The sequence below is a fragment of the Canis lupus genome, chromosome 2 (genome assembly GCF_003254725.2).
Source record: "Canis lupus dingo isolate Sandy chromosome 2, ASM325472v2, whole genome shotgun sequence".
Taxonomy (NCBI): domain Eukaryota; kingdom Metazoa; phylum Chordata; class Mammalia; order Carnivora; family Canidae; genus Canis; species Canis lupus.
The window spans coordinates 12556903-12628991 of record NC_064244.1 but is presented as its reverse complement, the minus strand read 5'-3'; the positions used below and the strand labels follow the sequence as shown (position 1 = coordinate 12628991).

Here is a 72089-nt window from a genome sequence, read left to right as displayed (position 1 = left end):
ACTTAGGTGCTCTAATATTGTTTAGATATTTACAATAGCTGTTTACAATAGTTATATCTGCTTGTTTGATTGATTCCTTTATTTTATTACTATGTAACACCTTTATTTTTTGTTAGTCTTTGTTTAAAAGTATTATGTCTGATATGAGTATTGTTACCTGGCCTTTTTTTCCCCCTTCCATTTGTAGGATCAGTATTTTTCCATTCCTTCACTTTCAGTGTGTATGGGTCTTTGGGTCTGAAGTGAGTCTCTTATAGGGATTATGTAGATGATTCTTAATTTTTTTTAATCCACGATGTCACCCTATGTCTTTTGATTGAGGAATTTAGGCTTTTTATATATAAAGTAATTATTGTTAGTTATGTACTTATTGCCATTTTGTTAATTATTTTATGTTTTTTTGTAGTTCTCTGCTTCTCTTGCTCTCCTTTGTGATTGATAAATTTCTGTAGTGTTATATTTGGATTCTTTTCTTATTTTTTTGTATCTTTTATAGATTTTGGGTTTGTGGTTACCATGAAGTTCATATATAACATCTTAAGCATATAGCAGTCTCTATTAAGTTGCCAGTCATTTAAGTTCAAATACATTCTTAAAAAACTTTTTTGTTCCTTTTATTCCTTCCTTTACAGTTTATGTGTATGCTGTCATGTTTATATCTTTTTATTCATAATTTTCTTAAATTTAACAATGGCTTTTTTCTTAAGTTCTCTTTCATCTTTGAAGGATAATTTTTCCAGATATGTAATACTTGGCATATGGTATTTTTTCATTAATTGCCATCACACTACCTTCTGGTTCCATAGTCTCTGAAGAGAAATCAGCTGTTAATTTTATTGAAGATATCTTGTACATATTCTCTCTTGTTGCTGTCAAGATTTTATATTTGTGTTTAGTTTTCAACAGTTTTATTATAATATGTCTTCATATAGATCTTTTTCATTTATTCTTCTAGGATTTTGACATATAAATCCTTGTTTTTTCTCAAATTTGGGAAATATTCAGTCATTATTTCCTTATTCTTTTTACCCTCTTTTCTTTTTATTTTCCTGGGAGTCCTGTTATGTCTATGTTGATAATGTTGATGATGTCCCATAGTTCTGTTAGTCTCTGTCCCTTTTTTCATTCATTTTTCTTTTTTTCCTCTCAGAATGGATAATTTCAATTGACCTGTCTTTAAATTGACTGATTATTTTGCCTGTTCAAATCTGTTTTCAAAACCCTCTAGTAAAGTTTTCATTTCAGTTATAGTTCCTTTTGTTCACTTATTTAATTTTTAATTTCTAGAATTTGGCTTCTTTTTGTAATTTCTATATCTTTATTTATATTTGTTAGAATGCTGTTTTTTGTTTCCTTTAATTCTTTGTGCATGATTTCCTTTAGCTCTTTGGATGTATTTAAGACAGTTGATTTAAAGTTTTTGTCTACTAAGTTCAGTGTGTAAGCTTTCTTAGGGACAGTATCTGTTTATTTTTTTTCCTTCAAATAAGTCACAATTTACTGTTTCATTGAATGCTTGCTTCATAATTTTTTGTTAAAAACTAGATATTTTGAATATATGATAACTCTGGATATCAGATATTTCCCTCTCCTTAAATTTTGTGGTTACTTTTGTTTAGTGAGTTTTCCAAGCTATTATTTTTTAAATATTCATTTTAAAGCAATTTTATGTTCTAAGCAGAATTGCATATAGTACAGAGAGTTTCCATATTTCCCCTATTTCTATGCATACATGGCTTTCCCTATTAACACAACGCACCAGACTGTTATCTCCGTATGATCTATGAAACTATACTGACACATCATCACCACCCAAAGTCTATAGTTTACATATGGCTTTCTCTTGGTGTTGTCCATTCTATGGGATTTAGCGAATGTAAAATGATATGTATGTGCAATTATAGTATACAGAATAGTTTCCCTGCCCTAAAAATTCTATGTGCTCCACATATTCATCTTCCTTTCCCTATTTAACCCTTGATAGCCACTGATCTCTTTATGTGTTTATAGTTTTCCTTTTCCAAAATGTCATATAGTTGGAATCATACAATATGTATAGCCTCTTTTTGATTGGCTTCTTTCACTTAGCAATATGCAATTAAGATTTATACATGTCTTTTCATGGACTGATAGTTCTTTTTTGGATGTATGCAGAATAACAATTTATTGCGTAGTTGTACCACAGTCTGTTGATTCACTTACTGGATGACACCTTGTTTGCTTCCAAGTTTTGACAATTATGAATAAACCTGCTATAAACATCTATGTGCAGATGTTTTTGCATGGACATAGTTTTCAACTCATTTGGGTGAACACCAAGGAGAATGATTGCTAGATAATATAGTAAAAGTAGGCTTAGTTTTTAAAGAAACTCCTCAAAACTTATCACCATTGAATTTTTTAACTTGAACTTGTCCATGCTGAGCTTCCTGCAATTCATTTGTAGTTTGGGTTTTCTTATCCCACTGCTAGTTCCTGTGGAAGTTTGTTCTTATGGATTTCTGCTCTGATAATTTCTGATTCTTAGTATCAGCTGTTTATCTCTTCAATTTTTGGTGCTGTGATTTGCGCTGTGACCTTGATTCTTTGATAGATATAAGAAGAGTTGTTGATTTTCAGCTCATTCAGCTTTAATTGTTAGGTCAGAGTGACTAATCCAGGTTCCTCCCATGTCACATTGGAAATCAGAAGTCTAAATTTTATTTTGGAAGTCTGTATTCTTTGATGATGTATTTTTTCTCTTAGCTCTGTTCCTATTTGCTTGTGGTCAGCTGGTGGATTTGATAAAGATTTCCTTAAATGCCTTGAGCCACAAAAAAAAAAAAAAAAAAAAAAATTCCCCCTGTTCCTTTAAGATTGGCTCTGTGTTGGGAGACTCCTTCAAAGCTTAGCCAGACTATTTACAAATCTTGAGTTAGCCTTCCTTTTCTGCTTCCCCTTGAGCCAAAGATAAAAAAAGGTGGAAGTTTAATGTCCACTCAGAAATTTTCTGAGCGTGAGTCCTGGCATGGGCAAGTGTGTGGCTGACAAGATTCCTCCTTATATATGGGATCTTTTCAAAATCCTTATTTTCCAAAGTAACTCTCTCCCCAGCTTTTTCTTCCAAGCCATTGACATGCCTATTATTTGCCACAATTGCAATCTTTTTCTCCAGGGAGCTATGGCTTATTTATTTGCCTTTCAATGTTGAGGAATGCCCTCCACTTAGCTGGGGTTTTTTTGGTGTTTTTTGTTGTTGTTGTTTTGTTTTGTTTTTTGTTTTTTCGTTTTGTTTTGTTTTGCTTTGAGAGGGTTCTGAGGTAGACAAAAAAAAGGCAAAAGCTGCTTCAGGACTTCTCTTGGCTTCAGTGATATAATATGCCTATCTAGAATGTTAGTTGCAGATTATTTCACTTTAAAAAATATTATGCCATCTTCTTATTAGGAAGCTTTTTATGATAGCAGCATTGAGTGCCAGGCCCATTAACCACAATTTTTTAAGAGTAGGGTATTTACTCAGATGGCTAACAGACACATGAAAATATGCTCAATATTAATCATCATGGAAATACAAATAAAATTATAATGAGATATCACTTCACCCCTGATGAGTGGCTAAAATTAATAATACAGGAAGCAACAGATGTTGGTGAGGATGCAAAGAAAAGGGAATCCTTCTACACTGTTGGTGGGAATGCAAACTGGTGCAGCCACTCTGGAAAACAGTATTGAAGTTCCTCAAAAAATTAAAAATAGAACTACCCAAGGATCTAGCAATTGCACTACTAGGTACTTATTCAAAGAGTGCAAAAATACTAATTCAAAGGGATACATGTATCCTGATGTTTATATTATAGCAGCATTATCAACAATATCCAAATTATGGGAAGAGTCTAAATGTCCATTGACTCATGAATGAATTAAGACGTTATGGTATATATACAATGGAATATTACTCAGCCATAAACAAGAATGAGACTCTGCCATTTGCAATAACATAGATGGAACTATATTGTATTATGCTAAATGAAATAAGTCGGTCAGAGAAAGACAAATACCATATGATTTCACTCATATATGGAATTTAAGAAATGAAACAGATGAACTTGGGAAGGGGATAGAGAGGCAAGCCATATAACAGACTCTTAACTATAGAGAACAAAACTGAGGATTGCTGGAGGGGGAGAGGAGGCAGGCAGGAGGATGGGTTAAATGAGTGATGGGTATTAAGGAGGACACTTGTGATGAGCAGTGAGTTATACGTAAGTGATGAATCACTAAATTCTACTCCTGAGACTAATATTATATGTTAACTAACTGGCATTTGAATAAAAACTTGAAACAAACAAAAAGAGTAGGATATTTCCTGGTTACCTTGCTTGTAGTATTTTCTTGGGTTTACTTTTCTAGGAATTAATTTTGGTATTGTTTGCTAGGTTAGAATGTGTGGTGAAATTATTTCTGAGCCTTTAAATTTCTGAAAATAGTTTTGAAATAGAAATAGAAAACTATTTCTGAAAATAGTTTTATTTTGGCTTTACACTTAAATGATATTTTTAAAATTAGAATGGAAGTTTAATATTTTCCTGGGGAACTTTAGATATATTCTTCCACATCTTCACAGAATTTTCTCATTCCGTTTAGTGTTTGCCTGAAATTGATTTTCTCACATATGGTCAGTTTTCATTTTCCATGTTTATTAATAATGTTCTATATTCAGCATTACTAGAACTGATGTGATTTTTCTCAGTAGCTGAGAAAGCCTTTGTTCTCCAGGCTTTTAGTGGCTTAAATAGTTGTTGAACTCTGGCTCTCATGAATGGATGAATTGATATATGATGGTTTCCCATCATCTTCTAAGATAGGAAAGGAGGTTTTGAGAACCTTGGAATCTCTTTTTATGATGGAAAGAACAAGTTTATTCCAAGGTAGTATGCCTCAGGGAATATTACATTTTAAATCCTTATATAGCTGAAAATATTTTCCTTCAGACATGGATGTTTATTTAATTTTAGTATGTTTTCTTGAGGATGTCAGCCTTTTCCTCAGATTTCTGATTTCTTATTATTTAGCACAGTGATTCTCAAACTTTAGTATACAATGGGATCAATTGGATGGCTAGTTAAAACACACATTGCTGGTCCTACTCCCACAGTTTTTGATCCAGTTGACTGAGATGGGGCCTAAGAATTTATATTACCAATGAATATGTTTGTTTAGGTGATGCTGAGGCTTTTGACTATGGGTCCACACTTTTTGAACCATTGATTTAGGGTTAGTATGGAAGAAGGGAAATTTTAGACTACCCTGATTTTTAGTTAATTAACTTTTCTTTACTGCCTGAATGAATGTAGTAATATTTTTACTTAATAAAGTAATTAAAAACGTTTATCTGGATGTGATAGAATGGGCTTTTTGTGTGTGTGTGTGGCAAACAATCATTTTAACATTACATTTTTAAGTGTTAAATATTGGTATTTTGGATTGTATGATTCATTTTGGATATTCAATTTCTGTCACAATTTCCCAAACCAGTTATTTGCAATTTCCATTAAAAATATCAAGTAGGGGATCCCTGGGTGGCGCAGCGGTTTGGCGCCTGCCTTTGGCCCAGGGCGCGATCTTGGAGACCCGGGATCGAGTCCCACGTCGGGCTCCCTGCATGGAGCCTGCTTCTCCCTCTGCCTGTGTCTCTGCCTCTCTCTCTCTCTCTCTGTGACTATCATAAATAAATAAAATCTTTAAAAAAATATCAAGTAGTAGTATAATATTTTATATCTTGATTTTTAGGCCCTTTAACAGAGCAAAGTTATGTTGAAGAAATAATGTTCTTATGATAATGCTTTTTCATTATTGTACTCTCTGCTATATAAAAAAATCTCTTTCAAAAGGAATCTTAAGTTTATTCCTTACCTATATTAAGAAAATATATGAAATCATATATGTAAATTATTTTTGATATTCTAATATCGATCTATAATGACAGAAATTTTTCTAGAATTGAGTTGTCTATGTAACATATACTAAAACTACTATGTATTATAAAACTTATGATTTTTGGATTATAGATTTATAGTTTTAGTGATTTGTGCATTTTTCTGATTGAGAATTAGACTTAAATATTTTATCACATATATTATGACAAATTAAAAAAGTGTTTTAATTAAAACTTTATTTTCCAGATTTTGGAATCTGTTTTTAAGGTACGTTCAATATACTGCAGTTTAAGCCTATTTAAGCCTACTAACATTTAGTACAGAAATACATATTAATGAAGAAGAGGTTTCTAAGTTTTGAGGAGTAAAAAGAACTTCCAAACTTGCTACTATATATTGTTAAAAATGTTATGTTCCAGTTATGTTGCATTAGCCCTATTCTGAACCCTAAGATGAATGATCTTTGGCTCAGGGCTAATATGTGATAGATGAAGATACATGCACACAAATGCATGCATGTGTACCCATATGTTTAAATAACCTGTCAATAAGTATTTATTTTCTTTCTTTTTTTTTCTTTTCAAAGTGGTTTCAGTGACAGGTCAATCAGATAGAAGAGGTAAGTATAACATTTCTTAATTGTGAATTAAATTGATATTTTGTCTCACTTGGAAATCAATTTGAAGTGAAAAGTGTTTGAATAATCATTGTTTGCAATCTTTTAATTTAGTTAGAGAAGGAAAAAAAATGGGTAGGACAAAATGTTTCCCAGGGATTACACACTGCATTCATGCATGTGTCTGGAATGCTCTGAGTCTGACACATTCTTTCTCCTAAAATTAAATAATGGAAATTTTAATTATCCTTCTATCCTATCTGACATAAAAGTAAGTGACAAGAGAAAACTTATCAACTTAAACATTTCTCCTATATTTAAAAAAGCATATATAATATGATAATATATTTACTTATAAAATTATATATTGATTTTCTTTAAATTTAATGTTATTTTTTTTTAGATTTTATTTATTTATTCATAGACACACAGAGAGAGAGGCAGAGACAGGAAGAGGGAGAAGCAGGCTCCAGGCAGGGAGCCTGACATGGGACTCGATCCCGGGTCTCCAGGATCACACCCCAGGCTGCAGGCGGCGCCAAACTGCTGCGCCACCGGGGTTGCCCTAGTGTTATTTTAATAATATTTTTGTACTTTAGATTTTCAGAGGTCTTTTGGTCATTTTGAAAACTGGTGATCTCTAACGTTAAGGGTTTTTAATTCTATTTTGGGTAAGACTTTATGCTATTAACATAGCAGGATGATTTCTAGAGTAGCATCATTGATTTGTAAAATCATTGTGATTCTCCATTGGTTATGCTTATGGTTTAGTCCAATTAAACGCTCTTGAATCCCAGGCACTTTAAATTAAATAAGTTCATTTATTTGGGATATAAAATTAAAAAATAAAGATAGAAATTGTAACTGTCTGCTAACACCTTCTTATTATCATACCTTTGGCTCCAGAATAGACTTCTATGGTCCGTATACTCTTTGCTTTAGGATAGCTATGGCTAACATTGGAAGAGTGTTAGTAGCTTTTCTTTTACTATGGTAGATTGGTCATTATCTTTGCAGAGATATGGGATTGAGGTGAAGTCTACTGTTCTACCCTCTTGTAAAATGCATACTTTGCAATGTGAATCATCTAGCTGGCCTCTGCCTTCTTATTTTCGTCTACCAACTTCTTTTTATTCTATTTCATTCCTGAATTTGTCTCTTTTCTTTTTATACTTTGTCCTGTCAATGTGGAGACCTACCCTAAATCCTAGCCTCTCAGTTCCTTGACTCATCTCCCCAGTTCTAGTGTCTTTCTTTGCATTGGCCTTCATGTCCAGTTGTCCTCTAGACCTTATTGTTAACCAAATTGCTTTATTTTAAAAATCACTAATTCAGAGAACTAATTCTTGAACTAAAAATTTCCATCTTATCAATTATTACCTTAAATACTATTATAAATATATACTAATATACATAAATATTATTATATATATATAAATACTATGTGTCTACTTTTCTCTGTATCTATTATTTATACCTTAGTGCCAGTTACCATCATTTCTGGTAAAATCCTGAAATCCTGATTTATGCATTCATATTCACCAGGAGGAATCTTCAGCACACAACTAAATTTCTGATCTGGAATTCCCAATTTCTCAGTTTTTACATCCATAATTAATTCTTTTGAATAATTATTTAATTTGGTGTATCAGATACATTGCCAAAGTGTTTTTATTATCCTCTGCCTCTTTTTAAAAAGATTTTATTCATTTATTCATGAGAGACACACAGAAGCAGAGACACATGCAAAGGGAGAAGCAGGCTCTGATGCAGGGAGCCTGATGTGAGACTCAATAACAGGACCCCAAGATCACGACCTGAGCCAAAGGCAGACACTCAACCACTGAGCCACCTAGGTGCCCATATCTTCTGCCTTTTAATAAATGTTTCTTAAAATATATTTGACAGATCATGTTTAAATATTACCCAAGATACCTGTTAAAAATGCTCATTTCAGAACTGCATGTCAGACTTACTGATTTAAAGTTTTCTTTTATATGTATAGTAGGAATTTGCCTTTTAAATAGGATTTTTTAGAGGATTATTATGTATACTAACATTTGAGAATCATGGAATAATCTTGTTTTAATTGCTGACACATTTTATTGTTAGTACATGCTGGTGAGGCTTATGCCTGTCATGTTGCATTAACATAAATACATGGCGAAGCCTTCATAACATACGGTAAGCCACAGCTGAAAAATGTAGGATAAGTATGTAGGCTATGCCCTTCAGAATTGTTCTGCTGGAACCTCTGCCCATTATGTCCCTTTGATGAAATCTTATAGCCTATCTCATTGTCTAGTCCATATTCCTTTAGTTTTGCAACATCATGTCTTCTCCCAGAAAGGACTTATGTTTAAATTGAATTCCTAATGGGAAATACAGTAATCTGAATAGGGAAAGTTTAACATAAAGAATCATTATAACAGGAGAATACCTACTAAAGTGATAAAGACAACTCTAAAGAATACAAGGATAGAAGGTATAAGGAGCAGCCTCTACTGAGAGTATGAAAGCAAGGCACTTAAGGAAGGAACAAAGCTTAATATCCCTGTCCTTACCCTTTCCCTAACCTAGGGTTAAGGTCCACACCTTGTGAAGAAGGAGACGCTGCGATCACTGATTGACAGAGAAGTTTGCTTGGGTGCCATGCTGGTGGAACTGGGATTTACTGGAAAGCTGCCCATGATGGCAGTACATTGGGAAGCCATCCTCTGTAGTCCTTGGAAAAGCCATCTTCCAGGGATATGTTGTACCTCTTGCTGTCTATAAGGGTGGTATGTTGGAGAGGATGTGGAGAAAAGGGAACCCTCTTACACTGTTGGTGGAAATGTGAACTGGTGCAGCCACTCTGGAAAACTGTGTGGAGGTTCCTCAAAGAGTTAAAAATAGACCTGCCCTACGACCCAGCAATTGCACTGTTGGGGATTTACCCAAAAGATACAGATGCAATGAAACGCCGGGACACCTGCACCCCAATGTTTATGGCAGCAATGTCCACAATAGCCAAACTGTGGAAGGAGCCTCGGTGTCCATCGAAAGATGAATGGATAAAGAAGATGTGGTTTATGTATACAATGGAATATTCCTCAGCCATTAGAAACGACAAATACCCACCATTTGCTTCAACGTGGATGGAACTGGAGGGTATTATGCTGAGTGAAATAAGTCAATCAGAGAAGGACAAACATTATATGTTCTCATTCATTTGGGGAATATAAATAATAGTGAAAGGGAATATAAGGGAAGGGAGAAGAAATGTGTGGGAAATATCAGAAAGGGAGACAGAACATAAAGACTCCTAACTCTGGGAAACGAACTAGGGGTGGTGGAAGGGGAAGAGGGCGGGGGTGGGGATGGGGGTGAATGGGTGACGGGCACTGAGGGGGGCACTTGACAGGATGAGCACTGGGTGTTATTCTGTATGTTGGCAAATTGAACACCAATAAAAAATAAATTTATTATTAAAAAAAAAGGGTGGTATGCTGGAAAGCTTCCCAGAGGGAAGTTCTGCACTGATAGATTTTGCTAAAGTTCTGGGAGAAGCTGTCCAAGGGAATGAGTCATGCCAGGGATATTGTGAGGAAAACACCGATGGGGGTGGTGCTGTTGAAGCTTTTTGGAGATGATCTCTACTGGTATACTGTGCAGTCTTCTAGGATTAAGCAGAGAGAGACGACAGACTTAGGAAGAAAGCTGCTTCTTTCTCTCATGTCTAGGACCCTCTATTGATAAAGGTTAACATGATACCTGTCAAGAGAGAAAAGTTCTGCTATTATAACCAGGACAGTGGAAGAATGGATTTTTAGATGAGATGCAGTACATTGATCACTGTGGCTGATTGCTACATCACTTTTAGACTCCACTTATGATTTGGCAATGTCTCTGATATACCAAATGTGTCCTCTCTTGGGATCATGCCTTTATCCATAGAGTTTCTATGCATCTCCTCTATTTCCCTTCCCCCTGTTCTGCATCCCCCAATTTCAGATTTCCAGAACATTGCCCAGTGTATACTTCCTGCTATTATATCCTATTTCCATTTCAAGTAGCCATTACTAAAATGAAGTCTCTTTTAAATCCCATTGATAGAATTTCTCTTTGCTAGGTTTTATGTCTATGCCTTGACTATCACTACTTTTTAAACATTCATTCATTCATTCATTCATTCATTTGCTTTCCTTCCCATCAGGTTGGATCTCTGCTATTTTGTAAAAAAAAAATTTACATTCAATTGTTATGCTACTTATTTATGTTTCCACATATTGGCTGTTTCTGTGTTTCTTTCATTTTGTGTGTGTGTTTTGTGTTTTGTTTTTTTGTTCTTTAGGAGGGAGGCACTCATCTTGCTCAACTATCTTTTTTTTTTTTTTTACTTTTTTTTCTTTTTCTTTTTTTTAAAGATTTTATTTATTCATGACAGACACAGAGAGAGAAAGGCAGAGACATAGGCAGAGGAAGAAGCAGGCTTCATACAGGGAGCCTGATGTGGGACTCGATCCCGAGACCAAGGATCACACCCTGAGCCAGGGGCAGGTGCTCAACCGCTGAGCCATCCAGGTGTCCCACTCAACTATCTTTAAGTAGACTTAATGCCTAGAATATCAGTTATGGTCTATCACCTTATTCTGTGGATCTTACTGATTCTCTTTCTTGCTCATTATTCTGTAGCTTGATCTATTCTAAAAGTCTTGAGACACCCAAATGGGTCTCAGTCTTTCCTAGATAGACCAAGGAATGCCAGTTTCATAGACTTTTATATATTAACTTCTGGGAGTTAGTAGTAGAAAGTATTGCTTTTGAGAGAAAATTACTGTCTTTCCATATTTATCATAGATTAAGACTATTCTTAGAAAGGATTTTGGGGAAGCAATTACTTTAGAATGCTCTTGTAAATATTTTGAATTTCCCTTAACTGATCCTGTTTCAATTGTTATTGAACTTGCTTAAAATTATTATATATTGAGATAATAAAGGGAAGATTGGATTTGAGTTTGATGTGTGAAAGTCAGCACTTATCTATAATCCTGTTGCTAGGTAATTACTTGTAAAATCATATTTATAAAATATCAATATTTTATTATAGCTATAGATAAGGATATTATAAAAATTATTTAAATATGGTAAATAAAATGATGAAATTTCTTTGAGGTATAGGAGCAAAATGGGTATTTCCTAAGTAGCTGGCTAATTTTATTGTTTTAGATAAGTAAAGATCAAAGTTTTTCAGAAGCAAACTTCCCAGTATCTGACAAAACAGTCACTTTAAGCATTGCATAAATAGTAAAGCAGGTTCAAAAACCAGAAGAACTGAAAAATCGCCTTAAACAAGAGTCTAAATACTCCTTGAAAGCCGTGTTGGCTAAAGCCAAGTAAGTAAAATATAAGAGTTAATAGAATCCAAAACAATGAGTGGGTATATGATTACTAATCGATGTAAGACAATGGTTCAGATATTATACTGTGCCTAGAGTTTCTAAATCAAATCAAATAGTCTAGTCAGTTTGCTCCTACCTGAAATTTTTAATAGTTTGAGATGGCACTGTCCAACTAGTGGTCACTAGCCACACTTGGCTACCAAAATTAAAACTCAGTTCAATTTAATTTAAAAAAATCAATTCTGCTGTCACACTAGCTGCATTTCAAATGCCTAGTAGCCAATGTGGTCGTTTTTGGAAAGTTCTATTGGTATGGCTGGCTTTGAATATCTGGCTTTTAAAATCTTCTCTCAATTTGATTATGTATCTTCTATAATAAATAGGAAACTAAGATATAATTAAAGAATTAATTATTTATGAAAAAGCATTACTAAAAATTTCAAAGGGACAGGGATATGTTCCAGAGAATAATTTCCTACTTTTTAGTTGAGAAAGCCTTTTTTTGACAGATGAGAGGAAGATTCAAATAATGATTACAATGATACTCTTATTAACTTGTTGACACAAACTTTTGGTATTTGAGGTTTAGCTGTCTTAAAATTAAATAGATGAATAATAATCTCACAGGATACCTTCTATGACTTTTATTCCATTTTACATAGTTACTTTTTTGGGGGAGAGGGGTTGACCCTTTCATCTTTTAGCAGGATGGTCCTTAACCTCCACCTGTTTGAAATCATTCCAAACTTCTTGTGATTTCATTCTAATTTCAAAGCATTATGGCCTGAAAATATGCAGGGGACAATCCCAATCTTTTGGTATCGGTTAAGAGCTGATTTGTGACCCAGTATGTGGTCTATTCTGGAGAAAGTTCCATGTGCACTTGAGAAGAATGTGTATTCAGTTGCATTTGGATGTAAAGTTCTGTAAATATCTGTGAAATCCATCTGGTCGAGTGTATCATTTAAAGCTCTTGTTTCTTTGGAGATGTTGTTCTTAGAAGACCTGTCGATTGTAGAAAGTGCTACATCCAAGTCACCAAGTATAAGTGTATTATTATCTAAGTATGTCTTAACTTTGGTTATTAACTGATTGGTATACTTGGCAGCTCCCACATTTGGGGCATATATATTGATGATTGTTAGATCCTCTTGTTGGATAGATCCTTTAAGTATGAGATAGTGTCCCTCTTCATCTCTCATTACAGTCTTCAGGATAAACTTTAGTTTATCTGATATAAGGATGGCTACTCCTGCTTTCTTTTGAGGACCATTTTAATGGTAAGTGGTTCTCCAAACTTTTTCAGGCTGGAGGTGTCCTTAGGTCTAATATGCGTCTCTTGTAGACACCAAATAGATGGGTCTTGCTTTTTTATCCAGTCTGAAACCCTGCGCCTTTTGATTGGGTCATTAAGCCCATTCACATTCAGAGTTTACTATTGAAAGATATGAATTTAGTGTCATCATGATACCTATTCAGTCCCTGTTTTTGTGGATTGCTTCCCTTGGACTTCCTCTATTACAGAATCCCCTTTAGTATTTCTTGCAGAGCTGGTTTTGGTGGTCACATATCCTTTCAGTTTCAGCCTATCTTGGAAGCTCTTTGTCTCTCCTTCTATTCTGAATGAGAGTCTTGCTGGATAAAGTATTCTTGGCTTCAGGTTCTTCTCATTTAGGAACCTGAATATATCCTGCCAGCCCTTTCTGGCTTGCCAGATCTCTGCGGAGAGGTCTGCTGTTAATTTAATATTTCTTCCCATAAAAGTTAGAGATTTCTTGTCTCTTGCTGCTTTAAGGATCTTCTCTTTATCTTTGGAATTTGCAAGTTTCAGTTTTAAATGTCAAGGTGTTGAGCGGTTTTTATTGATTTAGGGGAGGAATCTATTTCCTGGATCTGAATGCCTGTTTCCCTTCCCAGATTAGGAAAGTTTTCAGCTATGATTTGTTCAAATACATATTCTGGACCTCTGTCCCTTTCGGTGCCCTCGGGAACCCCAATTATACATAGATTTTTCCTTCTGAGGCTGTCATTTATTTCCTTTAACCTTTCCTCATGATCTTTTGTTTTTTCCTTTTTCCCTCAGTTTTCCTCCTTGCCATCAACTTATCTTCTATGTCACTCACTCATTAACCCTCGTTGTTAGGAACTCTAGTTTGGATTGCATCTCATTTAATTGATTTTTAATTTCTGCCTGATTAGATCTAAAATCTGCGGTCTTGAAGTCTCTTGATTCCTTTATGCTTTATTCTAGAGCCACCAGTAGCTTTATAATCGTGCTTCTGAATTGGCTTTCTGACATTGAATTGTAATCTAAATTTTGTAACTCTGTGGGAGAGAGGACTGTTTCTGAATCTTTCTTTTGAGGTGAGTTTTCCTTCTAGTCATTTTGCTCAGTGCAGAGTGGCCAAAAACAAGTTGTACTGGGAAAAGGAGAAAAAGAGAGAAGAGAAAAAAGAAAAGAAAAAAAAGAGAAAAGAAAACAAAGGGTGGGGAAGCAAACAGCAAACAAAAAACAAGGGGAAAAAAAAAAAAAACAAGGGGGAGTTTCGTCTGATTCTATATACTGTAAATCCCTTGTCTTCCCCTGGAACTTTCCAGTGCTGCTTGGTCAATAAATTGCTTTTCTCCTTTCTAGTTGGTCTTCTGGGTGAGGGGCCTGCTGTGCTGATTCTCAGGTATGAGCACCTGGGGTTGCTGCTCAACCCCCTGCCTGGTTCAGGGCTCAGTGGGAGTTATTTATCCTGTTTATCCTGTGAGGTCCCAGGAGGAACAACAGTGTTGGCGGCCAGCTCTCCAGCTCTAGAGTCAGCTCCTGCAGTAACTACTGCAGCTCCCAGTCCGCAGGGGCCTGTATGCTCCGGGGACGTGGGGCACCAATCTGCACAGCTCGGGGCCACCCAGCGGCAGGAGCGTCCTCGCTGTCCTGTGTCTTCCCGTCCTCTGCCTGTCCCTGGGGGAGCACCGGATCCTGGGCTGTGTCCCCCGTGCCCTAGGCTCTGGGGCCTGCACTGCTGGAATCGCGCTCCCGGGGCGCACAGCCCCCTCGGAGCGGAGCTGCCTCCGAGCTGCTCCTGGGGCCCGCCGGGCACGCTGCAGCCCTTCAGGGAGCTTGCTGCGGTGTGTGGCATGCTCTCTCCTGGGCACACCTCCTCTGTTAGTGTCCCCTGGGAGCCTGAGGGCACCCCCGCCCTCCTGGGATCCTGCTCCAACTCGCTGCGAGAGCCTTTCCGCCCGGGAAGGTCGGTGCAGCTCCTGCCTCTCCGGGACGGGGCTTTCCTGTCCTGGGGACACTCGCCCCGGCCTCAGCCATGCTCCTCGCGGGGCCCCTCCCCCTTGGATGCTTTTTCTTTCTTTATTTTTTTTCCATCTTCCTACCTTGATAGAAGCGCGCAACTCTTCTCACTGTAGCATTCCAGCTGTTCTCTCTTAAATCTCAGGCCGAATTTGTAGGTTTTCAGGATGATTTGAAAGTTATCTAGGTAAGTTGGTGGGGACAGGTGACTTGGGGACCCCACTCTTCTGCCATCTTGCCCCGCCTCCCCAGGTGCACTCCCATCACTGATTTCACCATCCACTCATCCTCCTCAGCTCTGGTAACCATGTCTGTTCTCTATAATTAAGAATCTGTTTAATTTGTTTCTTTCTCTTTTTTCCTGTTTGTTTTGTTTCCTTTATCCACATATAAATGAAATCATATGGTGTTTGTCTTTCTACTGACTTATTTCACTTAGCATTATACTCTCTAGCTCCATCTATATAATTGCAAATGATAAGATCTCATTCTTTATGATGGCTGAATCATATTCCATTTTGTGTGTATAACTTTTTCTTTATCCATTCATCAGTAGATGAACACTTGAGCTGCTTCCATAATTTGGCTTTTGTAAATGCTCTATAAACATTGGTATGTATGTATCCCTTTGAAATTTTTTGGTTTTTTGGGTAGATATCCAGTAGTGGGATTACTGGATCACAGGGTAGCTCTATTTTTAACTTTTTGAGGAATCTCTATACTGTTTTCCATAGGGGCTATACCAGTTTGCATTCCCCCTACCAACACTGCACCAGGATTCCTTTTTGTTCACATCAACACAACACCTGTTGTTCCTTGTGTTGTTGAGTTTAGCCATCCTGACAGGTGTGAGGTGATATCTCATTGTAGTTTTGATTTGTATTTCCCTGATGCTGAGTGCTGTTGAGCATGTTTTTATGTGTCTGTTGGCCGTCTGGATGCCTTCTTTGGAAAAATGTCTGTTCGTGTCTTCTGCCGTTTTTTAAATTGGATTATTTGGGTTTTTTAAAAGTGTTTATTTGTATCAGTTCTTTATATACATTTTGGATGCTAACCCTTTATCAGATATGTCATTTGCAAATATCTTCTCCCATTCCGTCAGTTGCCTTTTAGTTTTGTTGATTGTTTCCTTCGCTGTGCAGAAGCTTTGTATTTTGATGTAGTCCCAATAGTTTATTTTTATTATATTTTAGAGATTTTATTTATTTATTTGAGAGAGAGATAGAGAGAGAGAGAGAGAGAGAGAGAGAGAGAGAAAGACAGTGCACAAGTTGGGGGAGGAGCAGAGGCAAAGGGAGAAGCAGGCCGGATCTCAGAACCCTGAGATCATGACCTGAGCTGAAGGTAGGTGCCTGATTGAGCCACCCAGGTGCCCCTAGTTTATTTATTTATTTTTTTGTTTCCCTTGCTTCAGGAGACATATCTAAGAAGTTCCTATGGCCAGTATCAGAGACATTATTACTGCTTATGCTCTCTTCTGGGATTTTTATGGTTTCAGGTCTCATAATAGTCTTTAATCCATTTTGAATTTATTTTATGTATGCTGCAAGAAAGTTGTCCAGTTTCTTTCTTTTTTTTTTTTGCTCATTACTCTCTAGTTTTCCCAGCACCATTTGTAGAAGAGACTTTTTCCCATTAGATATTCTTTCCTGCTTTGTTGAAGATTGTTTACCATGTAACTGTGGGCTCATTTCTGGGTTTTCTATTCTTTTCTATTGATCTACATGTCTAATTTTGTGCCAGCATCATATTTTGGTTACTTTAGCTTTGAGATATAACTTGATGTGTGAATTGTGGTACCTCCACCTTTGATTTTCTTTTTCAAAATTTCTTTGGAAATTCAGGATTATGTGGTTCCGTATAAATTTTAGGATTTTTTTGTTCTGGCTCTGTGAAAAATGCTATTAGTATTTTTAGCGATTGTATTAGATCGGTAGAATGCTTTGGATTGTATAACTATTTTAACAATATTTGTTGTTCTAATCTATGGGCATGAAATATCTTTCTATTTCTTTGTGTTGTTTTCAATTTCTTTTATTGGTGTTTCACAGTTTTCAGAGTATAGGTCTTTCACCTCTTTGGTTAGGTTTATTCCTAGGTATCATTACTTTTTGTGCAATTATGAATGGTATTGTTTTATTAATTTCCCTTTATGCTGTTTCATTATTAGGCTATAGAAGTGTAACAGATTTCTGCACAGTTATTTTGTTTCCTGTGAGTTTACTGAACTCATTTATCAGTTCTAGCAGTTTTTTTGGTGGAGTCTTTAGGGTTTTCTATTTAGAGTATCATGTCATCTGCAAATAGTGAAAGTTTTAGTTCTTCTTTAGCCCCAATCAGCATCCAACTTTGATGCTGTTTATTTCTTTTTGTTTCTTACTGCCATGGCAGCTAGGTGTTCTAGTAGTGTGTTGAATAAAATTGGATGCTGATTGGGGCTGGGACCAGATCCATGGTCAAGGCTAGCCACAGGCCGGGATTGGCCTTGTGACCAGGCTTACAGGTCAGAATATATGTCTGAATTAGGGGTGAGGGTAGATTCAGAGCCAGAGACAGCTTTGGGGCTGGGATTAGGGAGGGAGCCCTGCACAGAGCTAGGGTCAGGGCCGAGGCCAGAGTTAGGGTCAGAGTTGAGGCCAGAGCCAAGAACAGAGAGCATCAAGACCCAGGAGGGAGACCTGCTTTGGCCTCAACACTGAAGCAGGGTTGAGGTCGGGGCCTGGGGCAGCGCCCACTTGTGCTTGGTGAGGTTGGAGGCTTGTCAGAAAGCCTTGCCGCAGAGCTGACAGCGGTACAGGGCACACTCCGGAATGCACCTGCAGATGCTGCAGCATTGCAGAGGCCCCACCAAAGGTCTTGGAGACAGGACAGGCACAGGACCGTTTGCCATATGGATGCACAGGTTGTACAGCAAACTGGACTCTGGCTGAAGGCCTTGCGCCAATGGGGACCGTGGTACAGGCACTTTGCAGCAGCGCCGAGCTCTGGCCGATAGCCTTGTCACATTGCAGGCATGGGAATGGCTGCTAGCCAGCCAATGTGCACTCGCAGGTGCTTCAGTGGCTGAGTCCTGAAGCCCTTGGTGCACACCCCGCACTTGCGCAGGGGACATGCGCAGGTGCTGAGTTAGCAGCAAGCCACGCTGAAGGCCTTGCAGCACCCCCGCGGTGCTGCGGCTTCCTGTGCCTGCGGCGGCCGCAGTGCTTCTGAAGGCTGTCCCGCAGGAGGTGTTCGGGTAGGGCCACCAGCCGGTGTGGATGCCTGGATACTGCAGTGCTGGGCCAGTGTGCAGCGGTGGATGAACGACTTACCGCAAGTCAGCGCAGCGTGGCTGGCTTCTCGCTGCAGTCGGACAGGGGCTTCGCGCTGTGTGGGGCGGCAGGGCTGGGTTGTCCAGAGCTGCGGCAGAAGGCTTGACCCTAAGCCGGGCAGAAGTGCCGGAGAGGGCTGGCAGGTGCAGGAGGCACCGGGGGGTTGGTGGCCAGGACCCTGAATGTAGCAGTGAACCTGGATGAGAGGGGGTCCAGGTCTGGGGCTTCGGTGGGGCGGATGGTGTCATTTTTAGCGTTAAGATCTAGGGGGACAGGGACGTCTGGTTGGCTCAGTTGGTTAAGCATCTGACCTCTGCTCAGGTCATAATCTTAGGGCCCTGGGATCAGTCTTATCCGGGGCTCCACACTCAGCAGGGGACTCTGCTCCCTTCCCCGTTCTCCCTCAGGCCCCCACCCTTCCACCCCCTCCTCCTGCATTCTCTCTCTCTCTCTCTCTCAAATGAATAAAATCTTAAACAGACAAAGAGAACTAGAGAGACAGGGTTGATGTCTGGATCAAGGTGCAAACTTGAAGATATGGGTGGAAATCTTGGAGATGCCAGTCCCAGTACTGATATGAAGCAAGCTTCAGCATCAGGTCTCCATTCTCAGAGACAGACTGAAGTTTCATTATCATTTATTTCTGCTCTCTAATCTTTATTATTTCCTTCCTTCTGCTGGTTTTGGGTTTTGTTGTTCTTTTTCTAGCTCCTGTAGATGCAAGGTTAGGTTGTTTATTTGAGATTTTTTGGTTGTTGTTGAGGTAGGCTTTTGTTGCTATATACTTGCCCCTTATAACTGTTTTCACAGTATCCCAAAGGTCTTGGATGTTGTGCTAGAGAGTTTGTTCTGACAGTGTTCTGGTTGATTTCTGGGGTATTTAGGATGATTTGATTGTTATCTAGTTGTAGTCATGGGACCAAGTGAGCCTAGGGGTCCTCCTACTCTGCTGTCATTTTCCAACCTCTTCTAGCATAATTCTTAAGGGCCCCAGAATTTTCAGAATGGTAAATGAGCATTGGTTTAGCTTGAAAGTCACCATATGCATTAGCCCCCAACCAGAGAATCAGCCTGTTGTTTGAAGCTTTGAAGCCAGGCACTGACTTCTGTCCAGCTATGAAAGTCCTAGGTGGCATCTTCTTTGAATAAAAGACTGTTTTGTCTGCATTAAAAATCTATCATTTAGTGTAGCCACCTTCATTAATTCTCTTAGCTAGATCTGGATAAGTTGCCACAGCTTCTGCATTAGCACTGGCTGCTTCACCCTGTGCTTCTATTTATGGAGATGGCTTCTTTTCCTCAAACCTCATGAACCAACCTCTGCTAGCTTCAAACTTTTCTTCTTCAGCTTCCTTACCTCTCTCAGCACTCATAGAATTGAAGAATTAGGACTTTACTCTGAATTACGCTTTGGCTTAAGTGAATAACATGACTGGTTTGATCTATTCAGATCAGTAGAAGTTTCTCCATATCAGCAATAAGACTATTTTGCTTTCTTATCATTTGTGTATTCACTGGAGTAGTGCTTTTAATTTCCTTCAAGAACTTTTCCTTTGAATTCAGAACTTGGGTAACTGGTGCAAGAGGCCTGGCTTTCAGCCTATGTTGGTTTGTTTTTTTAAAAAGATTTCATTTATTCATGAGAGACAGAGAAAGAGAGAGAGAGAGGCAGAGACACAGGCAGAAGGAGAAGAAGGCTCCATGCAGGGAGCCCGACATGGGACTCGATCCCAGGTCTCCAGGATCATGCCCGGGGCTGAAGGCGATGCTAAATGGCTGAGCCACCTGGGCTGCCCACCTGTGTTGGTTTTTGACATGCCTTTCTCACTAAGCTTAAACATTTCTAGTTTCGATTTAAAGTGAGAGACGTGAGACTCCCTGTTTAGCTTGAACACTGAGAGGTCATTGTAAAGTTATTAACTGGCCTAATTTCAATATTGTTATGTTTCCAGGAACAGGAAGGCACAAGGAGAGGGAGAGAGATGGGAGGACAGGCTAGTTGGTGGAGCAGTTAGAGCACACACGACAGTTATTGTTAAGTTTTCTGCCATATATGGGCATGGTTTATGGTACCCCCGAACAATTTTAACCATAACATCAAAGATAGTGATTACAGCAGTAACAAATATAATAATAATAAGTTTTAAAATATTATGAGAAGTACCAAAATATGACGCAGAGACACAAAATGAACAGATGCTGTTGGAAAAATGACACCAATAGACTTTTTGTATCCTGGGTTGCCACAAACCAATCTTTAAAAAATATAACCTTTGAAGTGCAGTAAAGTAAAACAATAAAATAATGTACACTTGTACCTTGTAATTTTGTTTATGAATTAGTGATTTATGTGTAAGTCTTTCTGAAAAGACTATTTCCTTAAGATCAGAATAAGTCACACACATCTACATATTTCTTATCACATGTAAACAGTAAATAAATATGTGTAACTTTATGAATACCTGAATTAAGTTAACTCATTTGTTCCCCTATTATTCTACTATATTTGGTATAGTAACTTTTCAGAATAAAAGTTTATATTTATAGGCATTTTTTGCATTAAATATAAAACCCTTTTATAATGTTAAAATAGAAAGTAATTGGGAGGGACTACTATTTATTATGCACTTATGTCATATCTCCATCTGTCAATGACTAGACTGAAAGTAATGAAAGGAGTGGCACTTTAATTGGCTCCAATAGGTGCTGCATGACTAGATCCTTGGTTCAGAGGCTCAGATAGACTCACTTGAGCTATTGTGAGGCAAAAAATTAGTTTCAGACCATATATTAAATAGTAATATCTGAAATTTAAGTGTCTGATGTGTACAGATATTTTCCTAGTAACTTTACGTTTATTGGATCTTTACCACTATCTTACAAGATATGTGCTCTAGTACCCCAATTTTATTAAATGAAGTCAGATTAAATAACTTGCCCAAGGTCATATACTTAGTAAGTGGGTAAAACAAATTTTGAGCAGTTTGACTCTAGAACTTGAACTCTTAACAATTACATCATTAAAATGAATCACATGCTTCTACCCAACTTACTTCTGTTATTTTTTGTTATTAATATTGTTGTTATACCTAATTATATTCATGGGTTATATAGCAATTATAGAATTACATAGTGTGAATTTTATACTTATTTGCTTGCAATTATACTAATTAATTTACCTTAGTGTCTGAATAAAGGTTAAAGAATAGTTTAAATTTTATTTTACAAATTACGTATAACTAGAGCATATATTCTATTTCTTCAGTGTAATTTAAACTCTTATTTTTTGATAATAAATAAATGTTGTACTTATTAAAATTTTTAACAGGGGGATCCCTGGGTGGCTCAGCGGTTTAGCGCCTGCCTTTGGCCCAGGGCGTGATCCTGGGGTCCCGGGATTGAGTCCCATGTCGGGCTCCCGGCATGGAGACTGCTTCTCCCTCCTCCTGTGTCTCTGCCTCTCTCTCTCTCTCTCTCTCTCTCTGTCTCTATGTCTATCATAAATAAATAAATAAATAATAAATAAATAAATAAATCTTTAAAAAAAATAAAAAATAAAATTTTAACAGGGATAGTGAAAGTTCACCAGAGGCAGTACAGAGTTATGAAGCTGTACAGCAGTTAATTGAAGGTGATAATATCTTATACATGTTTAGCATTTATTGGGTTTCCTACAGTACGTTAACATTTTGAGACTTACGGTTTAAAAATTTATAGCCATAAAATTATACAGTAGCAAATTTAAAAAGATATTCAGTAGTGAGTTTGATATTTTCAATAAAAGTTCTTATGTTTCAGATTCTGGGAGTTGTACAAAACAAATAAACCTTGGTTGTTAGCCACCATTAAATACATAACTTAGTAAGGACAAAAGCACATTATGCATCGCTTTTTTAAAAGAGATTTTATTTATTCATTCATGAAGAGACACAGAGAGAAAGAGAGGCAGAGACACAGGCAGAGGGAGATGCAGGCTCCATGCAGGGAGCCCGACGCGGAACTTGATCCCAGGACTCCAGGATCATGCCCTGGGCCAAAGGCAGGAGCTAAACCGCTGAGCCACCCAGGGATCCCCTATGCATCACTTTAATATATAGCGAGACACATGATTAAAGTTATATATAATTTGCAGTGAGTCCACAGATAGCCAATTTGGTCAACCCAAGAAGTTGGGAAGATTTTATACAACCTTAGTGGATGAATAGGATTTAGTCAAGTGAAGAAGGAAGATATCTGGTATTTTACAAAGAAGATATAGCGTGAACAAACAGCATGAAGAGGGAATTACAAGTAGAATGGTATTAGAATGTGAAGCTAGTAAGTAGGGATGAGGTAAGAAGAGAGAGCCTCAGCAGAGGGATTAGATGGTGTGCGAAGGAACTTTTTTATATTTTCCCCCATATATAATAGAGAATCACTGAAGACTTTTTGTAGGGAAGGGGCATTGTTGGATTCAATTGTTGACAGATTATTCTGGCCATTTGTAGAAGCTGGTTTTGGGGACTAGAAATGGAAAGGGAAATTATTGCTCTGTTTTAGGTGTGTGATAAGTGCTTTTATTAGAGTGCAAATAAGAAGAAAAGGGGCAGAGTTGAGAAAATTTACTGGGCAAAACTTGGTGATTGGATATGAAAGGAAGGGAGAGTAAATCATAGTAACATTAAGGGGATAGGAGAGGAAAAACAAGTGTTGTTGAGAAAATGATGACTTCATGTCACTTAGTTGTTCTATACATTAATTCAGATGTTACCATTTGTTGTGTGATTGGGAGGATCTCCAGTGTTGGCAGCTCTATTATTTTTTTTTAGAATTTTCTTTCTCTTGAATGAGTTATTTAGAAAAAAAAAACTATGAAATTTAAGCTCAATACATATAATTGATTTTGAAATTTATGACAAACTTACTATTATTTCAGAATTCATAAAAACCCACTCAACTGAAGAATTTATAGATGTTTCTGCAACTGATCCATGTAAGTTTTTACTTGTCTAAGCATTATTGATGTTAATAACTTCTGTTGAGTGCATTAATTTCTATAATTTTATTAAAGTTATTATTATGGTGATAACATAGATTCCCTGGAGTTTGGAGATAAACAGTTGAGCTGGCTAGCAAGTACTGAAATTCTTAGCTAGAGCTACATGCTACATAAAACAGATTAATTTTTGAGGAATACCTTGCTATCACTTGGATTGGAGGATTTTTAGTTTTGATTAGAATATGCTACAGAAATATTTTAGAGGTGCTAGGCCTTTGAGATGAATAGTGATGGATTTAAGAGGTCATTTGTAGGTTTTGTTTCTATGAATTACAGATGATCTCATGTGCATTAATTCCTTGAAAACAGCTGAGTACCTGTCAGTGCATAAATATAAAGAGCTACTAGAACTAGTATGTTAAACTTCTATTTATCAATGTAAAGGAGAAATTACCTTGCTTATGCCTTAGTCCTGGAAAGAATTTTGAAGCGATCATGTAATGTATGCTATAGAATACAATTCAGAGGGATCCCTGGGTGGCTCAGCAGTTTTGTGCCTGCCTTTGGCCCAGGGCATGATCCTGGAGTCCCGGGATCAAGTGCCACGTTGGACTGCCTGTGTGAAGCCTGCTTCTCCCACTACCTGTGTATCTCTCTCTCTCTCTCTCTCTCTCTCTCTCTCATGAATAAATAAATAAAATCTAAAAAAAAGAATACAATTCAGAAGTGGAAAATAAGATTTGGTTGGAAATGATTGATGGGAATCCTGTCTTTCAACCTCAGCTTTAAACTCTAATGTTGCCATATTTAAAGCCAAGGGCAGCTTGGTGCCACAGCACACCCAAGTTCTGTAGATACCTTTGATCCAAGAGAATCCTGAGTGACTAGTTGGATAGAAAGAAATCTAGAGCTGCAGAGTGGATAGTGAAAGTTTCTTTCTACTTCAAGGGAAACCCTCTAATACTGTACCCTGTGAATTCTAGCTGCTTTGGGCTTCCAAAACTCTAAACTTTGTCTCTGCACTCCAGGAGAATAGCAGACTCTGTTTAGATCCCTCTCCTTATGCTGTGGCCTAGAAACCTCAGGAAGGAAGTCGGGCTTATCAAAGGGCTCTGTCTGTTCCTTTGTTTCCCTTCTGTCAGAGATGACTGCCTTGCCCCTTTTGTTTGACAATGTCCGAATATTGCTTTTTCACATATTTTTGTCCAGATTTTAATTGGCTTAAGGTGAAAGGATGATTTTAGTCCCTGGTGCTCCACCATGGACAAAACCAGGGATCTTTATGCCCACATATAGGCTGATGGAACATAACCTCCTACCAAACCCAAGAGAATAAAATAGTAGAAATGTTAGTGATGATTTAAAAATGTTCTTTTTTGTCTGTCACTTTATCTCTTTCTTCATTCACTCATTTAATTGAGGTATACTTGACATACATTACATTAATTTCAAGTGTATGATATTTGTATATATTGCAAAATGATCATCACAATATGTCTAGTTAACATCTATCACCACACCCTACAAGAATTTTTTTCTTGTCATGAGAACTTTTAAGATCTACTCTCTTAGCAACTTTCAGATATGCAATACAACATTATTAACTATAGATGCTGTACATTACATTCCACAACTTATTTATAACGGGAAGTTTATACCTTTTGACCACCTTCACCCATTTGACCCACCCCACTTTGACCCCCACCTCTGGGAGCTGATGATTTGTTCTCTGTATCCATGAGCTATTTTCTTCCATGGCAGCTGCCTCAGTCCCTGGGCTCCTTTGGTATAGCATCTACTGATTCATTATTTTTCAGTTTTACTTGTATACACTCTCTTTTTCTGTCAGAAGTATCCTTTTTCATCCTCTCCAGACAAACTTTACTCTCTCTCCTCCCCTTCTCTAAATTCTATTTTATGCCTTAGTTTCATCAATAAGACAAAAGCTCCCTTTGTATTCCACTCTGTTATTATACTACTGTTTAATTTTGATGCTGCTTCATTTCATAATTAATGGAATTAATTTTTTACAGCAGTTTTAGGTTTATAGAAAAATTGAGCAGAAAGTACAGAGTTCCCATATAACCATTCTCTGCCTCCTACTTCCTACACAAAGTTTTATTAACATTTTGCATTAATGTGCTACATATGTTAAAATTGATGGACCAATATTGATGCAATATTATTAACTAAAGTCCATAGTTTACATAGTTTTCAATCTTTGTGCTGTAGAGTTCTATAGCTTTTGACAAGTGTATAATGTCATGTATCCACCATTATAGTATCAACAGAAGAGTTTCATTGTCTTGAATCTCATGTTCTACCAATTTATTGTAGGCCCTCCTATGTAGGACCATCCACCTGAGTACTTGGCAATCATTGATCTTTTTGATATCTCTGTTGTATTGCCTTTCCAAAAATGTCATATATTTGGACTCTTACAGTCTTTCTTTACTTAGTAATATATATTTAAGTTTCCTGCTTAATGATCTTTGTGGTTTTATCACTTATTTCTTTTTATTACTAAATAAAAATCCACTGTGTGGATATATTATAGTTTGTTTAATCTATCTATTGAAGGACATCTTGGTTTCTTCTAAGGTTTTGCAATTACAGAAAAGCTGCTGCAAATTGAGTTTTTTCATGTGGACATGTTTTTCCAACTCATTTTGGTAAATACAAGGAGTGCAATTGCTGGATCATATACATACTACATACTATACATGTATGTTTAGTTTTGTAAGAAACTGCCAAATTCTTTTGCAAAGAGTTTCTTTTTTTTTTTATCATTTTTTTTTTTTTGCATTTCATATTCTACCAACAATGAGAATGAGAATTCCTGTTGCTCTTTATCTTTGTCAACATTTGGTGTTGTCAGAATTTTGGATTTTAGCCATTTTAAAAGTTGTTTAGTGGTATATCATTGTTTTAATTTGTAATACCTGATCAGAATTTTTAAGATATGTTTTTGCCTTTTTTGGTGAGGTATTCAGATATTTTACCCATTTTTAATTGGGTTGTTTCTTATTGTTGAGTTTTAAGTGTTCTTTATATATTGTGGATACAAGCCCTTTGTCAGATAATTGCAAAGATTATCTCTTTATCTGGGGCAGCCCCAGTGGCACAGTGGTTTAGCACTGCCTGCAGCCTGGGGTGTGATCATGGAGACCCGGGATCAAGGCCCACATCGGGCTCCCTGCATGGAGCCTGCTTCTCCCTCTGCCTGTGTCTCTGCCTCTCTGCCTGCCTCTCTTTCTCTTCACCTCTGAATAAAAATAAATAAATAAATAAATAAATAAATAAATAAATAAATAATAAGATTTTCTCTTCATCTATAGTTTCTCTTTTCATTCTCTTACTAGTGTCTTTTGTAGAATGGAACTTCTTAATTTTAATGAAGTTGAAATTATCAGTTTTTAACTTTCTTAGGTTGTGCTTTTGGTATATCTAAAAGTCACCTTCAAACCTAATGAAACCTAGACTTTCTCCTATATTGTCTTCTAGAAGTTTTATATTTTTGCATTTTATATTTAAATCTATGATCCATTTTGAGTTAACTAATTCCCACATCCACTTCCCCTCTGTAAACATCAGTTTGTTCTGTATAGTTAAGGGTCTATTTCTTGTTTTTTTTTTTTCTCTCTCTCTCCCCTCGCCCGTGATTGGTTTGTTTCTTAAATTCCACATATAAGTGAAATATATTTCTCTGTCAGACTTATTTCACTTAGTATAATACTAACTTCATCCATGTCATTGCAAATGGCTGAGAAATATTACATTGTATATATCTCTATTATCTCTACCTACCTACCTACCTACCCACCTACCTACCTACATATCATCTATCAATTTACCACATCTTTTTCCATTCATCAGTCAATGAACATTTGAGTCCTTTCCATAATTTGGCTATTGGTTGATAATCAGGGTGCATGTATCACTTTGAATTAGTATTTTTGTATTCCTTGGGTAAATACCTAGTAATGCAATTGCTGGGTCATAGGGTAGTTCTATTTTTAACTTTTTTTTTAAAGATTTTATTTATTTATTCATGAGACACACAAAGAGAGAGAGAGGCAGAGACACAGGCAGAGAGAGAAGCAGGCTCCACGCAGGGAGCCCAATGTGGGACTCGATCCCGGGTCTCCAGGATCACGCCCTGAGCTGAAGACGGCACTAAACTGCTGAGCCACCCGGGCTGCCCTATTTTTAGCTTTCTGAGGAGCCTCCATACTGTTTTCCAGAGTGGCTTCACCAGTTTGCATTCCCACCAATAGTGTAAGAGGGTTCCCCTTTCTCCACATTCTCGCCAACATCTGTTGTTTCCTGTGGTGTTCATTTTAGCTGTTCTGACAGGTGTAAGGTGATATCTCATTGTAGTTTTGATTTGCATTTCCCCAATGATGAGGGTGCTGATTGTTTTTATGTGTCTGTTGGCTGTCCGAATATCTTCTTTGGAAAAATATCTATTCGCGTCTTCTAGCCTCTTGTTAGCTGGATTGTTTTATTTTGGGTGTTGAGTTTTACAAGTTCTTTCTTTCTTTATTTTGGATACTAACCCTTATCAGATATGTAATTTGCAAATATCTTCTCCCATTCCAAAGGTTGTCTTTTAGTTTTGTTAATTGTTTCCTTCTCTGTGCAGAAGCTTTTTATTTTGATAAAGCCCCAATAGTTTATTTCTGCTTTTGTTTCCCTTTCCTCAGGGGACATGTCTAGTAAGAAGTTGCTACAGCTGATGTAGAGGTTACTCCCTGTGTTCTCCTCTGGGATTTTAATGGTTTCCTGTCTCATGTTTAGAATTGGAAGAACAAATATTGTTAAAATGTCTATATTACCCAAAGCAATCTACAGATTTAATGCAATTCCTATCAAAATACCAACATTTAAAAAAAAATACCAACCTTTTTCACAGAGCTAGAGCAAACAATCTTAAAATCTGTATGGAACCACAAAAGAAGTGGAATAGCTAAAACCATCTTCAAAAAGCAAAGCAAAGCTGGAGACTTCACAATTCCAGACTTCTAGTTACATTACAAAGCTGCAGTGATCAAGACAGTATGGTACTGACACAAAAGAGACACATAGATCATTGAAATAGGATAGAAAAACCCAGAAGTGAGCCCACAACTATACATTCAATTAATCTTCAACAAAGCAGGAAAGAATATCCAATGGAGAAAAGAGGTCTTCTCAACAAATGATGTTAGGAAAACTGGACAGCCACATGCTGAAGAATGAAATTGGACCACTTTCTAATGCCATACAGAAAAATAAACTCAAAGTCAAACATTTAGTTTCTTAAGTTGATGATGATTTCATTACATGAAAATTGTTCATAGCTCCATTTTTAAGTCTTTATTAATTTGTTTTTGCAATGCTTTATAGTGTTTTATAAAGTTCTTATAAGGTTTCATTAAATTTATCTGTGTGAAGTTCATCTTTTTGGATAAAAGTGAAAATAAAATTAGAAAAAATTTTCCAAGATGAAAGGATTATTATAAAGCTATAATAATTAAGACAGGGTAAAGATAGACAAGTGGGCTAACTGAATAGCATCAAAGCCCCAAATCAGACCTATGCATTTAGGTACATGATATATGACAGAGATAGGATTACAGGTAAGTTGAGAAAACATGGAGTTTTCAGTAAGTGGTAATGTGATAATTGATACTTACATGGGGAAAATAAAACATATTCAAAATTAACTCATTGCCATTTAAACACCTACATACAAAAGGTATTAGTATAACTTTTTTCTTGGGTGATTTAAGAGAATATCCTCATTACTATGTGGCAAGAAAATAATTTTTAAAACCAGACATAAAGGGTAACAGTCATAAGGGATAAACTTGATAAAGTTGACTATGTTAAAATTAAAAATATCTGTTTGTCAATACATACTATCAGGAAATTTTGAAATAAATCATAGTGGAAAAAGATATTTTGAATACATAAAACTGTCAAATCATTAGTATACAAAAGACATAAAGAACTATTTTAAATCCAGAAAAAAAGGACAATTATCTCAATAAAACAGGAGAAAAATAGGAATTTAACCAAAGAAGGAATCTAAATAGCCAATAAGACTGAATAATCAAGGAATTGCAAGTTAACCACAATGAGAAACTGGTTCATTCTGCTCAGACTGTCAAAAGTTAAAAAGTATGCCAGTATTAAGTGCTAATAAGGGTATATGCCAATAGGAACTCCTCATATATACACTGAGTGAGGTTTACTTTGGAACAATCACATTGAAAAATAGCTTTTTAAAAATCTAGGGGGTGGATGTGCATACCCTTAAACTTTTTTCACAGATTTATTTATTTATCTATTTAAAGATTTTATCTATTTATTCATGAGAGACAGAGAGAGAGGCAGAAGGAGAAGCAGGCTCCATGCAGGGAGCCTGATGTGGGACTCAGTCCCGGGTCTCCAGGATCACACCCTGGGCTGAAGGCAGTGCTAAACCACTGAGCCACCTGGGCTGCCCTTCACAGCTTTATTGATATATAATTGATAGACATGTAAGTTTTAAGGTGGTCAAAATGACTTGATACATATATATTGTGAAAAACCTACTATAATAAGGGTAGTTTATTCATCTTGTAACTCACATAATTACTATTTTGTTGTTGGTGTTGTTATGGTGAGAGCATTGAAGCTCTACTCTCATAGCAGCTTTCAAGTATCTAATACAGTACTAACTATAGTCACCATGTTATACATTTGATTCCCAGAACTTATTCCTAGTATAGCTGAAAATGTGTACCCTTGATTATCATCTCCCCATTTCCCTTACGCTACAATGCCTGGAAACCACTATTCTACTCTCTGCTTCTTTTTCATTGTTTTTAGATTTCATGTATAAGTGAGATCATACAGTGTTTTTATTTTTCTGACTTACTTCACTTAGCTTAATGTCCTCAGTGTCCATCTGTGTTATCACAAATGGCAGGATTTCATTTTTTATAGCTGAATAATACTCCATCGTGTATTATGACACATATATGCATTTATACATTTATATATAGACACATATATACATTTATATATATGTATATAAATATATATATAGGGGCAGGGCAAGATGACAGAGGAGTAGGGTCCCCAAATCACCTGTCCCCACCAACTTACCTAGGTATCTTTCAAGTCATCCTGAAAACCTATGAATTCGACCTGAGACTTAAAGAGAGAACAGCTGGAATGCCTCAGAGAGAAGAGTTTGCACTTCTACCAAGATAGGAAGGCAGAAGAAAATAAAAAAAGGAATCAAGTGAGGACGCCACTGCAGGAGCCAGGCTAAGGCCTGCGGGGAAACCTCCAGGACAGGAGAGCCCAGGCCCGGAGAAGCAGGAACTTTAAAATCTGCACCAGATTTTTCCTAGAAGGAAAGGAGCTTAGCAGGGAACTCGGGCAGGATCCCAGGAGGGGCGGCGAAGCCTCCAATTACCAGGGGTCACTAACAGAGGAAGTGTGCCTGGGGGAGAGAGCACCACACACTGGGCCGAGCTCGGTAAAGGGCTGGAGTGCACCTGGCAGGGCCGCGGGGAGAAGCCTGTCGGTCCAGCGGGTGGCTCCAGACGGAGGGGGCTATGCCCTGCTGCCTTTGGGAGCCGGGGCGGAGCCCGATTCTAGCAGCAGAGGCCCTGGATCCCAGGGCGCCGAGGGGCACAGCTGGTGATCCTGCGCTGCCTCCCTCCCTCGGACAGGTGGAGGTGGGGAAGGCACAGGACAATGAGGACTCTCCTACTGTCCTGGCACCCCCAAGCTGTGGAGATCGGCGCCCCTCACCCCCAGGAGGATCCAGGCCAGTGCGGACTGGGAAACTGCGGTAGTTACTGCGGGGAGCTGACTCCAGGGCTGGAGACCTGGCCGCCGCCAGTGTTGTTCTTCCTGGTGTCACCATGTGCCTGGGACGGAGCAGGGCTGCCAGGGGACAGGGGCCTCACAGGAATGAACGGCTTCCCCTGAGCCTGGCAACTGACAGGGGGCGGGGCAACTCCCCCAGGTGCACACACCTGAGAATAAGCACAGCCCGCCCCTCCCCCAGAAGACCAGCTGGAAGGACAGGGGAAGAGTAAGTTCTTGACCCCACAGTGCTGGAAAGCTCCAGGGGAAGTCGAGGGATTTACAGTATAGAGAACCAGAGGATACCCCTCCTTGTTTATTGTTTTCTTTGTTTTTTCTTTGTTTTTTTCTTCCTTTTTCCAGTAAAACTTTTTAGGCACTCTGTGCTGAGCAAAATGACTAGAAAGAAGAACTCACCACAAAACAAAGAATCAGAACCAGTACCCTCTGCCACAGAGTTACAGAATTTGGATTATAATTCGATGTCAGACAGCCAATTCAGAGGCACAATTATAAAGTTACTGGTGGCTCTGGAAAAAAAGCATAAAGGATTCAAGAGACTTCATGACTGCAGAATTTAGATCTAATCAGGCCGAAATTGAAAATCAATTCAATGAGATGTAATCCAAACTGGAGGTCCTAACGATGAGGGTTAATGAGGTAGAAGTAAGAGTGAGTGACATAGAAGACAAGTTGATGGCAAGGAAGGAAGCTGAGGAAAAAAGAAAAAAAAAGACCATGAGGAAAGGTTAAGGGAAATAAATGACAACCTCAGAAAGAAAAATCTACGTGCAATTGGGGTTCCAGAAAATGCCAAGAGGGACAGAAGACCAGAAAGCATATTTGAACACATCATAGCAGAGAACTTCCCTAATTTGGGGAGACAAACAAGCATTCAGATCCAGGAGACAGAGAGATCCTCCCCTAAAACCAATAAAAACCGTTCAACACCTCCACATTTAATAGTGAAACTTGCAAATTCCAAAGATAAAGAGGAAGTCCTTAAAGCAGCAAGACACAAGATGCGTGTCATAGCCTGCTGGCTGGCTGAGGAGCTTCCTGCTGGAAATGTTGGTTATCTCTTCACACATGAGCTTGTTGGTGTGAAAGTCGTTGTCCAAGCACACGTAGTACTTCTCAATGCTGACCCAGACTGCTACCTTTACAGTTTCGGGGTGAGCACAGCCCATGTTGGCAGGTCCCTGATAAATAAGCTTCGGTAGATTTTTTTTAAGAATAGTTTTAGGTTCACAGTAAAATGGAGTAGAAGGTACAGAGATGTCCCATATGCCCCTTGCCGTGTACATATGCGAAGCCTTCCCTACCATCAGTATCCTGCGCGAGAGTGGTACACTTTCTACAGTTGATGAACCTATATTGATATATCATTATCACTCAAAGTCCGTGGTTTATCTTAGGGTTCACTCTTGGTGTTATACATTCTATGGGCTTTGAAAAAAATATAATGACATGTACCCACCAGAATAGTATCCTACAGGATGGTTGCACTTCCTGTTTTACTTATTCATCCTTCCCTCTCCCATAGATAGTTGGGCCATTTACTAAAGCAAAAAACTTCAAAAAGAATCCCCTCTGTGAATATTAAAAAAGAAAACCACAGCTGGGGGCATCACAATGCCAGATTTCAGGTTGTACTACAAAGCTGTGGTCATCAAGACAGTGTGGTACTGGCACAAAAACAGACACATAGATCAATGGAACAGAATAGAGAATCCAGAAGTGGACCCTCCACTCTATGGTCAACTCATATTCGATAAAGGAGGAAAGACTATCCACTGGAAGAAAGACAGTCTCTTCAGTAAATGGTGCTGGGAAAATTGGACATCCACATGCAGAAGAATGAAACTAGACCACTCTCTTGCACCAGACACAAAGATAAACTCAAAATTGATGAAAGATCTAAATGTGAGACAAGATTCCATCAAAATCCTAGAGGAGAACACAGGCAACACCCTTTGTGAACTGGGCCACAGTAACTTCTTGCAAGATACATCCACGAAGGTAAATAGTGAAAGGGAATAGAGGGGAAGGGAGAAGAAATGGGTAGGAAATATCAGAAAGGGAGACAGAATATGGAAGACTCCTAACTCTGGGAAACAAACAACTAGGGGTGGTAGAAAGGGAGGAGGTCGGGGGGTGGGGGTGACTGGGTGAAGGGCACTGAGGAGGGCACTTGATGGGATGAGCACTGGGTGTTATTCTATATGTTGGCAAATTGAACACCAATAAGAAATAAATTTATAAAAAATAAAATAAAGATATGTTTCTACAAGCTAACAATAAATTACCTATACAAATTAAAAAAAAAGGAATCCCCTCTGTGATATCTTTACCATAGTCTTTTCATGCATTTTTAAAAATGTTTTATTTATTTATTCATGAGAGACAGAGAGAGAGAGAGAGAGGCAGAGACACAGGCAGAGGGAAAAGCAAGCTCCCTGCAGGGAGCCCGATGTGGGACTCTATCCCAGGACCCTGGGATCATGACCTGAGGCAAAGGCAGACACTCAACCACTGAGCCACCCAAGCGTCTCTCATGCATTTTTTAATAAAAGTTTTTTATTTTTTTAAGACCTGTCCTTTTCTCAACCTTGTTCCACAGAAAATAACTTTTGCTTTCTTATTTATTACCAGTTAGAGGGCTACCTTGATTTTTCCCAAGAACATTTTTAAAAAATTAATCAACTTGATTTTTGAAAGTAGATTCAGATTTATAGAAAAATTCTGTCAAACGTAGAAAATTCTCATATATTCTCTCTCCGCACTTCCCACAATTTTCCCTACACACTTCGCACTGGTGTGGTACATTTGTTACAGTTCAGTAACCAATGCCAATACATTATTATTAAATTAAATCTGTAGTTTACATTAGGGCTCACTCTGTGTCACACAGTTCTGTGGGTTTTGGCAAATGCATAATGTCATGTATCCATCATTATAAGTACAGATGTCCCAGAGGATATCTTTTTGCAGATTTTTCATCTTAGTAAATGGCCCGATTGTCTGGTTGTACACGCTAGACAACTAAAGGTCATTTTGACAGCAACAGAGAGCCCCCTCTTGGTTGATGACCAAGTCCCTATGTGTCTTAGTCCATTCAGCCTGTTATAAAAAATTAGCAGAGACTAGCCAGAGACTTAGTCCGTTCAGGCTGCTATAAAAAAATAGCCAGGGACTGAGTCACCTGAACCACAAATATTTATTTGTCACAGTTCTAGAGGCAGGGAAGTCTAAGACCAGGCCCCAGCACATTCGGTGTCTGTTGAAGACCTGCTTCCTGTTCACAGATGGCATATTCTCACTGTGTCTTCACACGATAGAAAGGGTACAGGAGCTCTCTGGTGTTCCTACTGGGTACAGTTCCCATTCCTGAGGGCTCCACCTTCATGACCTCCCAAGGACCACACCTCCTTATACCATTGCATATGAATTTGGGGGAGGGTGGGCACAAAGCCTCTATCACCATCCAGGACTGAAGTATGGCAGTGTTGGCAGTGTACCGCCCAACACCAGGAGACATGGCTGACACAGACCACAATCTTGGGGGACTTGTCTTTTGCCATGACATTGCTGTACAACAATTTGTCATCACATGTGGCCTCTTAATTGGTCTTCTGTCCAGCCCATTCTTGGCTCTTTTCTCTCAGTCACTGCCTGGATCCAGAGCAATCTTTCAAAAGCATAAATCTGATTGATTCTCTCTTTTGAAACTCTTCATAGCTTGCTCATTGTCTGTCATCTGTCTCCAGATGATTAGACCCCAGGCAGCCTCTGCAGGCTCAGCCATACTCGTTTCCCACTAATCTTTTAGTTCCACAAGAGCATCATGCCTTCTCCCATCCAAGGCCTTTGGCAGTGCTGGGAATGCTCTTTCTTTCTGCTTTGCTCATCCTTTGGATCTCTGTTTAAAAATAACTTCTTTAAAGAAGTCATACCTGACCTCTTGACTAGACTAAGTCCTGCTGCCATTAAACTCTTTCTTAGTTAGTCCCTTATATTTTTATAATTCTATGTGACTAATGAATGCTTCAAGCCCAGAAGACTATGAGCTCTTAGGGAGCAGGGACTGTGTCTCTTTCATGTGGCATTTTCCCTTCAGTGCCTATCGCAATGCTTAGCCCATAGTAGGCATGTATTAAATACCTGTTGGATGAATGGATAAATGACCTGGAAAAAAAAAACTGGACTTACATTGAGCAATGTGGGTGATAATGAAAGCACCAATAACCAATGTATAACATTGAACAGAGTATAGAATTTTATTGACTTCATTTTCTTCCACTGAAGATGAAGAGATTGAAGATTATCTTTACTTTCCCCTTTAATTATGAAGCTCTTTGATTATATGGATGGCAGTCTGTTTCCTGATTATTTAAAGAAGTATGTATTAGGCTGTAGTATACTCTGAAAAGCAAATACTTTGTACCTGTAAAATGCCACATTGCAATGTATAGTATTGGTTAGCATTACATATTAAGGTAATATGTATATATATATATTAAGGTAATTTAGAAAATCTTAAAATGTGGGACTGAAAATTCAGTGGAAACCATCATAAAAGAAGCTTCAGTTTAAGCTGAAGCATCAACAATAACTGGCCAGGACTGTTCTTAGGAGATATACCCAATGTAGGCTTGAGCCCAGCAAACTTGGCAAGGTGTAAATCTCAGCTTGATACATGCCTAATGCACAGTTTTTAAAAGAGTGCTTTTTAAAATAAATTATTTTTTCTGTGTGGTGAAATCTTTTTTTTTTTTTTTTTAGGATTTTATTTATTTATTCATGAGAGAGAGAGACAGAGAGGCAGAGACACAGGCAGAGGGAGAAGCAGGCTCCTGAGGTGGGACTCGATCCTCTGTCTCCAGGATCAGGCCCTGGGCTGAATGCGGTGCTAAACTGCTGAGCCACCAGGGCTGCCCTGTGTGGTGAAATCTGATAGCTTCATAAAGAAAAAACAATCTCTTTCACGGTACCCCTGCCCGCGCCCTTCTTTTAAACAGAATATCTGTATATTTTATATTTCAGGGGCCATTAAGATTTAAGATATTTCCTAGGCAGTCAGTATGTGTCCTCTAGATGGCAGAACAGGATTTCGTTTTGCGCTGTTGAATCCTTTTGGTCATTTAATTCAAGATTTCCTATTGCACAAAGTTCTTAGTAATCTTTCAACCGAAAGACTCAATATATGTCTAAGAATTTCTTTTGTACAGATAACACTTGACCAATCCAAAGTCACAGGCAAAAGAAGCAAGGTGCATTAGGAGAAAATCTGAACAATGAATTTTTAAAAAAAAATCCAAAATTTTTGATGTTCTTAAGCTACTAAATTATTTTGAATCAATTGCTTATTATTTTGCCAAAATGTAGATCCTGCTAGACTGGCTTTAATGGGGCAGCCACGGTAGCCCACTAGTTTGGCGGCGCCTTCAGCCCAGGGCGTGATCCTGGATCGAGCCCCACGTCGGGCTTCCTGCATGGAGCCTGCTTCTCCCTCTGCCTGTGTCTCTGCCTCTCTCTCTCTCTGTGTGTGTCTCTCATAAATAAATAAATAAAATCTTAAAAAAAAAGACTGGCTTTAATGGACAGATAAGACTTGTTGTCAAGTTGTTGACCTTTATTGTCGCTACTTAATTAATGTTGCTGGAGTCCCTGGAAATTATTCTCTTATCTAGGTTAAAACTGCTGTTACATTTGCCCGTATATTGCAAATTTGCTTAGTAACATATTTTCTTCTCAAAGAAATTTCAAAAACAAATTTTAGAATAGATTTACCTGTTATTAGGAATTTTGGATTGGTCACATCTGAAAGATAAGGTTTATATTAGCCCCTTAAGCAATCCTTTCTAAGAGTTTGTGATATTATGAGATGTCATCTCTGAATACAGTTGCCATAGAGGATCTATTCTTTCTTCCATCTGTTAATAACCAATTCCTACCAGGGAATACATTTTCCAGAGAGCAGACATTCAGTAAATATTTATGAATTTGAATGGACTTGAATACAGGTCACATTCAAAGCTTGGATGTGAAACATCTCAAGAGATACTACTAAAGAGCTGAAGTTTAATCTTTCTGAGAGAGATCAGGTTTCCTCCACAGAAAACTTGGATCTCATGTTTCCAAAATGAAGGTCACTCTGTCCACTAATATGGATAAAGTAATGAAGACCAATATGTCGGTTTTAGGTTTGCTTACATTGAGGTCTAAATTCTCTATTCCTTTTAGATAGCAGACAAAAGTAATAAAATCTGTGCTTTCTCAGTCCCTGGTAATTTTGCCTACAACTGATGAATGCAAGCAACAGTGACAAACATTGTCTGGAGTATATGCAGTTATGGCTTCTAAGAGAGGCTTGCTGGGCATTCTGAGGCCAAGTCTGCATTCAGAAGGAAAGACGAGGTGATTGATGAGCCTTTTCTGTCATGGTGGAAGAATGGGGAAGAAGGACAAGCACAACAGGAATTTGTCTTCTCCTCTGACTTCTGGCTGTGATGTCAGAGAGATTTCAGGGTCATTTCTTCAGGGGAATTCAGTGATACATGGCTTTTGCATTACAGGATTAGTACTCTAATAGGCTTTTCAGGTATGCCTTTCAGAAAGCTTTGCCAGGCTTTCTCCAGTTTGTATTTTTATTTTTGGTTTGTTTTTTTGGTTGGCATGCACTGGAAAGTATTATTAGCTGAGAAAAAAACATAGTTTATTCACAGTTTGAGAAACAATAGCACTGATTCTTTTCAATTTAGGCATTTGTTCATTCATTTCAACTACAGATACTTCCATAAAGACTATTACACAGCAGAGCACTTTGTTAGGTACACGGTTTACAGTGCTGGGGAAAGAATATTCTCATGGTCCTGGGGATTCCTTTTAGATTTGAGGTCCTTTAAAATTTCTTTATTTGATCGTCTAAGTCCAGTTGACTCCCAGAATGTGCCAGCTGGTATTCTAGGTGCTGTGGATGTATCAGTGACTAAAACAGTAAAACACAGTTCCTACTTTCATAAAGCTTTCATTTAAGAGGGAGGGATACATGTCTAAATTTATAGCACAATGTCAGTGATGCATGTTATAAAGGAAAGCAGAAGATAATAGGAAGGGAAAGGCTAGTTCTCTCTGTTGTTTTTTTTTCTTTTTTGGAACTTTATTTATTTTTAAAGATCTTATTTATTCATGAGAGACACACAGAGAGAGGCAGAGACACAGGCAGAGGGAGAAGCAGGCCCCCTGCGGGGAGCCCGATGTGGGACTCCTGGAGTCCGGGATCACATCCTGAGCCAAAGGCAGACGCTCAACCACGGAGCCACCCAGGCATCCCTTTTCTGGAACTTTAAATAGAGCTATGAATGAAGATCTTTGTGAAGACTGGTGGGTAGAGAGAAAGGAGGCAACCAGAGAATAGGTCATGTGCTCCGTGAACACAGCACCCACCTAGGAGACTGTGGAATTCAACCAATGAGCCCCTAACAGGGAAGGTTAAGATAACAAATTACAGATGTAGCCAGATACAACATTATGGTAAGGACTTTAGCTTTTATTCAAAGCTTTTTGGGAGACATTGGGGGTTGTGAACAGAGCAATGACACAATCTGAATTTGTGTTAAAATATTCACACTGATGGGATGCCTGGATGGCTCAGCGGTTGAGCATCTGCCTTCTGCTCAGGGCGTGATCCAGGCCCCCCGGAATCTAGTCCCACATTAGGCTCCTTGCATGGAGCCTGCTTCTCCCTCTGCCTGTGTCTCTGCCTCTCTTTCTGTGTCTCTCGTGAATAAATAAAAATCTTTAAAAAATCATTTAAAATAAAATAAAATTAAAATAAAATAAAATAAAATATTCACACTGAGTGTAGGCCAAAGAGAGAACTAGATTAAGTATGGAGACTAGGAAATAAAACTCTATTGTAAAGAGTGATAAAAATTATTATAAAGCAATATATTTTCTTTTTATACTTTCTGTGCAACTATATATACTACTGTCAAAATTCTCAGTGATTAAAACTTTATGTATTTTAGAAGAAATTCTAAACTAGTTAGCCCTTGTATTGTTTAATATAGGTCAAATATCCATATATCATATAACATTTTAGAATTTAGAAAACATGGTTGCCTGGGTGGCTCAGTGGTTGAGCGTCTGCCTTCAGCTCAGGGTGTGGTCCCAAGGTCCCGGGATCGAGTCCTGCACTGGACTCCCTGCATGTAGCCTGCTTCTCCCTCTGCCTCTGTCTCTGCCTCTCTCTCTGTGTCTCTCATGAATAAATAAAATCTTTAAAAAAAAGAAAACGTAAAAACCAGAGATTTCTTAATTTAGATAATAAGAGACATAAAAGAAATACCTAGGCCCCATTTACCAGACTTTGCACAAATATCAATGATGCTAAGTTGGAGATTACTGGTGACAAACAAATATATCTAGGCTTCACCAGAATCTGTATTTGGGGACCTGAAGGTCAGAACAGTTTGGATGCAGTTCCAAGAATATGTAGAGTATTGGCCACCTGGGTCATTCAATGGTTGAGTGTCTACCTTCGACTCAGGTCATGATCCCAGGGTCCCAGGATTGAGTCCCACATTGAGCTCCTTGCAGGGAGCCTGCTTCTCCCTCTGCCTCTGCCTCTGCCTCTCTCTCTGTGTCTCTCTTGAATAAAGAAATAAAATCTTAAAAAAAAGAATATGTAGGGTATTAAGAAAGAATATTATTATAAACCCAAATATGAACATATGAATAGGATTATTTGATCTTCAACTTGGAAATAAAAGATTTCCTCATATTTGGTAAGGTTAAGCGGGGAGGGCTATTAGTGTTGTTTGCAAATGTTTCTGGTTCTTCTATACCCTATGCATGTGAAAGAATTGAACTTCCTGACTCTTCACAGATAGGAAGCCATGTAAGTCCATTTCACTTCTCCAAAGATACTTTATTTTTTTAATAATAAATTTATTTTTTATTGGTGTTCAATTTGCCAACATACAGAATAACACCCAGTGCTCATCCGTCAAGTGCCCCCCTCAGTGCCCGTCACCCATTCACCCCCACCCCCTGCCCTCCTCCCCTTTCACCAGCCGTAGTTCGTTTCCCTCCAAAGATACTTTAATTGACAGAGTAGTATCAGATAGAATTTGAAAAACTAGCTAGTGCCTGGGTGACTCCATCCGCTAAATGTCTGCCTTCAGCTCAGGTCATGATCCCGGGTTACTAGGATCAAGCGCCACATCGGGTCCCCTGCTCCATGAGGAGTCTGCTTCTCCCTCTCCCTCTGCCTGTCACTCTGCCTATTTGTGCCCTTTCTGTCAAATCAATCAATCAATCTTAAAATGAGAAAAGAAAAAAAAAACCCTAGCTAGTCCTATAAAGGATTAACTAGGAAAGTATATACAATATAACTAATGTAGTGCTAGATAGCTGACCAAAGGCTATACTTCTTTCTTTTTAGATGATTTTACTACTTTAATCTACTGTAATTTTCATAAATTGATTGTCCACAATGTCCATCATCTATGGGCCATCTTCAACATCATAAACTTGAGAAGAGGGCACCTGGGTGGCTCAGGGGTTGAGCATCTGCCTTTGGCTCAGGTTGTGATCCTGGGGTCCTGGGATTGAGTCCCAAATTGAGCCTGCTTCTGTCTGTGCCTCTCTGTCTCTCATGAATAAATAAATAAAATCTTAAAGGAAATATTGAGAAGAAAATCAGAAACAAAACTGTTGAACAACGATGGCCAACAATTATGTGTCCTAGAAGAACATCAGTGGTAAGTGGTCTCTAAGACAATCCGCAATGATCCCTGCCTCCTCGTGTTCATGTCTTTGTGTGACCCTGCCCCTTGAATGTGGGCTGCACCTGGAGACTCACTTCTAAGGAACAGGAGATGAGAACTATGACGGCCGTTTCTGGATTAGGTTACAAAACATTGGCTTCCAGCTTTGGCAACTACCTGTTGTTTTCTTGCTCGCTTGGTCGGAGAGAAGCCAGCTGCCATGCTGTAAGCTGCCCTGTGGACACCTGTGCAAGGAAGTGAGAGAGGCCTCCAGCCCATAGCCAGGGAGGACCCAGTGAACCAGTGAGGAACTAGGCCCTCAGTTCAACAGCCTGTGAGGAACCAAATCCTGCCCATAACCACATGAGTGGGTTAAGAAGTGGATCCTGCTCCAAACAAACCTTCAGATGTGTCCTCACCCCAAGCCACAGTGTGACTGCAAACTCAGGAAAGACCTTCAGCCAGAGGTACAGCCAAGCCATATCTAAATTCCTGATTCCTGACACTGAGAAGACAAATGTTTTCTGTCTCAAGCTGCTAACTTTTGAGGTAATTTGTGATATGGAAATACATAATTTGATACCTTAAGTATATCCCGGAGCACAATGCCAGACAGTATAAATGCAAAGCTATGGGCTTTCGAGAGTATATTTAAAATGTGTCTGGGCTGAATCCAATTTTCATAAAGGAATTAGTCCTTTTAGCTAAATCATGAAGACCAGGTGTCAAAAAGGAGAATTACTTGTTAAGACCAAACTAGTCCTTGTTTATACTCACCCATACCCATGTGCAACTCTTCATTTCTCATTTTCTCTTACAGTTAGATTCACCATGTGGATAGTTCTATCCAGTGGAATGTAAGTAGAAGTAAACTGTTTTACTTCTGGTTGATTTCCTCCCTTAATATCCTGGCTAAACATGAAATTAGAGGATGGTGGGGGGTGCCCCATGATTTCTTAGTCTTGATTGGTGTGGAAACAACCTGGAACAAAAGGGGGGCCTTTGGTTTCACTTTTATCTTTTAGGCCACATCTGTACACCGTGTGTCTAAACACGGAATACTCTATGGAGACTCTGAAAGCCCTCTGATGTCATGTTGCAAAAAAGCAATAGTCTCCTGGTGCCAATCCATGCCTACCCTACAAAAAATGCATGAGAATGCCTGAATTTATTCATCCATATGCTAATCAACGAATTCAATAAATATGTATGGAGTGCCTGATATGTGATAGGCTTCTTGGTAAGTGGTAGGGACAAAAAGATAAGTCCCTCTATATCAGAGACTGTAGAGGCCACAGGAAAGAGCTATGCTGGAGTAATTATGTGAAGAGCATTACAAAGGAACCAGGGGGGCAAGAAATGGTAGTTTAGGGATATGAGGGAACGAGAACTGGGTTGAGGAGACGTGGTGTCTGGGATGATCAGTCTGAGAGAATGATTTTTAAGTTGAAATTGAAGGGTAAGCGGGTGGTGATGGGGGAGGGTGTGGAGAATGTTCCACAGTGGGGGACTAGCAAAGGTGAAGGTTCTAAGGTAATGGAAAAAATAGATGAATTAGTTGTAGAAACTGAAATCAGACCAGTGTGGCTGGAGGCAGGTGGGTCTTTCAGGGCCTAACCTTGATAATACATCATAGAGTCAGAGAAACTTTGCGGAAATGATGGATTCGCAAACTAAAGATTTCCAAATTCAACAGGCAAAATTAGAGAATATTTTCCTTTCAGATTCTGACTGCTTGCTTCCATATTATCTATATTCTGTAAAATGAACTTGATCAAACGCATTATTTTCACTTTTTCAGGTTTCACTGATGGTTGAGCTTATGGTATTTGGTGCAAGTCAAGTACATTCCTGGCCATTTTAATTTTTCAGAATCATCTGTGACATATTAACATATTGGGGAAGCTGAGAAGTTAAGTGCTGAAGCTTTAAACAGTTGTAGAATAAATTCTGTGGTAATGATGATGTTACATTTACAGTATAAATGTTAATCAAAGGATTCACTCAAAATCCTTGTTAAAAAAATACCACCATAACGTATGCGTGTCCACCCTCTGGCCCTGGAAACTCTTGTTCTTAAACTTTAGGCAAAACACGGTCTTTGATTTTTCCTAATTTTATCCCAGAAAATGCAAGCCACCAAAATGTTCTATTATTCTCTCTGCACTATGTGATTATGTTTGCCGGTGGCTTGGAAATGAATCAGTTGGCCTGTTCTAGGAAGGATCTCTTTAAAAGCAAACCATGGAATAATATTAGAGTGTATTGTTTGATGACAGTCAGCGGCTGGCAAGGCTGTGTGCCCTGAAACAAGGAGACTGCCAGGTGCCACCAACCCGAGTCCCAGGTGCTGAGTGATTTGTGGAATGGCAGTGCTTTCCCTGCGCTCATCTACATGTCATGGCAGGACACCCTGTGCCAGCAGCTCATTTATCAGGAACTAGCACCATTCGCATTGATAATGTCTGCAATTAGAGCCTATTAGTCCTGATTGAAAGTGAGGGATCAAAGGTGTTATGTAATTTGAGAAAGGAGAAACAACATCTGGAGTCCTGTCATCTTGGTGAGAGAGACGGGAATGAAATTCTGGGAAGAAGTAAATGTGAGCTTCTGTAAACAAGAAGTTGTGGAGTGATTTCTTTAGGGATTGAATTTCATGCTAGCTTTAGAGATATTTAACCGTACTAGCTAGCGTGTGTTGAGTGCCACAAGGATTGTGCTCCATGTTGACTTGTGAGACCTCGCTGAAAACTTACCACAGCCCTGTGAGAAGTAATAGGAGCATTGCCCCTTTCCATTTGGAGCTCTATAAACAGGGATGGACTGAATAAGTCACATATCCATACAATGCCCAAGGATGTGGAAGCCGAAGCTAGCACTGCTGATGAGCATGATGCTAGACATTAGTCTTGGGTGTCCTACTTCTCCATTCACGTCTCTTTATGCTATAGTACATTGCCAGCTCACCAACAGCAACACAGGGGATGAAGGACCCTGAAGTTCCATGAACAATAGGAAGAAGGACTAGCTTAATATAAGAGGTCAAGGTGCTCATCAATGTGATGTATTAAGGATGAGCTGCTTGGGTAGTCCCAGATCTTTTCTGCTATTTGCTAACTGATGTCTGAAATTCCACAGCCTCAAACATTAGGCTCTAATCCTGTCATTTTCCCCCTTCCTGTTAACATGAATAAAGGCTGGATCTTTAAGCTTCAAATAAGTAGTGGCATTTGTATAATTGAATGAAAGGCAAGAGACCTGGTGTTCCCAGGAGATGGGGGCATTTTGTAGTCACTTAATAGAAGAAATTACAGCAAGAAAGGGAAGAACACAGGTAGGAGTGCTTATTTAGACTATAATGTGAGTGGTGTCCCCAGAAGTACCCAACACCATGGTGGGAAGAGAATGTGTGTGTGTGTGTGTGTGTGTGTGTGTGTGTGTGTTTAACTGAAGACAAACTGAGGACATATTTTTCTTCTTTGTCAAATACTTCTTATAGCAGTTTCCAAGGCATTTCCTTGGTCAATTTTAAAATGTGCCCTTCTATTACACTAGACTGAGTTTAAGGAGGTTTCTGCAACCTGAACTGACCCACTTATTTCTGAAAGTCAAAGAGACTTAACAACCTGTCCATGTGACCTCAGAGAATGTATGTGACATCAGTGCTCCGTGTTATCCCATTCTGGTTAGAAAACGAAAATTAACAAACTATCAACCTCAGTAGTTCATAAATATTTCATTAAGCTTTGATTGTAATGGGAAAATTTGAAAAATTTGCCTAACATTGAAGTTATAAAAAAAATTAGTCTTTTAAAAATTGTTCCTACAGGCAACCTACTTTGAATTATTCCTAAGCAGAAAAAACAAGGGCTGTGTTAGGGCCAGATGATAGAAACTGAAAGCTACATGTGGTTTTTCTAGCAAGCATTCCCAAAGGGGCCCTGGTGGCTAGGTACATGCTTTTGATTAAACTCACTGAATTTCTTCTCTTGTGGCTACAATGCCTGGGCTGGTTACCAAATGTCTTCCTTTCATGGGGATTTGTGCATTAAAAATCACGGAAAGGTGCTTTCTGAAAGTGTCATATTATATGAATGTTTTATAGTATTTTGTGAATGCTGACCATTTTGGGTAAGGTTTTTGAACTTCAAGATAATTACACCCAGTGTACATAGCATGGGCATCTAGAGGTTAGCAAGATGGAAAGTACGTTGCAGGTGCCCATTCCTGAAGGTTCCTTCTCCTTGTGCTATGTGTGTAAGGCTCCGTTACTGGGCTTTGTTTTACTGACAAGCAAACATTGGAGCCAAACTGCCTGGGCTGGAGTTCTGGCTCCATCTCTCCTTAACTGCTCAACTTTGACAATTTGTTTAACCTCTGTGTCTCGGTTTGCTTCTCTGATAGAGAATGATAACAATACTTTCCTTGTCAAATTGTTATAAAATTAACATTTATATATTAACATTATAACATAACACATATATATAAATTAACATAATATATAAATTAACATTTATATATTAACATTATAACATTAACATATATATATATAATGAGCTTGGAATCATGTGGCCTGTAATAAATTCTCAAGAAATATTTATTATTACTCTTGCCCTTTCTAATTTTCTCTTCCTAACCTTTCCCCTCAATCTTTCCTCTATCATTCTTATATCAAATGTGTCCTATTTCATCTCTGAGTTTCCTTCTAACTCTGAGTTTGAGATTCTAAGATTCTTTTACATGTCAGGCATTGCAATAGGTGTGCTGGGGAGTACGAGCGAGGAGATGTGGTCTCTGCTCTCAGATTACAGCCGTGCAGAGGAGATTGGACAGCTAACTGCCACAGTAGGCAGAATGATATATGCTCTTACAGATGTATAAGGAGCATTGGTAATACAGGAAGAGAGAGGAAAGAAAAACTTCAATTGGAGAATGAAATATGATTTGGGAGAGCTTTTCAGCCATCTTGGCCTCTGAATTCCATTTTTTTTCCTTTTTAAGATTTTCTTTATTTTAGAGAGAGAGAGAGAACTCGAGCAGGGGGAGGGGTAGAGGGAGAAGGAGAAAATCTCATGCAGACTCTCTGTGAGTGGGAAGCCCAATATGAAGCTCAACACGGGGCTCATGGCCCTGAGATCATGACCCTGAAATCATGACCTGAGCCCAAACCAAGTGTCAGAGGCTCAATGACTGAGCCACCCAGGCACTGCTGCATTCTGTTTTGAATGAGGACATTTGAAGGTTCAGGGATATGTGAGTAAAGGCTCAGAGGCCAGAAAGTGAAGAATGAGTCCGGACAACTTGAGTGAGTCTATGGAACTGGAATCTAGGGAATCATGCCTGGCTATTGCAGCCTAGGGGCTAGCGATTGCTAAAAAACTAGCATGACATACTAAGGTTTTGGAGTTTGTTTTACTGATAATAAGCACTCAAAAAGTTTAAACAAAAAGGGACAAAATCAGTCCTTGTTTCTTCTCTCTTTCTGTTCCATTCTTCTGTTCCTTCTTTAAAGAGTTGCTTTTCATTAAAGCAGTTGGTCAGCCCTACCTAGCCTTTCCCTCTGCCTCACATTAGTCTTGCTATGACTCCCTCTGGACAGGGAGTACTGTGTCTTCTGTTAAGGTGATTTATTATTCTCTGGGATCCTAACTTACATTTACATATTCTAAATGACAGCTGCAAGGGGAACATTCTTTATAATATATATTCTAGTGACCTGAGCTTCTTCAGTGATTAGTTTTATTTTATTTTATTTTTTAAAAGACTTATTTATTTATGATAGACAGAGAGAGAGAGAGAGAGAGGCAGAGACACAGGAGGAGGGAGAATCAGGCTCCATGCCAGGAGCCCTAGGCGGGACTCGATTCCGGGACTCCAGGATCGTACCCTGGGCCAAAGGCAGGCGCTAAACTGCTGAGCCACCCAGGGATCCCTGATTAGTTTTATTTTTAAAAGATTTTGTTTATTTATCTGAGAGAGAGTTTGAGCACAGGAACAATGGGAAGGGGCAGAGGGACAGGGAGAAGCAGACTCCCCGCTTTGCAGGAAGCCAGATGATAATGATTTTGGACTTAGTGCCAAGACCCTGGCATCATGACCTGACATCTCCAACTGAGCCACCTAAGCACTCCTCAGTGATTAGTTTTGAATAAAAACATCGTAGATCAAATTTGCCTTGGGTCAAATGTTGGTAATGTAAACTAATTAGTGGATATTGGCTGATAGCATAAAATAGGCATTTTCTTTAGAAATAGTGCTACCTTTTTGAGTACTTATAATCTGTAATAAGCACAAGCTTAAGGTAACACATATGGAAAAATTTGTGTTCTTTATTTTTTAAGAGTTTATTTATTTATTCATGAGAGACACACAGAGAGAGAGAGAAAGAGAGAGAGGCAGAGACACAGGCAGAGGGAGAAGCAGGCTCCAGGGAGGGAGCCCGACGTGGGACTCAATCCCAGGTCTCCAGGATCACGCCCTGGACCCAAGGCGGCGCTAAACCGCTGAGCCACCCGGGCTGCCCAAAAATTTGTGTTCTGAATCCATACGAAACAATGTGATTTTCTGCTGAGACTACTGTACTTCCATGTAAATTTGATTCTTCAGTCAGTATTACAGTTTTGTATAAGGAATATAAAATTTCATGTTGCATGTTATAAGTAGAACTCATAACTTGAGAACTCATTTAATGCCCCAAATTTAGTTATATTCTGTTAAAGTAATAAACCAGGAGAGCATTAGACCGAGGTGACTCTGATACCTTGGGGACGCATGGAGGCAAACTGAAACCTAAACCAGAGTCAATGCAATTGAATTTAAGAAAACAAAACTTGAGACTAACTTATCACAAACAGCCAGCTAGGTTTTCCCCAATAGAGCAGCACATGAAGCTAGAGCCAATCAAATAATTTCTTTGCTTTGTTTCTGCATCTGCCCCATAAAAGCCTTCCTCCTAGCTTCCATCCACAGAAAGGTCCTAATTTTAGCTTGGTGCTGCCTGATTTAAATGGATGTTTGCTCAAATAAACTCTTATAATTTTTTTAAACTCTTAAAAATTTTAATGGACTTCAGTTTTGTTTTTTTTTTAAATATTGTATTTATTTATTCATGAGACACACACACACACACACAGTGAGAGAGAGAGAGAGAGAGAGATAGAGAGAGAGGCAGAGACATAGGCAGAGGGAGAAGCAGGCTCCCTGCAGGAAGCCCCATGTGGGACTCGATCCCAGGATCCCAGGATCATGCCCTGAGCCAAAGGCAGATGCTCAACCATTGAGCCACTCAAGCATCCCAGTTTTTGGGTTACGTATGCCCAGAAAGTAAGAACCAGCCTCCCCCACATCCCCCACCCTGAGCCATGATTTTGTCTTCACAGCAAGTTACTTAACCTCCTTGAATCTGTTTCCTCATCTGTAAAGGAATGATTATAAAAGTAACTACCTCATAGAATTGCTGTGATTATTAAATTATGTATACACAGCTATTTGAATATGTTTGACACATGGCAAATTCCATGTTTCAGTGAATGTACTCTTTTATCCATAAGGATGAAGTTGTTTTCTGTACTTGGAAAATTCTCTTCATTCATTATTCCAGGATAATCTTTCTTTCTTTTTTTCTGAAATATAATTTTATTATTTTAGAGCAATTTTAGATTCATAGCAAAGGTGAGCAGAAATATAGAGAGGGTCCCTAACACTCCCTTCCTATATATGCAAGCCTTCCACTATCAGCATATACCACAAATGTGATATATTTGTTACAGTTAATGAACCCATGTTGAAAGGAATTGGATACATATATCATTATTTACTTGTCTGAACCCTTAGAATATACAACACCAAGACTGAACCCTAATACAAACTTGGACTTGGACAAACCCATGGACTTTGGGTGATAGTGATGTGTTAAGGTACGTTTATTGGTTGTAACAAATGTGCCACTCTGGTGAGGGAGGTTGTGCATATGTAGGGGGGAGGGTATGAAGGAAATCTGTGTATTTTGCTCTCAATTTTGCTATGAACCTAAAAGTGCTCTAAAAAAATAAAGTCTATTAAAAAAGAATCCTCTGAGCTCTACCTTTTCATCTGTTCCTTTCCCTCAGTCTCTGGCAACCACTGATCTATTTACTGTCTCCAAATAGTTTTGTCCTTTCCAGGATGTTGTATGGTTGGAATCATATAATATATATAATTTTCAGATTACTTTCTTTAACCCTGTAACATGTATTTATGGTTCCTCCATATCTTTTCATGATTTGATAGCTCATTTCTTTTTAGTACTGAATAAAAAATTCAATTTTGTGGATGTCCCACAGTTTATTAATTCATTCATTTATTAAGGGTATCTTGGTTGCCTCCAAGTTTTTGGTAATTATGAATAAAGCTGCTATAAACATCGTGTGTAGGCTTTTGTGTGCATACAAGCTTTTAATTCATTTGGTAAATAATAAGGGGTATAATTCTTGGATTACATTATAAGAGTATATTTAGTTTTGTTAGAAACTGCCAAATTGTCTTCCAAAGTGGGGGTACCATTTTGTATTCCCACTAGCAATGAATACGAGTCCTGTTGCTCCACATCCTTGTCAACATTTGATGTTGTCAGTGTTTTGGATTGTGGTCATTCTAATAGATATACAGTGGTGTGTCATTGTTGTTTAATTTGAAATTTCCTAAGGATATATGATGTTGAGCATCTTTTCATATGATTACTTGCCATCTATATATCTTCTTTGGTAAGGTATCTAGTTCCTTTAATCATTTTTTTAAAGATTTTATTTACTTATTCATGAGAGACACACACAGAGAGAGGCAGAGACACAGGCAGTGGGAGAAGCAGGCTCCATGCAGGGATCCCGACGCAGGACTTGATCCTGGGTCTCCAGGATCACGCCCTGAGTCGAAGGTAGGCACTAAACCACTGAGCCACCCAGGCTGCCCCCTTTAATCATTTTTCATAGGTTTGTTTGTTTTCACATTGTCGAGTTTTAAGAGTTCTTTGTATATTTTGGATAGCAGTCTTTTATCAAATATGTCCTTTGCAAATATTTCTCTCAGTCTGTGGCTTGTATTCTCATTCTCTTGACCTAGGTCAATCTTTCAAGTTAAAAAAAATTGAAATAGGAAAAAAAATTGTTTAACTAGAAACTTATCACAATAATGTGACGAGAAATAGCATTTGAGCAGCTAGAGAAGATTGTGGGGCTTATTTTTCCACTCTAAAATATTAAGTGGCTAGACTGTTTTTCTAGTCTTTTAAAAAACATTTTCATTTCAAAATAATTTCAGATGTACAGGATTGCAAAATTAGCACAGGGAGTTCTCCTTTACCTTTCCCCCTGCTTTCCTTAATGTTACCATCTTACATAACCATGGTACACGACCACTAAGAAATTACCATTGGAACAACACTCTTAGCTCAACTACAGTTCTATTGGCATTTGACCAGCTTTCCACTAATGCCCTTCTTCTATTCTAGGATCCAACATAGCGTATCACGTTGTATTAATTGTCATGTCTCCTAGATTTCCTCTAATCTTTTGTGGTTTCTCTGTCTCTCCTTGTTTCTTGTGACTTCAACACTTTTAAGAATACCAGGTGGATATTTTGTAGAGTAGCTCTCAATTTGTGTCTGTCTGATGATATCTTACTATTAGTTGGATTGGAATGATGGACTTCTGGGAAGAATACCACAGGAGCAAATTGGCTTTCTCATCTTGACATATAAATGGGTACATGATAGCAATATGACTCATACAGATAATGTTACTCTTGATCATTTGGTTATGGGGCTGTCAGGATTCTCCCCTGTGAAGTTCTAATTTTTCCCATTCCATTTTCTATTCATTAGAAACCAGTCACTAAATCCAGATAACTCTAAAAAAAAAAAAAAAAAAGGGTAATTAGGCTCCACCTGCCAGAACCACAGTAATTAATAGCCACCACAATGCTTACAATACTTACTTATGGGTGATACTTTGAGGCTATGCTGATATCCTATTTCTCCTTAAAGTTCTGACCACTAAGTTAAGCATCCATCAGTGGAATTTCCCTGTGGCAATAATAACTATTGTAAAATTCTAATGATGTTCTATTTCTCTTATTTCTTTTTTTAAAAAAGATTTTATTTAATTGAGAGGGAGAGAAAGAACACTCTTGAGAGAGACAGTGTGCACGAGAAGGGGGAGGGGCAGAGAGAGAGGGAGAAGCAGACTCCCCACGGAGCAGGGAGCTTATGGGGGGCTCGATCCCAGGACTCTGGGATCATGGTCTGAGCCAAAGGCAGACCCCTAATCAACTGAGCCTCTCAGGGGTCCCAGGATTTCTATTATTAGTCACCCTGAGACACTTTTGCTTATGAGGCAGGCACTGCTTCAAAGCTTTGGGGAAGGATTGCCTTCAGGCCAAAATATAATTCTCACTTGACCAATGGTTACCTGAAGTCATCTCAGTGTTGGTGGAAGAAAACCTTTTATTTCAAGCATCATCTAAAAGGCATACAGCCTGCCCCACATTGACCCTTTTTCTGGTTTTGCCAACTAGCTCAGACCTGCACTTCGACACCCTGATTAGGACCAACTCTGCCATCTGTTTGCGATGTCTTCTCAGCTGCTCCCCTGGGAACCGGTGACAATCCCCCCTCCACTAGGAGCCCTGTTTGACTTGACTGTGAGAACAGCCCCAGTTGAGCCAGGCCTGGCTTTCCTGCCTGGCTGGTCTTCTTTGTCACCAAACCCATGCCAACTTTGGCTCCGAAAGTCTGGGTCTGTGATAGTCTACAGTCACAAATGTGGCTTGAAAGTTAAAACAGATTATAGAGAAAACCAGATCCTGGTGGAGCTAGCAAATTAGCATATTTGTCTGAGTCAGTTTCACTTAAACTAATTAAGTTTCCCTTTGCTCACCACCCTTTGTTGGGTTTCCTCAAGTTTCTTGTGATTCAATGAAACACAAGCTTGTGGATTTCTTCGTATGTTGCTTAATAGATCAGCATGTCAGCAAATAACTTCTTTGCAGGGAGCTGGTGAAATGCAGGGGTGATGGACAATTGCTCAATGCTTAGAAAAAAAACCACATCACTAAATAGGGCGGGTTGGGAAATGAGTACAGAGACATGAAAGCTTAATCTGCAATTCTAGGTTTTAATGCAGAGTGGATTAATATAAAAATGGAGAGCGTTCCTATTGATTTCTGAGAAAAAAATGTATCAGGCCTATTCCTTTTATGCGGTTTATTCATTAAGCATTGACAAAGACACCATTTTGCCATACTTAGGCTTTTCTTATCTGTCATCAGAGACAGAAATTGATTTTTTTTTTTATTTGGGCCTGTCAAATATGAATGATGAAAATAGCTAGCAAATTAGCTAAAAAATTTACAGTGCTGAATGTGTGCCTTTTGCTGTTTGGCATAGTAAGAGTTGAGATTTTAGAAAGAGGATCTGTGGAAAAGGCCTGGGTAAAAGGAAGAAGTCATTAAAGTTACAAAGCCTTAGCACTTTTACAGAAAATTGAACTTTAGGGAAGAAAAATCTGGTGGTATTTGTTACATGGTTGATTCTCCCCAGCTGGTCTGTTCAAATATTGAGCATCTTCCGTGTGTGGGAATGATAGTGATGGCAACGGCAATCCATAAGGTAGGTTTCCACGTGGGACTCACTTAGGGCTTTAGTGATAGGATTTGTGCAGAGCCTGAGAGCCTGCCTGCATCACTCTGCTTCTAGAGCATTCAGTGTTGTCTGCAGTTTTTCCCATTAGAATGAAATTTATATCTTTGCATCATTATTTGGATTTCTGAATTCCCCTGCCATCAGGACAGATAAATATCTTAAACATTAATAGCTATTAAAACTCTAGATTAATTGCTTCTCCCCCCACAGTGAGAAAAACCTACTAAAATAGAATGCATGTGCACTGGGCAGTGGACAATGATTACAAAGATGGAAATAGTTCTGCTGGAAGTGGAAGGAGGGGCAAAAATAAATATGCTGAACATTCCAGAGCAAGAGCTCATTCTCTTGGAATGGAAGATTCCATTGGCTCTGGAAGATTCAGATATTCAGGGGGGGATGAATGAAAAATAGGTCTTTGTATCATATCAATATATTTTTGTATTCTTTCTTTTCTTTTTTACTACTAGCTGTACTTGCTGTTTCTTCTTTTTAAAAGGCATTTAAAAAAAGAGGAGGCATTTGGTTGGCCCAATCAATTAAGCATCCAACTCTTGATTTCGGCTCAGGTTGTGATCTGAGGATCTTGAGATTGAGCCTCCACTGGGCTCCATACTGGGTGTAGAGCCTACTTAATATTCTCTCTCCCTCTGCCCATCCTGCTCTGCTCCTTCGCTACCACATGCTCTCTCTCTCTCTCAAAAATAAATAAAATAAAATAAAATAAAATAAAATAAAATAAAATAATAAAATGCAATTAATATGATTGAAAGCATAGTGATAGCGGGAGAAATCATTTTACCCAGACATGGATCAGTTCTGCAAAAATCCCAGGCAATTCCAAAAATTTGTATTCTATAATATTATGAGTACTATACTGTTATTTAAAACTTCAAAGCTGGGGATCCCTGGGTGGTGCAGCGGTTTAGCACCTGCCTTTGGCCCAGGGCGCGATCCTGGAGACCCAGGATCGAATCCCACGTCGGGCTCCCGGTGCATGGAGCCTGCTCTCCCTCTGCCTATGTCTCTGCCTCTCCTTCTCTCTCTGTGTGTGTGACTATCATAAATAAATAAAAAATTTAAAAAAAGTATTTAAAACTTCAAAGCTGTAGTCAAAACAAACTAAAATATCATATTATGTATGTTTTCTTTCAAAGGAATAAATTGATTAAACCTGAAGCAACCATTAACTTTAGGTAATCCTCTGCGTCTGAGATTTCAATGTTCCAAGAAGTACAAAGAACAAGGTCATGCAAAAATGGTTCCTTGTTTTGATTTGACATTCAAAAACATTTCATTAGACAATGGTGCCAGCTAGAGTTTTTATCTTTATAATCGTTCCTCTTATCTGAGGCGACGTGTTCCAAGACCCCTCAGTAGATGCCTAAAACCATGGATAGTACCCAACCCTATCTATACTTTAGTTTTTTTCCTATACATACATACCTATGATAGACTTAATTTATAATTAGGCACAGTAAGAGGTGAACACCCAAACTAATAGTAAAATAGAACAATTATAACAATATACTGGAATAAAATGTGAATGTGACCTCTCTCTCTCAAAATGTTTTTTTTTTAAAGATATTTACTTATTCATGAGAGACAGAGAGAGGCAGAGGGAGAAGCAGGCTCCCTCTGGGGAGCCCTGTGTGGGATTCAATCCCAGGACCCCAGCCAGGATCATGACTTGAGCCAAAGGCAGATGCTCAACCACTGAGCCACCCAGGTGTCCCTCTCTCTCAAAATATCTTATTGTAGGGTGCTAGCCCTTCTTGGGATGCTTTGAGGTGACAAAGCACCTGCGTGTGGAATGAAGTGAGCTGATGACACAGGCTTTGTGATGTCACATTAGGCATTGACCTTCTGCTATAAGGCTGCATCAGGAGGAGGATCATCTGCTTCCAGACCCAGTTGACCTTGAATAACAAACCGTGGAAAGCAAAGGCCTGGATAAGAGAGGACTATTCTACTACATTGTGACTTGTGTTGTAAGGATCTGTATTGTTTAGAGGTAAAGCAAAATCACTTTTCACAAATTGTGTGAGGAATAGTCGTTTGTCCTTAGTACAGAGTGCTGATGTTTGGTTTTCTCTCATTTCCTGCTTCTACTCTTAGCCCATTACATTCTATTTGCAGATAACAACTGGAGTAATCCAGAAATGTAAATAGGATTATTTCACCCTCTGCTTAACTTCCCATTGGTTTTCTTACATTTAAAATTTGAACTCCCTTGCTCGTGACATGGAGCTGGAAGGAATGAGCCCTTTCTCACCAGCCTTATCTCATGACACTTTCCCATTTGCTTACTTGGTTCCAATCACACAGACATCTTTCTGTTTCTAGATAAACTGCCTGCTACATACCCACCTTACGACCTTACAGTTGCTATTCCTACTGCCTAGAAACCTCTGCTCCCCGATTTTTGTATGACTGGCTGCTTAATCAGGTTCCACTCAAATGTATCTCCTCCCAAGAAAGGTCTTCTTTGCTCTCAAACCTAAGGGTAACTTTGATCCCAGTGTACATCATGTCACCCAGATTTTTTTTAATACTATTTTTCATTATCTGAAGTTATCATGTTCAATCCTCTGTTTACTTTTTGTCATCCTTCAACAAGAATGTAACTTGATGGAGGAGAAGCATTGTTTGTCTCTTTTCCTTCCATACTTCTGGATTGATAACAGTCTGGAGTCATGTAAATATTTCTTGAGTGAATATATTAATAAATTATTTCTTCTTTTCTTAGTTGGTTCATTGACAACCCATAGAAACTGCACAGTAGTAAAGTAGATGTATTTCTTTCTTTTTTTTTTAAGATTTTGTTTATTCATGAGAGATACAGAGACAGAGGCAGAGACATTGGCAGAGGGAAAAGCAGGGGAGATCCCCTGTGGGAAGCCCAATGTGGGACTTGATCCTGGAGCTCCAGGATCACGACCTGAGCCAAAGGCAGATGCTCAACCACTGACACCCAGGTGCCCCCAGTGGATGTATTTCAATTAGTTTGTCTCTCTCTCTCTACAGAGAGATTGGCAATTACCATTACCAACTCCTAGGAGATTAGGTTCCTCTGGCCTCTGACCTAGTAAGAGTAGACCTTTGTGTAAAAAAAAAAAAAAAAAAAAAAGCTACTGGTTCATTAAGAATATGGTCTCTTCAGATTAGTCAGCCAGACAATATAAATTACTAATTAATTAAATAAAATACAAATTAAAAAGAGGGATAGAAGGGAGTTCAACATGAGTTGGAGGGTAGACGTAATGTATAGATTAGCCCAGAGAATTCTCATTCGCATTGTTGATGCCAAGAGATAGGCCTGTAACCCGAAGGGACATTGACAGAGAGCCTGGCAGTGACCCTCCAATGCTTTCTAAATGTACCAGGGAAACTGAAGAATGTGAGGCATATGGTGAGGGAGCCAATTTGTGTGTTTAACCGGCATTTAATATGGAATAAGAAAATTTTCCGATAGAAGAAAGGGTTGGGGGTGCAGTGATAGATGTCTGGAGTGTTGGAGAGCGAGTCTCTGTGTGTGTAGCCTAGGCAGTAACATGTGGCTAAAACAGATGCTAAGAGTCTTCTGAAAGGGGGAAAACGTTTCTAAAAATAGAGGTTGTGTTTAGAGGGAGAAAGGGACTATCTCAAGGGTGGTCTTTAATTAGGGGGAGAAATGGAATATAGTGTAGGGAGGAAATAAAACTCCAGCCATTGTTGGATAGCAGTTAATAGAGTCAAATGTTTTCTTTTCTTTCTTATTTAGTTAATTATTTGAGAGAGAGAGCATGAGCAAGGGAGGGGGCAGAGAAGCAGAGACAGAAGCAGGTTCCCCACTAAGCTGGGAGCCCAATGCGGGGCTTGATATCAGGACCTTGGGATCAGGACCTTAGCTGAGGGCAGATCTTTAACCTACTGAGCCTCCCAGGTGCCCCTGGAGTTGAATGTTTTCTGTCCACTGGTCACCATCTGAAGCCACAATGTAGACACACAGGTAGCACAGAACTACCAAGCAATAACCTCCCTGGGCAACTGAACCCTTTTCAAAAGCCATGGGCAAGCCTTTTAAAACCTAGGATCCATGACTGAACTTGGAAATGTGGGAATGCCTGAAACACATGTTTGTGATCATTCCCACGTGTATTTATTTCTGGAGAAATTTTTTGTAACTTTTTCTTGGATTCCTAAAGGGGTCTGAGATTTTTAAAAGGGCAAGATATGCTGCTGGATGGCTTTGCTGATGCTACACTTTTGGTGAGAAAGCTCTCCCACTTTTCCTGAGGTGGTGACAATCCAAGAGACTTTAACAAGGGGGCAAAATAGGTACTAAAAGTCTTTCTATGGCTTGGTAAATCGATGACCAATCCTGCTATGTTGAAAGTAACTCTGGCTATCCAGAGACTCCACAAAACAGTTCCTGTTGCTTTGTGAATATGACTATGTAGATTTTGGCTGATGGACAAATGACTCATTGCCCTTGAAAACACTATGGAAAAGCTATGCTTTGCATCTGTCTTGGGAATAAACTTGCTTTTGATTGACACTGTGATGGCAAACAATTTAAAGTAAAGGAAGACAGAATGTCATCTTTGGGGGCAGATACTAGTATGAGAAGTCAAAAGTGTGAGGGAAGTGCTTTTAAAGAGGTGCTATTTTTCTGTGTTCTTTTATGCCACAGGAAAAAGCACAGGAAAAACATTTTTATTTTTACTCTTATTTAAAAGTCAGTGATTGCAACATTAATTGTAAGTGAAAAAAACACTGTTAACCTGGATACACAGGGTTTGGTAATAAATGGTTTAGGGGACCCTGTAACTTTAATTATTGTCAAAATTTCAAATAACTGAACTGTGTGTGTGTGTGTAATACTATTTTGTGAAAACTCACAAGTACTTTTTGGAAATTCCTTATAAAACATCAGATGCTTATTTTCCTGGAGCATTGGCCTCAAAATCTTTAATTTATTGGCTAGAATGAATTGTTCTAGTACCAAGATACATTTACGACTCTTTTAATTCAGTTGGTGTATTTGGTATATGCAGATGATATATTAATTTAAAAAAAACATGATGGAGGATTTTTCAGGCCTGAAAGAATCCAAGCCTCTTCATTCAGGGAGTTGCCTTGACACCAGGAAAATCAGATTTCATGAATATAACTTGATATTATCCTTTAACTTGATATTTACCCCAGGAAGATAAGATGGGAAAACAACACATCCAATTCAATAATAGATAAGAAACACACACTTTTTCTTTTCTGAGAGCTATGTAACCTTTGGGTCAATTTGGATGTTTAGAGAATTTTTCTTTCGTACTTTGTGGGAATTTTAAAGATATATATATATCTCAAAGAGTTTATATCAAACAGAATGACCTACTTAAAATAGAAAAAAAAATTGAACAGTTCCACTCTTCTGAGCCAGCAGAAGCTGAAATTCCTTGATACTATTCTTCTCTACTGAGTGTCTCACTTCAGAGCTTCTCTTTTAATTTTCTTGACACTTCTCATTTCAGAGGGACTAAAACGCATCAGCTGAAACACCCCTTCAAATGTGTATGGGAGATTCTCTCCAGGACACTTTGGACTCTTCACTCAGTGTTATTATCTGATAAGAAAGGACCTACATCCAGAAGCCCACACTGTCACTCAAGCTCTCTCCATGCCAGCTATCCTTGAAAGTGACCTAACAGTGTGGATCCGTGCCCACTGCTCTGGGGACACCTCTGCTCCCTGGCTCACTGGAATCCATAGCAAGGCTCTGCTGTGCTCAGTGACCCAGTTGCCAGTTGGCTTTGGTCAAGCTTCAGGATTTAAGATTTTGTCACCTTCTTAGTCTCAAATGTCCACATCACCATGTCATTCCCTACTTCACTGTAACTACTTATACCTCACAGAACCTGGAGAATATACAGGACCTGGAGAGTGTAGAAAAGTCTTTACAAAAGTGAATAATCTGACTTTTAAGAACTATACTTCCCTACTTTTTAGTATTCATTTCTTTGAGAACTTTTGCTGTTTTCCAGATTTTACATGGCCAATGTGAGAATAATCCCCTTTACTGAGCTTTCTAACAAGTTGTAAACTTATTTGAACAGATCTTTGAACCTATTGCTAATTAATTCTGCTTGTTTTCTCTGGGAGCCAAGAGGGAAGAGGAGAGAGGGAGAGACAGAGAAAGATGTGTGTGTATGCATGCCCTTGTATACGTACCATCCATGAGAAACTGGTGTTCAGAATTGTACAATTTTTTTGAGATATAACTGGTATATAACATTGTATTAGTTTCAGGATTACAACATGATGATTCAATATTTGTATGTATAGTGAAATGTTTGCTACAGTAAGTCTAGTTACCATCCATCGCCACACATGGTTACAAATTTTTTTCTTGTGATGAGAACTTTTAAGACCTAGCCTTATCAATTTTCAAATTTCAGATGCAGTATTATTAACTATAATAATGCTGTGCATTACATCTCTAGGACTTCTCTATTTTTAACCAGAAGTTTGTACTCTTTGACCACCTTTGTGGTGACCACCATTTTTCCCACTCCTTACCCCAAATTCTAGAACTTACAGGCCTATTTTGCACATGCCCAATTATTGTATCAGAAATCTCTAGTTCCTTTATATTTTTTTAAATTGAAAATTTCAGTCTAAAACATGATTTCCTTAATCATAGTCTTCCCTTTATAGACTATTTTAATCTTAGAAAGCATGCACTAATTTATTTATAGACTACAAATTCAATAATCCTATGAAATCATGTTATTAATCATGATGTTTTGAGTAGATATAGGGGGACTTGGTCAAACCAGAGATGGTTTTTCTAATACCATTCTCAATGTGGCTAGATTTTTTTTCAAAGAAGATTTTATTTATTTACTTATGAGAGGATCACGACCCAAGCCAAAGGTAGACGCTCTACCACTGAGCCCTCCACATGCCCCATGATGAGATTAATATGCAGTCTTATATAGAAACTGCAGACCTCTGCCGACAGAAGGGACAGAATGAGGTAGAAACCTGCTATCTAGTGGCTCAGGGACCTATTAGAAACTGATTCCATTTAATGTAGCAAATTTAAAAAAAAAATAACAGTGCTTCAGAATCCATCTAGAAATATCAAAACTCTCCATAAAAATAAAAATCTTTACTTATAAGATCTCAGGACATGAAATTTTATCAATTATAATTTTCTCCGTGTAAGACTGGGAGTGATTTACTCATATTTGGAAGCTGAAGTGAGTGTCAGGCTGCTAGGGAGTGAGTTTTCTCTGGTGAGTGTCAGTCAGGACTTGCTCACTCTGTGAGAGAACCCTCCTATGGTTGAACTCATGCCTGAAAAATATCTGAGAGAACTTCAGTGACTTATTCTGTGTTTGTTCCTCTCAAATCTGAAATTCTAATCACGATCTTTGGAATCAGGCCCACTGCATATTCAGGTATTCTCAAAAATAGGTGGACTCTCCTTCTAGCTTGAGATGTTGACCTGAGTCATGAGCAAACCACATGGGCAAGTGGTCTGGTTGGAGGGCTTACTCAGTCTCTAATCATTTGCAAGATATGATGTGCTCTGAGGAACCAGCAAATAGTAATCAGACCGATATTCATCCACCATTGTAATTCTGAAGGTTTTCAAATGAAAACCTTGGTAATCCTATAAAATGACTTATTATTAAACCACTATGATTTTGTACTTCATAAATATATAAGCACGCATACTGAAATTCATTTTGATAGAAAATTCATGTCTTTTTAATCAGAAAATTGATGTCATTTATTATATCCCAAGTATCATTCTATTAATCCTTTCTGGGAAGCCCAGAAGTAAGCTGATCAAAGAAAAGAGCACTACATTATAAAATGATAAATTTTATGTCTGTTTGATATGAAAGAAACTATACTGTAAAATGGGAAAAATAAATGCGGTTGTCTTTGAAGCAAAAATTTTAGAAATGATTCCTTACTCTTACTAAATTAAAAGATAACATCTCTTGATCAGAAAAAAAATCACTCCTGGGGCCACTTTTCCTTTCCTTACCTCGGAGGATTTTTGTGAGGATAGAGGAAGAAAATGTAAAACGTTTTATTCATTCTTTCAAAAATTTTTACTGAATGCTCATTTTATGGAAGCTTCTAATAGTGAGTCTAATCTATAAAATATCTAATCTATGAAAGCGGTTTACATATCAATGCATTATATCTGTTTTCTTTCACCCAACATGGTGCCTTTGTAAGTAGTATACACACCCATGCACAGGAAAAGAAGGGGGAAAGGAACTTCTTTGTTAACAGTGACCACATATAATGTCTTTTCCATTCCCTTTGCTATTTCTTCAGTGCAGTCTGGAGCAACCTGAGCATGGAAATCATCCCTAATAAGTGGGTGACTTCCCTAAATTTGGAAGTGTCCTTTGGATAGGATGCTTTAAGTTACCAAAGTCTTATAGAAGTCCCTGCAGTTGGATGGAGCTAGAACTGAACTGAAATTCTGGCTTAGCATTGGTTTCATCAGTGTAGCCTTTACTTAAAATCGAGGAAGCTAATGTCTGTTCACCTGGCGGATAAAAGCATTTATTAAACGAAATCAGTTGTATGAAGTGCCTGGCATCTTGCTCAATAGTGCAGGGGGGCCTGACCAAGAGTGTTGAGGGTCTTTTCAAGATGCAAGAGCCCTGTCTTTTGTTAGATGGGGTGTAAGATGGTGGGGTGTGCCTTTAAACTGTGAGTCCCCTTGATTTGCACTGGAATCATTTGGGTGGGAAAATATTTGGTACTTCAGTGAAACTGATAATTATAAGCATCCAAGAGTATGTAACAAAGGAAACCTCTCAATGAACTCAAGACACTGTCAATGCTATTCAACCAAAGTCCACCAAGATACACATCTTTAGATGGAGGCAGGGACACACACTTTGGGGACAGTGTGGTATCTCAGTAAGAAGTAGTAAGGAAGGACTTCTAGCATTTGGGGCTGTCCTAAGGATTTGGGGATGGTTTAAGAAAGCAGAACTTTATTTTAGATCAGCTGCTCTCAGGGAGAGGGTGTTGGTGTAAAGAGGGAAATGTCTATGACTAGGTATTATATTAGTCCGCTAAGGCTGTCTGGAACATTTGCCAATACCACCAAGCAATTCTCCAATTCTCAGTGGACACCAACTGGGTATCCTACAGATTTAACTTCATTCTCAAACCATCCTTATGGAAACAGCATCAGATACTTCATATTAAGAGCTCAGTCCCACAAAGCTGACTCCACTTCAAATGCCATTCAAATTGTCACCTGTATTTCTGAATGACTGACTATAAATCGGTTTCCCTCAGCTTCCTCCTAGGGTTTGCTAACTTGCTATCATAGCTCACAAAACTCAGGAGAACATTTACTTACTTTATCAGTTTATCATAAAGTATACAGGTGGACATCCAAGTGAAGAGGTACAGAGAGTGAGTTCTGGAAGGGTCTCAAGAGCAGGAGCTCCTGTCTCCATGAAACTGGGGTGTACCACTCTCCAGGTACATGACATTCACAAGCCCAGAAGCTCATCAAATCTTGTTGCTGAAGAGTTCTTGAGCCTTTAGGTTTAATCTCCTGCCTGCCACTCTCCTACCTTTCCCAGTAGTTGGTGGCTGGGGCTGAAATTCCAACCCTATAATCACTTGGTCTTTCTAGTGACCAGCTCTATCCTAAGGCTATGTAAGGACCCCATCTTAAGTCATCCCATTAGCATAACCTCAAGTGTGCTCCAAAGTGTGTCTTGCTATGAATGGCAAGACACACTGTCACTTAGGGGATCACTAGAATTTTAGTTCTGTGTCAGAAACCAGGATGAAGACCAAATATATTTCCTATTATACCACAGGCTGCTATAACAAATTATCACCAATTGGGTGGCTTAAAAACAGGATTTATATCTTCACAATTCTAGAGGATAGAAGTCTAAGAGCAAGATGTTGTTTGGGTTGGTTTCTTCTGAGGCCTCTCTCCATGCCTTGTAGATGGCCATCTTCTCTTTTCGTCTTAACATGGTCTTCCCTCTGTCTCTCTACTCTAATCTTCTCTTATAATGACTTTATCATATTGAGTTAGGTGACCTGATTTTAACTTATCTCTTTAGAGATCTTACCTCCAAAAATAGTTACTTCTGATATACTGATATGGGCTTCAACATATGAATCTTGATGGGTCACAGTTCATCCCATAAGAAATGTCTTAAATAATCTTACCCAGAAGTTCAGACTAGGGTAAGGTATTTACTCATACTAGTTGGGATAGGGATCTTTGGTCCTTAATGTGGCTTTGCCAATGTTCATGTTTTGTTGTGTTAGACACACATGGTAATCTTGTGTTTGTCTTGATCCATCATGGCCATAGAACATCATTTTAAAAAAAGATTTTATTTATTTGAGGCAGAGAGAGAGATCTTGTGAGCACAAGTGGGGGGGAAGGGGCAGAGGGAGAGGGAGAAGCAGGCTCCCCACTGGGCAGGGTGCCTGAAGCAGGGCTTAATCCCAGGACCCAGGATCATGACCTGAGCTGAAAGCAGACTCTTAAATGATTGAGCTACATAGGTGTCCCTGCACCCAGAAGTACACCAAGTCCTACGTGGGAGTGCCAGGCCAACTTGTGGATGCCAGGGACTGCTTTTCTCTTTCTCAGCATCATAAAAAAAAAGAGGACAAACTGAAATACAACACCAGTTCATATTGCTACCCTTACCAATTTAAGACTATGTATCTTGGCCAGTACAACATAGGGAGCTTTTCCAAACACCTAATAAGTGTGAATAAAAACCTCTTCCTAAGCAAGATAAATGGATAAATAAGAAATTGCAATGAAAACTATGATGCTAAACTATATCACAAGACTCTTGCATAAAATGACTTATTAAAAACTGAAATAAGAAACAAAATGATTTCCTATGGTTACTCAGCATAACGGGGAAGGCTGAGCAAGTACTGCTTGAGTGAAGGATGAGCCTGACACCATAGATATGGTAACGGGATGAGAGTCAGGGTCATAGAGGGAGGAGCTTGGGCTTTAGTGGCAGGACTTAATTTAAACCTTGACTTTTCTCCTTATTAACTGGGTTGCTTAGCTTCTTTGAGCCTGTTTCCTCACCTATAAAACAGATATCATACTAATACTTCAAGGGTTATTGTGAGGAACAGGAAGGGAAAATGCATGTGAAGAACTGAACCTAGCATACTGCCTGACACACAATAAATATCATAGTAGTGATGATGATGATGATGATGATGATGGGGAGGAGGAATCTTCCTTACACTTTTTGGTCCTCATTCTCCAGATACAATCTTTTGGCAAATCTTATGAGCCCATGCCTTTAAAATTTATAATGAATCTGGCAGCTTCACCATCTTTTCTTTCCCAGTCCAGGTCATCATAAATCTCTTGCATGAACTATTGTACACTCTTCCCAGGTGGTCCACCTACTTCTGTTCTTGACTCTTTGCTCCCATACCACGGTTTGTTATCCACCTAGAGTAAAATTGAACCATGGTACATCTCTATTTGTCCCAACTCCAGAATAAAAGATGGACAGACGACAAGTAAGTGTGTGAAAAGATGATGAACATCATACATCATTGGGGAATTACAGATGAAAACAACAATGAGATACCACTATAGACCTCCTAGAGTGGCCCAAATCCAGAATGCTAACAGACCAAATACTGGTGGAAAACTAAACATTCTCTTACCCTATGATCAGTAATTGTGCTCTTTGGCAGTTACCTAAATGAGTTAAAAAGGTATATCCCAACAAATCCCTGCACATGAATGTATATAGAAACTTTTCTCACAATTGCCAGAACTTGGAAGCAACCAAGATGTCCTTCAGGATTAACAAGCTGGACAAATAAACTGGTAAATCCAGAATGGAGTATGATTCAGTGCTAAGAAGAAATGAGCTATTGTGTCATGAAAAAATATGGAGGAAACTTAATTACTTACCACCAAGTGAAAGAAGTTAGCCTGCATACTACTATTTGTATATATTAGATATTTCATTATAGAAATTTAAAAGTGTTCTGTCTTTATGTATGTTATTACACCTGCCTTATACAAATTCCAAAGTTGACAGTATGCCCAGGCAGAGACACTTAAATATATTTAAATGTCAAGAAGCTTCCAGCTCCTGAGTGCTGTGAATTCTGAGGTCTATAGTAAGGTTACCGGTTATTACCTTAAAATTCTGTTTAAGAATAACTTCCTTGGGCACGTGCGGGGCTCAGTCACTTTAGTGTCTGCCTTTGGCTCAGGTCATGATCCTGGAGTCCTGGGATCAAACCTGGCGTTGGGCTCCCTGCTCAGCAGGGCGTCTGCTTCTTCCTCTGCCTCTTCCCTGACCCATGCTCTTACTCTGTCTCTCTCAAATAAATCTTTTTTTTTTTAAAGAATAGGGGGATCCCTGGGTGGCTCAGGGGTTTGGTGCCTGCCTTCCCCCCAGGGCGTGATCTTGGAGACCCGGGATCGAGTCCCACATCAGGCTCCCTGCATGGAGCCTGCTTCTCCCTCTGCCTGTGTCCCTGCCTCTCTATTTGTCTCTCTCTCTCTCTGTCTCTTATGAATAAATGAATAAAGTCTTCAAAAAAATAAAAAAGAAATAAAAAAGAATAACTTCTCATCCTTAGCAACTGTAAAAAAAAAAGTGATAATAGTGAATGCTATCACTTGGAGGACATTAACAAAAGGAGATTTCAGAGATATTGCAACTGTATTAAACTTTCCTGTATGACTGTATGATGTGAAAGCAAGTTTAAATAAGCTACCCTTGGAGTTTAGCATTGGGGTCTGAAGGAGAAAAAGACATAAAGAATATGTCAGAACAATAGCAAAAGTCTGAGGCATTGTTTTTGTGTGGAAAAATCCTCATTGCTGTGCAGAAATCTCTAGAAATGTTATACTCTAGGGTTTGAGAGACTGAGGTGAAGCAATAAAAAATAAACTCTCTTCTGGAAAAAACCCGAGCTGAAAACTGATGAAGTAAGAATAGTGCTGAGGTTCAGCTGCATTTTTATCTCACATGCCCACCTGCATTCAGATTTGACCAGGTCATGAGGTAAAATGGGTTTGTGTGGTCATGCCTGGTGGCCATTTATCTCCATAATGAACCCACTCAATAACACAAAGGCAAGGAGAGGGTAAATCAGGCCATTTCCAAATGTGATTTTCTAATTTGCCTAAAAGCCAGAGACCCTGTTTGACAATTGACTAGATAATTCTCCTGACAAATCATGTTAATGATATATTTATTTAATTACTTGCTAATCCGTATGGATTATTCGTACACCACCGTGGTCCACGAATAATACAAAGCAACCTAATGAGGATATTTATTTGTGTATTTATTAAAGATTTTATTTATTTATTTGAGAGAAGGAGAGTACAAGCAAGTGGAGGAACAGAGGGAGAGGGAGAAGCAGAATCCTTGCTGAGCAGAGCTCCACTCCATCCCAGGACCCAGAGATCATGATCTGAGCAGAAGGCAATGGTTGACTGAGGCACCCAGGCACCCCTTAATCAGGAGATCTATATAGTTCCTCACATTTAATGTGTTTAGCAAGTTTCATCAGTTCTTACAATAAGGCTGTGAGACCAGGATCAACAGCTCACTTTCACAGCTGGAGGAGCTGCAGTCCACAAAGATTGGTCAACCCGCTCAGTTGCGGGGAGGTATTGGTGTTGTCTCCTTGCTAGGGGGGAAGGTGAAACAGAAAAGAAGCTGATTGCTAAAGAAGACATACCCAGTTTAAGGTAGGATTTAGAGGTGGGATTTGAACTCAGATTTACTAACTTCAAAGGACTGTCATCAACCACTGTGGTTTATTATTTCCTCAAAATGTTTTTCTGAAGATTTTAACCAATAAAAAAAGAATCATTCAGTTGATCCATGTTTCCAAATACTATTTTTAGAACATGGATGCAATTTAGAGTAGATTTCAAATTCTTCTGATGATATGAGACATTTTTATTTCCAAAGTCTTGGTCCAATAAGAAAATTAATAATAAGAAAATTCCGAATATATTCCGGATAAATTCCGAATAAATTCCGAATATAAGAAATAAGAAAATAAGAAAATTCCGCTTATATTTACTTGTGTGATTTTACCCAGTAAATTCCAAGAGAAAGTTAACCTTGGTAGAAAAACATCTGCTGTTTTATCTGTGGAGAAACCCTGAGTCATTGCAGTTGATTTCGAAAAGAGTTCAAAATAGTGTGTTAGCCTTTACTGTTCATTGTATGCTCTCGACAAATGTGTTTTCAACCTGACAAAATAGAATTGATTACCTGTGACTCATTTTTTTTACTATTAAAATGCCATTAGTTTTCAGTGCATTATAGAAGTTGAAATAAGAATATAAGAGGTGACAGTGGAAAATTAACTCTGGATGCTATCCCATTTAAAATTTGAATTTCTTTTAGATGTGAAGAAAAGTCCAAACTGGTGTTGGAAGACATTCTCTGAGAGCTATTTACCATGTATTTAGTCAAAGCAAATACATGAATGAACTGTCTGCTTTTTGCTGAATACTAAATAGTGATGGAATATTATTGTACTAACACCTATTTCTCCTGGCCACAAGGTTTTGAGACTAAGAATCCCCTAAGGCTGACGCTGGCACTCTGCAGTTCAGTTCATGCTCCTCCAGGGGGCACTGGAACCTAGCCTCTGTAACGTTCTTCCTCTGTGAAGTGGAATAGGTGGTGCTTGAGATGTGACTATCATGAATCCTCTTGTTGCACTTGATTATCTGGGTCGTCACACTTCTGAAATGCTTGCCTGGGGGACTCCCTAAGAATCTGAAGCCTAGACCTATACCAGTGGTTCACTAATCCTGCTCTGATGCCAGGCTAACCCAGCTGCTCATACCTGGGCCAGATGCCTCTGTGTGGGTGTCTCAGGCTTCAGGCTACTGCAATGGGTGATGATGACCTTTATCTTCTTCACACTTTCCTTCTGTTGTGGACACTCCTTTTAGAATGTAAAACTGATCCCCCGTACCATTCTGATGGTTCTCAAACATGGTTGAGAAACCTCCAGCATGCATCAGCCCCATTTCTCTGGATTTTGGTGATTTTTTCCCTTATATTTCTGGCAAATCACCTTCCTAGGATCCTGTCAACAGATTAGACATAGGTCTTGTCAAAGCTTTTACAACACATAGGTATCAAGCTTTTCATTGGCAGTGGTATAGTGTAGATTTCTCTAAGTACGTTGTGGAGAATTAAATTGGAACTGTTCTTTTTTTTTTTTGTAAATTTATTTTTTATTGGTGTTCAATTTGCCAACATACAGAATAACACCCAGTGCTCATTCCATCAAGTACCCCCTCAGTGCCATTCACCCAGTCACCCCCCACCCCCCGCCCACCTCTCCTTCCCTCACCCCCTAGTTCGTTTCCCAGAGTTAGGAGTCTCTCATGTTCTGTCTCCCTTTCTGATATTTCCCACTCATTTTTTTCTCCTTTCCCCTTTATTTTCTGTCATTATTTTTTATATTCCCCAAATGAATGAGACCATATAATGTTTGTCCTTCTCCAATTGACTTATTTCACTCAGCATAATACCCTCCAGTTCCATCCACCTTGAAGCAAATGGTGGGTATTTGTCATTTCTAATGGCTGAGTAATATTCCATTGGATACATAAACCACATCTTCTTTATCCATTCATCTTTCGAGGGACACCGAGGCTCCTTCCACAGTTTGGCTATTGTGGACATTGCTGCTAGAAACATCGGGGTGCAGGTGTCCCGGCGTTTCACTGCATCTGCATCTTTGGGGTAAATCCCCAGCAGTGCAATTGCTGGGTCGTAGGGCAGGTCTATTTTTAACTCTTTGAGGAACCTCCACACAGTTTTCCAGAGTGGCTGCACCAGTTCACATTCCCACCAACAGTGCAGGAGGGTTCCCCTTTATCCACATCCTCTCCAACATTTGTGGTTTCCTGCCTTAATTTGCCCCATTCTCACTGGCGTGAGGTGCTATCTCATTGTGGTTTTGATTTGTATTTCCCTGATGGCCAGTGATGTGGAGCATTTTCTTATGTGCTTGTTGGCCATGTCTGTGTCTCCCTCTGTGAGATTTCCATTCATGTCTTTTGAAATTGGGAATGTTCTATAACAATTAAAGAAAAAAAATCAGAACATAATTATAAAAGAGTTACACATGAAACAATTAAATATTAGGAAAAACTCAAAATAAAACATTAAATTTAAGGGTGGCATATAAACTTCCAGTTATAAGTCCTGGAGATATAATGTATAGCATGGTGACTACAGTTGATAATACTGTATTGTGTATTTGAAAATTGCTAAGAGAGTAAATCCTAAAACTTCTGATCACAAGAAAAATAATTGTAATTGTGTGTGGTGACAGATGGCAACTAGATTTATTGTGGTGATCATTTTTTAATGTATACAAATACATATATACAAATATATACACAAATATATATAAACATTTTATAATATATAAAATCATTGTTATACACATGAAACTAATATAATGTATGTCAATTACATCTCAATGAAAAAATAGAATAAATATAAGGTGAGGAAGTTAGCATGTAACAAGCATTTCTTTAAAACCAAGTAGTTTTAGGTTTATGTCTAGGCATGTTGAAAATCTGAATGGTTCACACATAATATTGTCTTTAAAACTGGCCTATTTTACTAAGAATGTATTGGTTGAAACTTTTGCTTAATGACTGGGAAATGGATATTCATTGTGAGAGCCCAGCCATCAATAAGACCTTCGTGAGGTTTTGAAGAAGCACTATACTCAGTATTGACTTTGCTTTTGGAATCTAGGACACAGCTGAAATTGCTTAGCGCCAACGACTGACTGTCTCATCTGGAGTAATCTTCTCACAATCTTTTTTTGACCTAATAGATATTTCAATCTCACACATTCGCCAAACAGACATCAGCTCTCTTCTCTTTCCATTGTCTCCTTGAAGAGAACTGATAGTTCTTTGAAATCCGAAAACGACAACAAAATAGCAAACTTTAGTTCTAAAAAGTAGTGTAGAACTAAGACTATAGCTTAATATGATATAACTTGCTCATATACCACATTTTAGAACCCTTGTTATGTGCTCATAAATGGCCTAATTTAGCATCGAAAAATAATAGTTTTGTTTATTGCTCAGTAGAAAGACATTTGGGTTATTTCTAGTTTTTGGCCATTATGAATAAAGCTGCTAAAAATTGGTATGCTAGTTTTTAACAGAAAATATATCAGTAGTTATGAGGAGGGGCGTTGGGGTAAAAATTGACTACAAAGACAAAGGGGAATTTTTTGGGGAAAGGATGGTTAATGGAATTATTCTGTATCTTGATTGTGGTACAGACTGAACAACTGTATGTACTTGTCAAAACTCAAAGCTGTTCACTAAAATGAGATTTTTACTATATGGAGATCATTCCTTAATATAAAAAAAGGTAATAATTTTTATTTAGTTGTTCTCTTACTGCATCACTCTCTCTGAAAGTATCAAGGACATAGAGTGGAAAAGAGTACAAGAGGTTAAGAAAGGAATTATATAATCATATCATACAAATGATATTACAGATAGAAAATGTTTATAGAGAGATGCCTGGGTGGCTCAGTGATTGAGCATCTGCCTTTGGCTCAGGGCATGATCCCAGAGTCCTGGGATCTAGTCCCACACTGGGCTGGCTCCCTGCAGGGAACCTGCTTCTCCTTCTGCCTATGTCTCTGCCTCTCTTTGTGTGTCTCATGAATAAATAAATAAAATCTTAAAAAAAAGAAAAGAAAATGTTTATGGAGTGAAATAGAAACATTTGCTCTATGCTTAAGAAGGATGGTGTGGTATTGTGAAAGACACTGCTATGTGTATCTTAAAACCATTTTATTTACCTCCTGGGCACACTATTGGATGATAATTTTCAGCCTCCCTTGCAATTATGTCTGGTCATATGACTAAATCCTGTAGAAGTTTTCATGCCACCTCCAAGTTTGGTCCATAAAAATTTAAATTCTACTCTTTCTCTTCCCACAAATTCTGGTTGGATGCAGAAGATCCACTAACAGATTTAAGTTTCTGTGGACTTAACTGGAATTACTAAGTAGAAGCTACCTGAGTCCCTGAATCATATGGAAGGAAACCTTCGATTGGACTATAATGAGAATAAAAAAATAAACTTTTATTTTGTTAAAGTAACTGGAATTTATTAGGTTTCTTTGTTGTAGAATCTGTGTTACTTATCCTAATGTAAATAGAAACAATCATATTTCTTTGCCTTTCAGGCATATTAAGAGCTTGGAATTTTTGGTAAGAGAGTAATGAGGTGATAAATTCATGAGGGTGGAGGGCTACAGATATTTTTGGATGTGGCATATTTGGTGGGAATATTTTGAGGGGATTTCTTTTGATCTATGGGTTTTCGAACACTTTTTGTATTTCGTTTGGGCTATATTATTATATGGTACCTGAGTTGTCTTATTAATGGGAAGGGTATATTAAAAACATTCTACTATGTTGGTAGGTTTTTCTATTTCTAATTGTATTTATGTAATTTTTGCTTTATATTCACTGAAACTGTGTTATTAGTTGCATATTATTTTAGAACTGATATTCTTCCGTGTGTATTGAAACTTTTATCATAATGTGTTGACCTATTTCTAGTAATGCTCTTAGTTTATGAATGAATTGTTGGTATTAATGGAATTATGCAAGCTTTCCTTTAGTTAGTATTTGCTTAGCATATAAATTTATATTTTTATGCTTTTGTACTTTCTATATGTTTTTGATATAATTCCTATAAATAAGATATAGTTGAATTAAATAGTTTATCATTTTCTTTTTCTTAAATTGAAACATTTAGTCCATATAATTTTAAGTTATTAATATATTTGGAATAACCTCTTTTGTTTTATTTATTGATTTCAGGGTGTCTTACCCATAGAATGGTTTTAGTGAAAGGATAGATATATAGATCAATGGGACGGAATTAGGAATCCAGAAATAGACTCATACCTATGTAGTAACTTGTTTTCAACAATGGTGATGAGGCAATTTATTAAAGAAAGGAAAGTCTTTTCAACAAATACTGTGAGAACAAATGGATATTCATATAAAAAAGTAAACATCAATCCTTACCTTACCTTACACACAAAAATTAACTTGAAGTAGATTATAGACTTAAACGGAAAAATTAAAAGTAAAAAAATTCTAGAAGAAATCTTAAGCTGAATTTTTTTTTTTGCCATTTTGAGTAGAAACTTTTTCTTAGATACTACACAAA

At 38.4% G+C, this 72089-nt stretch overlaps 2 long non-coding RNA genes across 2 annotated transcripts; both read left to right on the top strand.

Moving 5' to 3' along the window:
• The first annotated feature begins 40786 nt into the window (after positions 1-40786).
• On the top strand, positions 40787-42653 carry LOC112670417 (uncharacterized). The gene is made up of 3 exons (XR_007403832.1): positions 40787-41669; positions 41941-41977; positions 42146-42653. It is a non-coding gene; the product is annotated as an uncharacterized LOC112670417 (long non-coding RNA).
• A 12003-nt stretch (positions 42654-54656) lies between these two features.
• Positions 54657-58902, top strand: LOC112670355 (uncharacterized). Its single transcript, XR_003142908.3, has 2 exons — positions 54657-54808; positions 58308-58902. It is a non-coding gene; the product is annotated as an uncharacterized LOC112670355 (long non-coding RNA).
• The last annotated feature ends 13187 nt before the right edge of the window (positions 58903-72089 follow it).